Source organism: Hoplias malabaricus, chromosome 15 (assembly GCF_029633855.1).
Source record: "Hoplias malabaricus isolate fHopMal1 chromosome 15, fHopMal1.hap1, whole genome shotgun sequence".
NCBI lineage: Eukaryota > Metazoa > Chordata > Actinopteri > Characiformes > Erythrinidae > Hoplias > Hoplias malabaricus.
The window spans coordinates 30,047,554-30,119,642 of NC_089814.1; the positions used below are offsets into that span (position 1 = coordinate 30,047,554).

Consider the following 72,089-nt stretch of genomic DNA (forward strand, 5'->3'; position numbering starts at 1 on the left):
GTGTTTTATGTTGATTGTTGCTTTCCTACATAGATCCTGATTTATAGGATTATAAACACACTGGTGTTTACCAGAGACATCCTTTGGTTGAATTTTGCAGAAATACTCAGAGCAATACATCAGCAGTTTGAAACATGGTGTACGACCAAGCTGGAGCAGACTGGTGAATACAGGTTTGTACCATGGGTCAAACTCATCTTCCTCTTTGACGGCGGGATTTAATGAGACTCGCCGCACTGTTTTGCTTGGAGGGCATAACAGATGATATGTTTACGGAGGACTATTTATTCAGTCTGCCTGAGTAGTGAAGGAACATGAGGTGAGAGGTAGTCAAATGCTTTTGGGAGGGACCCTGGCCAAGCCAAACATATTCCTAAACATATCCCCTGGTATACTTACATTAGCCCTGTCAGTGGCCTATATCCATATTATGTTAGCACAGCAGCTTTGGAAATTCAGTAGAGACTTTCTATTCTGAGAGTGAACAGCAAAGTTATTGTTAACCAACTTTGGCACAAACCTGTTTTCACTGCCATAGTAAAATACTACTAAAGGTTACAAAGATTATATATTTATCATCAGTTGTTTTAATGACCCATTTAAACAGAATCGACTTATAAACATGAATTATTTTGTACGTACTAATATTTTCTGGTAACGATTCCCAGCTCACTGCCTTTTAACACTTAATTTTTTTGTGTCCACAGCTAAGGCTTGTGTTTTGAATATTCTCTTACTTTCCTAGAAATTTCAGTGATAAAGGCACTCAGACTTTGCCTGGCTTAACATTATTCGGAAAATAATTCAACATTCCAGACCACTTGCCAAGGATTAGGCCACTTTAAGACATCCAGAAAGAAATGGATTTATGCTGACATTTAACAGGCTATTCAACAGGCTCCTCAAAATCACTGTGGAAAAAAAAAGTGGGTAATTACTTTTTCTCCGCTCACAAAGTAATTTACAGCTATACTAAGAATGGACTTTGAATTGATCCTTTTCAGTCTGGCGCATAAAAGAATGAGAACGGCCTCGTAAATTAAAAAACAAGTAAACTTGAAATTCCTTGAGGCAGAGAGCATACTTTTAGGAATTCTCATTTCGTTGGTAACTAATAGTAGGGAGTTTGTCCCCCTTTTCAGGAACAGCCGCTTCTATTCAAGGAAGACTTGACAGTAGGTGATGGAACATTGCTGTAAATATTTGATGGCATTCAGTGACATCACAACATCAAAACACAAACATCATTGTAGCTCATGCCTAAGGTGTTGAAATGTGCAGAGTCGCTCTGAAGGACACAGAGGCTGGGGTGCTTTCTAACTTTCTAGTCTACAACTGACACGTAGCAATGGTGCAGACAATCCAAACCATCCCATGTCATTTCTCTGTAGAGATTGTACATTTGTGTGTTCACAATTAGTGTGCCTTTAATTAGCTAAATTCATAATATTATAAGGGGGGTCTGCAAATTTTGTACACTGAGAAAACACAGGGTGTGCTAATCATATCAAACCTTCAGTGTCACTGATGAGTTTTATGATTACATTCATCATCAGCGGAAACGTTCGCTCACACAGCATGAACACATACTAATGCATATACTGACTGCTAATGCTAAAAATGTGATTTAAGAGAAAGGTTAGTTTGAAAAAGAAATTGTATTTTTAACCACTTTAGTAAAATAGCAGTGGCTAGAATTTATAAACATATACTAGGTGTTGCAAGAGACAGTGTTGGCTACTGTCATATATTGAGTGTACTCTGTGGACTGAAAGTAAAGGAAAATGATGTCATAGATCCTGTGCTGGTAAAGAAGCAGTAGTGATTTGTTTGCATAAATTTTAACATGACTATGTCCAGCTAGGTCTTAGAAACGGTCAAACATTCTGCCACTAGATGTAGCACTAGAGCACCAGCATCTCCCGACCAAAACAAATGCTTTGTATTCAGCCACACCCCCTGCTTACTCAATAAAGATGAATACAACTGAGATCTTAATTCTCACAATAAATTCCCAATATGGATCACAGCTAATGTCAATTAGCTAAGGTCAGCATGCCTACTTCAGCCAATCACTCATGAAAACAAACATGGAACATTATGTAGCCCATCTGGGACCTTACACTCCAGAGTCGATTCAGAACTCTTAGTGTACTTCATGTCAGAAAAACCAGCCCAATGTTAATTCCTGTCTTATTTCATTCCCTTTTCTGTGCTGACCCAACTATGAAAACAAAGAGCAGAGAACAACACACAGAGTGTGGGACATCATTCTTTGCTCAGGACATCTATAGTTTAGTTTACAAAATAATCTGAACACAGCAGCTGTCCTTCACATTGTGTGACAGTTTCATGATGAAGGGACCATTAGAAATGCTCCAAAATTACTTGGAATTAAGTCTGTTTACATTGATTTCCCCTCATATTAAGGTTTTTCATTGGACAGTTCGCTTTATTAAGTAAAATGTTAATTTTATAGAAATATGCTTTAATATATTTTAGGTGTAAGAGTAGTATGGTTTGAGTACACAACTAATTTAGTACTAAAATTAAAAGTAAACAAGTATATAGGTATATTTTACTAGTTATACATCTCCATCCCACTTGGGATGGAAATCACAAATGTGATTATTTACTAAACAACCATTCCAAGTATTCATAAAATGTTTATGAAAAAAATGTGAATATCTGGCAAACCAGAATGAATAAGCCACGTTACAACTTTGCCTAACCTTAACTGTAGACCTATACCTAGTCTCAGACACAGATGCTCCGCCCACAAGTTGACGGAGAGTCTGATACTTTCAGTGCATTTAGTTGACCTCTGTCAGGATTCTGCCAGTTTCAGGATTTACCCCTACTGCTGCAGGAAAAGACATTTGACTGACACACAAAAGGATCAATCACAAGTCTGATGTTTTGGCATGACGTGTAGAGGTGGTCCTTTTAAGTTGGACCAGTGGCAGGGCGTATACATGGATGTGCAGACAGCTAATCTAATGTGGGCAGAGAGTCTGTGGCTGAGACTAAAGCGAGACTAACTTATACCTTACTCTAAACATGAACTTAAACTGAAGCTTTAACTGCAGATTCCAGAAAGTTATAAAAGCAGTGTTTTTTGTTTGTGTAATGCTGTCATTGACAAAACAAATAGGCATTTTTTTCATAGCTCTTTTCATAGAGTTTTAGTGTATGTAATGAAACTATGCCACCAGTAGATGGGGGCTCACGTAGTGAACATACAATAACTACAAATTATGATGAAGCAAAGTGTCCTCAACTTACAAATTACAATATTTTAGTAGGTATGGATTTTAGTAGTTTATTTGTGTTGTAGACATGAAATAATTTTGCTCAAACCCTTTGTGTACATCAGATTTAGTTCCACATATGTACTAATTACTCTAAGATATTCCACTCCAAACTTAAGCTTTATGTGTAAGGCTAGACTACTTTAATCTTATACATACAGGTGTATCTCGATCAGGGTTAAATACAAGTATATTACAATTATATGTAGACATTTCTGGGGCGGCACGGTGGTGCAGCAGGTAGTGTTGCAGTCACACAGCTCCAGGGACCTGGAGGTTGTGGGTTCGAGTCCGGGTGACTGTCTGTGAGGAGTTTGGTGTGTTTTCCCTGTGTCCGTATGGGTTTCCTCCAGTTGACTGTCTGTGAGGAGTTTGGTGTGTTCTGCGTGGGTTTCCTCCGGGTGACTGTCTGTGAGGAGTGTGGTGTGTTCTCCCTGTGTCTGCATGGGTTTCCTCGGGTGACTGTCTGTGAGGAGTGTGGTGTGTTCTCCCTGTATCTGCGTGGGTTTCCTCCGGGTGACTGTCTGTGAGGAGTGTGGTGTGTTCTCCCTGTATCTGCGTGGGTTTCCTAAGGGTGACTGTCTGTGAGGAGTTTGGTGTGTTCTCCCTGTATCTGCGTGGGTTTCCTCCGGGTGACTGTCTGTGAGGAGTGTGGTGTGTTCTCCCTGTGTCTGCGTGGGTTTCCTCCGGTTGACTGTCTGTGAGAAGTGTGGTGTGTTCTCCCTGTGTCTGCGTGGGTTTCCTCCGGTTTACTGTCTGTGAGAAGTGTGGTGTGTTCTCCCTGTGTCTGCGTGGGTTACCTCCGGGTGACTGTCTGTGAGGAGTGTGGTGTGTTCTCCCTGTGTCTGCGTGGGTTTCCTCCGGGTGACTGTCTGTGAGGAGTGTGGTGTGTTCTCCCTGTGTCTGCGTGGGTTTCCTCCGGTTGACTGTCTGTGAGGAGTGTGGTGTGTTCTCCCTGTGTCTGCGTGGGTTTCCTCCATGTGAATGTCTGTGAGGAGTGTGGTGTGTTCTCCCTGTGTCTGCGTGGGTTTCCTCCGGGTGACTGTCTGTGAGGAGTGTGGTGTGTTCTCCCTGTGTCTGCGTGGGTTACCTCCAGGTGACTGTCTTTGAGGAGTGTGGTGTGTTCTCCCTGTGTCTGTGTGGGTTTCCTCCGGGTGCTGTGGTTTCTTCCCATGGTCCAACAACACACGTTGGTGGATTGGCGACTCAAAAGTGTCCGTAGGTGTGAGGAGTGTGGTGTGTTCTCCCTGTGTCTGCGTGGGTTTCCTCCAGGTGCTGTGGTTTCTTCCCATGGTCCAAAAACACACGTTGGTGGATTGGTGACTCAAAAGTGTCCGTAGGTGTGAGTGAATGTGTGTGTTGCCCTGCAAAGGGTAATGTATTCCTACCTTACGCCCAATGATTCCAGGTAGGCTCTGGACCCACCAGATAATGAATGAATGTCAGTATAAGCCAAGTATACTTATGTCACTTGTAAGTACATAAAAAAAAACTTAAAGCATACGCCCTTATTATTAGTTTAAAATAAGTATATATGAATAAGCAAAGTTTTTTATAAGGGCTGTTACGCTGGATAATTAATTTATACAAAGCAACATTTAATAGTGTGTAGTTTAATAGTATGCTATTTTGAGTGGTGATTTTTTTGGCAATAGACTATCAGTGCCTTAAGAAATACTGATTTGCTAGCCAGCAAGGTAATAGTTTTGATACTACAAAATGTTTTATGATGTTACTATAACATAAGCCAGCTTTTTAGAATTCAGACTCTATGACTAGAAAAGAAAAGAAACCAATCAAGAGTCAACTACCTAACTAGTTTTGAACTTTTCTGTTGCGCAACTGCAGTGTATTTATTTATTTATTTTTTTTGGGAATGCTTTTAAGTTTGGGAATGCTTTTTTTCTTTTTTCTTTTAAAGCAGTTTCTCAAGAAAGAGTCTAGTACAAAACATTAGTCATCAGTGGCTCTGCCGACAAGTGGATGGGCAAAGACAAACTGTCCTCATCAATAACATGGGGCCTCTGCATGCTCCCCCGTGTGTTTAGTTAAGATAATATAAATGTGTTTACAAGTTTGGGCTGGGGAAGTGAAGAGCTTTAGCTACTGCAGAAGATGATGGAAAAATCAAGTTTTGTAAAATCCCGTTTAACTTTGACATTTTTCCAACCTTGGCTTAAAATAATAATAATAAACAATGTGGTACTGTTAGACAGTGTGCACATCAGAAATGCACAAACACAGGTGTTTTGCTACGTTTTGCTGAGATATTTTAGCATAGACAATGTATACAGAAATTTGGTCTCTGTCTGCGTCCAACTTTGAGCGAATGCTCTGTGGTATGGTATGCATTTAGGTTATTCAGAATATGTAAATGTTTACCATATTCACTCCTGTGGTTGCTCGTGTGTTTATAATTTAGGAACATGCTGTTCTCTTGACTGATGCGTTAAATGGAAAAGCAATGTGTGTCTGAGCAAGTCCACTATCAATGTTGACAGGAGGCAATTGCATTTGAGCAGCTATTCTTTTGAGATCTTAGCACAGATTGCTAAAGACTAATTACTATCCAGGCTGTTGTATAAGTTATTGACCAATTCAAATCTGTGCAGAATCAATGAAATCTGAAAGAATAAATAGTGGTCTAATGTATATAGAAATGCCTAAAGTAAAGTGACTTTTCGGTTTGGCCTTATTTGCTAGCATGGTAGTTGTTTTTGTTTTTGTTGTTGCTCTTTGTCCTATAGCATTACAGTTAATTCCATATTAGCATCTGTTAGCAGTATTACTGTTCAAGCTTGACTCATCCATGACTGGCCTTATTAGGATTTATTAGGATGATGGAAGATTTTTTTCCACCGTTGCAACCACTCACACTCCCATCAGTGTCACTTGCTTTGTCGTTATGATCGACGAGAAATCTACTGACGCACATTTGCAGCAGGCGCATCTCAATCTGACGTTAATTGGCATGAAAGGATATCTTGTCGGCTGCTTCGATAATCTGAATAGCAGTTATAAAAGTTGGTGTTGACAGTTTGGTTTTTGGGGGCGAACAGCTCTTGTGTGTGCTCCGTTCAAGTCGTCTGGTGGCAGATGCTGACTCTGCAGTGTGAATACGAACAGTTGCAGGCGAGCGTCGACAGCTTGTGCCTTCTGCGTCAGGCCACATTTAACAGGCTCAAACAAGCTGCCAAGCGAAAGAGTGAGATCCTCTAGAGGCTAGTAAGTTAAGGTAGACAGAGTTGCAGTTCAATAAAAAGGGAAAAAAAACCTTTAGTTGACTGAGAAAAGACAGGGTACAGAGCAAACCTCTTCTCCACCAAAGATACATGCTTACTTTAGACAGATTTTGCATTCCAGGAATTTGGGATGCTTTGGAGAGGTCTCTAGTTGATGGTACTCTTTTCATTAACTTGTGAAGGAGCTTACTGTAAGCTTAATACCATGCTTTACTGATGCAGTGAAACTATGGCTCTTCAGTGAAAGTATTACGCTCTTCCGATTTCACAATGCGGCTCTAGTCCAGGCTGTAAGATACAATTGAACAATAACTGAATCAGAGTTCTCGATTTTTTTAATGATAAACTCGATTACATTCTTTCCAGCAAATAAATATTGAAATATGCCCCTAGATTACCTTTGCGCCTTTCTGAATCTAGGTTTTTAGAGCACATGATTAATCAGAACATTAATCAGCATGATTAATGTACCCCTCCCTACAGGCCTTCTAACAGTTTGTCACATAACACCCTCCAAGCAGTGTGCCAACACCACACCATCTGATATCCTCATTAATTCTTGCTAAATGTGCCACAGGGATTTGTCTACTGCTTTGGTTGTGATCAGTACAGGTAAGTTGTAACAGTTAGTTGAAGCAGTTGATTCAGCGTTTGAAGATCCCAGGCATTAGCTAGTCCACTGAATCATTTTGGTGTTTTTTGTTTGTAGAAAAAAAAATAATAGCCTCAATTTTCCACTTGGTCATTGGATATCTCCGTAGAAATGCTTGATTTGTACATAAATAGAAAGTGTGGGGAATGTGTCTGTTGTCCAAGTAATGTTAAAATATTTGTTTCAGCCTGATCTCAAGGTGAAATTGCACATATTTTATTAACATAGCATTCCCAGTGTTCATAAATTCTTAAAAAGTAATGTAACCCTATACCTGACCTTAACCATAACCCTTACATGAATCATACATCTATCCCTAACTCTAATCCTAAACCTAGCCTAAAACTTAACAGTAAACCTCCAAAAGCTCAAAAAATGAGAAACCATTCTGAGGTGACCTAATGCTGTGGCTACCACCTCACCAAAAAACTCTTAACCTTAAACCTAAACCTATCTGTAACCTTAAATGTAACCAAAAATCGAACTGTAAACTCTAAAAGATTAGAAACGGCAGTGTGCTTTGTTTGTGTAACGCTGTTGCTAACAGAAAACTGCAGTAGCCCTTCTTTGGGGACACAAGAGAGTGTTTACATGTATTTAGTGAAAGAGCGCCACCAGTGGTCGGGGGCTCCCTTAACGAACGAACAACAGCAAAGTTTTTGTATGTATGGTCTTTAGGGAACTGTTCGCATAGACGTGATACGATTTTCGTTTGTTTTCAATAAGGTGACTAGACGTCCTCTTTTACCCGCACATGTCCTCTTTTTTAGACTTAAAAAATGTCCGGGTGGAATTTCACAAACGTCCGGGATTTTGTTTTTCTAGAGCTTACATAGAACTTCGAGAAGCACTTTGTTCACAAACTAGTCCCGCCCTCCTCTACTCCGATTGGTTCGCTTGAGTGAGAAGGGGGCGTGGTGAAGTAGCCTAAAATCTTCTGATTGGATGGTCTGACTGTAGAGCTACCATTATTGATCGATAACTCTCTGTAAACATTTAATTGGTCAGTCTGCACGTCAGTAGTCGTTTTTTGTTATTCAACATACTTACGTGTTCACTTCAAGTGTGCACAGCTCTGTTTGTAAATCCCCTCTTTAATGTGGTGTAGTGCCCTATTTTGTTGCTTCCATAATTTAGAAAAGGATAATTGTGCTGAAAATAAATTAAAGAGCAATTTTTTTTTCTCTGCACTCTTAGAGTTAAACGCTGTTGTCACCATCTCTTAATCATCTGATTAATTGCCTCTCTGTACATAACTGGGAGGTGCTGAGTTGTGTACAAGGATCTGAGGATGTTTTTTGTGGGCCATACCTAACCTTCTGACAGCAGCTTAGGCACAGAGCCAGAACGATCATGTGCTTGACCATGGGGCTGAGAGGAATACATATAGATCACTGTCCAATCTCCTGCTAGGTGGTGTATAAAGGGGAGGGAAGCATTTATTCTCTGAGAGCCCCCTGAAACAACCTCCCCCGCCAACCCCTATCCTCCTTGTTTGTGCTATCTCTGTCCCCTACCCACACACCAGCCCCTAAGGATTTACACAACCTTTCTGTGTAAAGCTCGGTTGACCCCACTGTTGATCACTAAATGACCCCTGTCCCACAAACACATTATTACAAATACGTTTACCCATGAACTCTTGTACTATACCATGTTATGACAAGTGCAGCTGTGGAAAAACATGTTGCGCATGACGATGGAGAGTGCCCCGTCAGTTGATGAGAAATCAGGTTTTGACATAGCAGGTTTTGAAGAGGATTTAAAAAACATTAGATATACAGCTGAACAGCCACTTCATTCATTCAACTGTGATCACTTCATTTGAGAACCTATTCAGGTTCGAGTTGGGTCCCGAAATCATGGCCCTGGAGCAGGCACCAGTCCATCACAGGGCATCACACATTCACACTAATGGGTCATTTTACACAGACACCTACTAATATGTTTCCAAACTGTGGGCTGAAAAGAAGCACTCAGAGCATGAACAGCCACTCTAGGTATATTAATTGTCACGGTTAAACTGATAAAAAAAAAAGTGATGCCAAACCTATTCTAGGTTCTTGAGCTGAATCATTTTCCTGCTTTAATATCACAATATGCATTTTTTCCTTGTTTACTCCATGGGTCTAAAACATTAGCTGTGAATGCCAATGGTAATAGACAAGGTTGGGCTTTAGTTAGCTCCACTGCAGATTGAAAGCATGAATCCAGTGAAATTCATCAAAAGTTTAACTGGACACCTAAGCTTAAAATAAGAATAGGTAGAATGTTTACCTTAAAGGCTAAGCACCAGTTAATGGACCTCCATGAATATTTCACATTATTTTAGTTACTGACAGATATAAGTATGAATAAAAATGAAAATAGCAGCTTAATTTGCTTTAAAACTGACAATTTTATTAAATTGACGGAAAAACCCGAGCTCGCTACGGAAATTCTTGAACGCAACAGTGACGTCACTGGTGGACAACAGCTGAACAACGCCGCGGTGAAACACCGTTATGACTGACTGTTATGACAGTATCTAGCTAAATAACCAACATTATTCATGACAATAGCCTAGCAATAAACTAAACTCAAATTTAGAGGTACCGTTATTCTTGTAAATGTGATTGAAGTCGAACTCAAATTCATCCGACACTATAAACCTCCGTAATGCAGCTACGTAGCCGAGTATAATCTGGGCCACCGAGTTTAGCGAGTCAAGCTAACGTTAACTAACACCAACTAAAACAGGCGAAGTAAGTGTCCTTACCCTGTTTACCTCCATGTTACAGAGGCTCTTGAACACCTTTCGTTGGTGTCCTTACATGCCCATATTGTTGGAAAAGCGTCAGTGAAATGAGCTACAGATAACGGAGTGAGCGGATGGTCCTTTCCAAAGTGCCCGTTTAAAGTTGACAAATTTAGTCCATTTTCTGGATATTTTGGGATCTTTGGGCCATTTGTGCACAGATGTCCCACTGTACATTGAATGATTGCAGCCAAAAACAACACACCTTTTCGTCATTTTGCATTAAATTAAGTGCAACTCCTAGAGTTGTTGTCCACCATCTACGTCACAGGCAAGACGCCTATTAGAGTTTCCGAACACCGTTGGGGCGGGGTTCTTTTAAACCTTATTCCTTGAATTAGTAAGAAATAACACGTTTTCTGACTATCAATAAACACCAGTTAGGAACTCAAATTCCACTGTATTTATTTGTTTGACACTTTCATAGAGCTGGTGCTTAGCCTTTAAAATTATAGCTTCAAAATTATTTTAATGCTTCTTTGATTTGTAATAGGGAGAACAGAGCATTTGTCATTGCTACCCCGGGTTCAAAAATGCAGAACCTGCACTATGTAACTTCTGGAGGAGGGTATCAAAAAACACCCCTCCCTTCTTCCTCTCCACCTTAATTTTAGCACAGTGCTATAATGAATGAATGAATGAATGATGAATTGCACCCTGCAACTGTAGGGGGAGCCCAGGAGCAAAAGTACCAACCAACCAAACAATAAAAATTAACTGGCAGTGTTACCATTTAAAAGTCATATTTTCTGCTATGATTTCAAGCGTTTATGTTCTAAAAACCCCACAGCTAGGTGTGATGAGCTTGGTCAAAGAATATAAACATCATGTGGCATGTTCTACAAAGCAGGTCAAGGCTGCATGTGCAGATTTTGGGTCTGTACTTGTAATTTACTGGAATTCCTGCACTCTTGTGAAGGTGCAGCAATGAGGACTTTGTCGGGCTGTTGTAAATATTGATTACTTTAGGTCAGGTGCTCAAATAGAATTTAAATAATTTAAACTGTGTGTTAAAAGTTAGTATAAAGTTGGCTCAGCCAATTACAGAGCCAACAAATGTCAAATCTTGTGGTTAATGGTAAACTGACTTGAGCTATGATGAGCCAGCATACATGAAAGTCAAATCTTGGCAGGAACCCAGGGAGTAATTGATAGAAATGTCATCTCCTTTAAAAAAAAAAAAAACATGAATGGCTAAAATAGTCCTCCTTATTTTTGACAGTGCCAGACTGATAAACACAACTCAGCCGACCGTACATGCAGAATTGCCAGATTGTACATTTGCATCAATAACAACCAAATAAATTAAAAATAAGTTCATAAACAATTGTTATTCCGCATTTCAAACATAAAAAATGTTACAACATTTAAAGTATTACAATTTTACAAATCACTCTTTGTCTTGCAGATCACTCAAATGTTCTACTGTGGATGTAGATTAGTAATGGCAGTTGAACTGACTAGATCATACCATGTCTTTGTGAACAGTGCTGGTGTGAATGCCAATGCCGTTATTTCCACAGGAGTGAATGTATGACATTCTAAATTCTGAGAAACTTTTGGCTGCGGATATAAATTAAGCCTTATCACAAACCACCCAATACACCTTTTTCCCCTTGCCTAGTCCTATGGAAATCCACAGTCAAATGGGAAATTGCCCTGACATTGAGTTAGTCAATCAGTCCAATCCATCAACCCTTATTATATTAATTATGAGGGTGACCCTCATTAACAATGTAGCCAAGTCAATACAGAAATCAGGAATTAAAAAAAGATAAATATAAAATAATTGCTATAATATGCACTGTCATACTGATCCAGGGTCCTGGTGTTGTGGGTTCAATACCTGCCTCAGGTCAATTTTTGTGAGGAGTGTGATGTGTTCTCCCTGTGTCTAAGTGGGTTTCCTCCAGGTGTGCCTGTTTCCTCTTCTATGGATGGTTGAGAGACCTCAGAACTTTAAAAAACATGAAAAGTGATGAGGATGTTGCATTTTTCTGCTTGGTTAATTGCTAATATTGATTTACTTTTTTTATTTTAGATTACTTAAGGTGGAACTGACTTTAAATTTGGTAGAGTGCTAACTGCATGAAAGTAAACACAGACCGAAAGTGCTAACAAACTAAACAGCTCGAGTTACCAAAGAGTTCATTCATTCATTATCTGTAAGCGCTTATCCAGTTCAGGGTCGCGGTGGGTCCAGAGCCTACCTGGAATCATTGTGCGCAAGGCGAGAATACACCCTGGAGGCGGCGCCAGTCCTTCACAGGGCAACACTCACACCTACGGACACTTTTGAGTCACCAATCCACCTACCAACGTGTGATTTTGGACTGTGGGAGGAAACCGAAGCACCCGGAGGAAACCCACAGAGACACAGGGAGAACACACCACACTCCTCACAGACAGTCACCCAGAGGAAACCCACGCAGACACAGAGAGAACACACCATACTCCTCACAGACAGTCACCTGGAGCAGGAATCAAACCCACAACCTCCAGGCCCCTGGAGCTGTGTGACTGCGCCACTACCTGCTGCACCACCGTGCCGCCGTACCAAAGAGTTGTTGTGATAATTCAAATAGTGAGTAAAATCTTACAGTCAAGTTAAACTTTAGCCTTCTACACTCTACAGTCCGTTTCTTACTCAACGTAATGTTCCACCTTAAAAGATGCTGAGTTTCTGAATGAACACAAACACGGGTGGAGTGTGAGAACATTAGTTCCCCAGAATCATCTACGTTGGCTTTAAGGCTTGTGATTTCAAAGGTGTTAAATTCCACGTAAGGGACAATACTAATTAGGGATTAGGGAGCCATTTTAGTCACAGCTAATGAAATCCCACTGCATAGTCCTCTTGATATTAAGCATTGTTGACCTGAGGTTCATGTGTAGCATCTCCAGAATATTCTATTGATTAATACATTCATTCATTCATTATCTGTAACCCTTATCCAGTTCAGGGTCGCGGTGGGTCCAGAGCCTAACTGGAATCATTGGGCGCAAGGCGGGAACACACCCTGGAGGGGGCGCCAGTCCTTCACAGGGCAACACAGACACACACTCACATTCACTCACATACTCACACCTACGGACACTTTTTGAGTCGCCAATCCTTGGTTAATACATTTCTATGGAAATTATACAGGCTGTGTTTGTATTCAATTAAAGACCTGTGGGTATTTCTGAATTTATGTGTATAATTACACATTAGAAAGGGTCTTCCTGTACTTTTGGACTTTGTTGTTTTGGTGCAGCTTGTGCCAATTGCCTGAGCTAAAATCCATATATATTGTAGTTTAGGGATGTAAGATTAGTATGAATTAAATGTATAACTCTATTTTGGGTTACATTTTATGGGTTGAGGCAGCATGGTGGTGAAACAGGTACTGTCACTGTTACACAGCTTGTGGGGTTTGAACCCCACCTTGGATTACTGCCTGTGAAGAGGTTGGTGTGTTCTCCCTGTGTCTTGGTATGTTTCCTCCCACAGTCCAAAAACACATTGATAGGTGGATTGGCCATTCAAAGTGCCCATAGCTGTGAGTAAGTGTTTGTTGCACTGTGATGAACTGGCACCCCGTCCAGGGAGTGTTAATGTCTTGCGCCAAGTGATTCTGGGTAGGCTCTAGACCTACCCAGACACTAACCTGGAAAAGCAGTTACAGATAATGAATGAATGAATTAACTTTATGGGTTCAGAGTCTTCAGAACATAGCATTTGCTTGTGGCCAATACACTCACCACGAGAAATGGTCAGGCAGATCACCAAGTACTGCTCTAAATAATGTGATTGACATTTCCAACAGGGCTTCTTCAAAAAACCAAGTCTTTGACACTGAATGGAAAACGATTAATGGTGGCGCACTGTTATATTACCAATCACCCAACTTCTCTGCAAACACTAAGGCGACATGAGGGATAACTGTGCTTCACAATTAACAGCCCCATTTAACACAATGGCACCTCTGTTCCGGAGATTAGCTGGACTGGAAAATACCTTGCCTGGCTGGTCGACCAATGCATGTGGGCCTTCGCACATCTGGCCTGCATGCAGCCCATCTCAGCAAGCCACTGGATGTAATGAATCTTCTCCACTAGCTGGTGCGACGGAGGGGGGAAAAAAATCAGGGAGCAATTAAACTCAACAGATGCAGGAGGGCTTTGCTGAGGAATGGGGATTTAATTGTTGTGACCTGGGCTGTGCAAGGCCAACCCGAGAGCGACCAGCAGCTGTGTTTCAATAGAGGTGGGGGTGGACCCCCCCCCCCCCCTCTTCCCTCCTCATTCAATAATTACTCTGGTGATTTATAAATGTCCAGAAGACAAATGCAATGTCAGCTGAGACTTCCCTTAACCCCCATGCGAAGCCCTGAACATACAATTTCACACTACATTAACAAAGCTCTCCAAGGGCAGTGGGATTTAATTGCTGCATATCTCAGGCCAAAAGTGCTGCGTAACTCCTCTCCTCATACAATGCAGGTTTTCATCGTTGGACGAGTTGTTTCGACACTTAGCGAGCTTAATGTCTGATGGGGAAAGAAATGTGAGAGCTAAATTCCTTTGCGGAGGATATCTGCATGTAATTCTTAGAATAACACTGCTGTTATGCCATTAACTCGGCTAAGTTGTTAACTGTTGGCGCTTCCACAGAGTTTTCTGTGGGTTATTGAGTATAACCATCCAGAATGTCCTAAAACACTTTGTGTGTTTCATCAAATTCAGTTTGGCTCAGCATGGTGAGGTTTGCAAACCGTTGGGTCAATCATGCCACCTTGTGGTCTCCTTCTCTGAATTTCCCTTCATTTAGTTCATGTACACTTGCCTTACTTTAGAGACTTGATGTAAGTTTAAGTATGTTCTTAAGGACCTACACTCAAAGAAATCCAACCAGTTTCATCCAGTCAGGCCCTGTTAAAGAGGCACCATGGCGTATGATTAAGGGGGACACACGGGGGTGAAAATTCTTCACCCTGACAGCAGGTTGGTGACCGCAGACAGTCCTCCATTCAGCCCCTCAGCCCTGCATTGTGCCTTCCAGACCGTACTTGGATCAGATTTCCCCACATGTGGGTAGGGGAAGGGGATTGTGGCAAATAATGTAATTGGCATGAGCAGACACTAGTTTCAGGACTCAAGCAGCAGGCCCATAGCCAAGACCAGTGTAGGAAACCTGAGCTCAGCCCTGGCCCTAGACCTAGTTTATTTTCTGTTGAACATTTTGTCATTTAACACAGTGCTGAGGATAACGACATTGAGCCCAGGCTTAACTGCCAGGTGGAGGAACACAATGATGCGCTAGCAAAAAAATGTAACACTGTGTACTTTTACTCTGTGAAGAATTCCTTAAAACAGGTGTTTTCTATTTATGAGCAGTGGGTTTTGGTTAAAGATTTAGTCCGTATCTTCAATCTTTGTACTGGGAAACAATACGGTCAACCTTGACCCAAACTAACTTCTCCATTGTAAAGTAATTCACAGGACGTATACAACACACTTTAGGAGATACCAGATGATACCTATTTTTATTAATGCTTTCAACATCTGTAACACAGCTACCGGTAATACTATCCCTATGCTCTGAGAAGGTTCTAAAATAGGAGATGTATGGACTTCTACAGTGGTTAAACAGCTTGATCTAAACATACCGCTCTCCCCTGATATCCATCTTCTCATTGATGACAATCTTCAGTCGTCTCTGATTCAGTGAAAGATGTTAATGGCTGGTTTTGGAGATGCCAAAAAGACTTTGGATTTCTCATCACTTTTCTACCAGTTTTCTTTTGTTTCATCTGTGTTTGCTCTTCAGTACTGTATTTTAAAATGTTCAAAAGCAAAAGCTGATCACATAGAAGATATAATCCATAGCTCATCTCATTATTCATTCATTCATTCATTATCTGTAAGCGCTTATCCAGTTCAGGGTCGCGGTGGGTCCAGAGCCTACCTGGAATCATTGGGCGCAAGGCGGGAACACACCCTGGAGGGGGCGCCAGTCCTTCACAGGGCAACACTCACACATTCACTCACACACTCACAGCTACGGACACTTTTGAGTCGCCAATCCACCTACCAACGTGTGTTTTTGGACTGTGGGAGGAAACTGGAGCACCTGGAGGAAACCTAGGGAGAACACACCACACTCCTCACAGACAGTCACCCGGAGCAGGAATCGAACCCACAACCTCCAGGTCCCTGGAGCTGTGTGACTGTGACACTACCTGCTGCACCACCGTGCCTTGATTTTTTTCAAGGTGTATCCTACAGTGCATAAAAACATTTAAAATGAGTCCTCTTAAAATTGGTTATTTTAAGGTGAACCTATGAAATGCTGGATGAGCAGCTGTTCACAAACTACGTACAGAACTATTGACTATTGTGTTGCTTCAGTAATGGCGTATTGGTATATAAAACGTTTGTGTTCTCTTCTATATCCCAAGAAAGGCTACAGAATGTAATTTTTGCACTGATCCTAAATTAGGAATAATGCATTAAAGTTCATTTATTGTGTATGTTATAAGCAGTTTTTCAGTGCAGTTTGATGCACAAGGCTCCACTCCATAGAAAATTAGATTAGAGAATACAGGGCAAAATTAGAGTCAGAATTATTCATTTGGCTTTCCACTGAATCATTCCCGCAGCTTCACAGTGCTTTAAAAATAGCGAAGCAGCGAAACGAGACGAGTCATTGGATAAATGCTGGACTTTGTCCCGCCCATCGGACGCTCAGCGTCTCTGGGGGTCTATGGGGCAGTGGGCTGGCCTTGGCTGGCCCGGACGCTCAGCTTCTGCATGATGATTGGATGATCTGTCTGAGGCTGAATCCCTTTTTGATTGACAGCGAAATGAGCGAATCAGCGATCCTTTGGTGTAAAGATCCATGGGAGCATAACATTTTCATTCTGTTCTGAGTTGAACCGGAGACTTTCTTAAACCTCTTAGTGGCATTTTCTTTGTTAAAAACGACTAGTAACAAATCGAGCTTCTATTTCTGGTGGGGTTTTTTTGTAGCTGCTTGTGTTTGGAGACTAACTTCTATCACTCTTTCTGACTTCTATCTCAGTTTCTGTCCAGCGGGTGCCACTGAGCTCCTCCACCGTCACAAAGCACTCACAGGCGGACACACTTCACATGGGCCAAGGCCGTTTAAGCAGCCTAGCTCTGCTGGCCTTTGAGAGGACACTAGTCAAGTCCCTGGAAAAGACGCCTTGTTGGTACGACAGGGTCACAGATCATTTTCTTAAAAAGGAACGGATTGTAGAATTTACGTATAAACAAACCGACACATTTTATGATGTAGGCCGAAATTGAGCTTCCCCTCCTTGATAGACCAGCATCCGCCACTGTTTTTGACATTAACTTTTTTAGGTAAACTTTAAAGGTAACGTCTACGATGTAGCTACACATCTTTTATACTGAAGTGTGTTTGCGGGGACAAAAACATGGCTGAAATTTGACTTGTCTAAATTTCTATTCACCACAGAAACTCATTTGTAACTTGAGTTGTAACGCAGTTAGCTGTTGCCTGAGTTTGGAGACATTTATTAATTAATTAATAAATTAATTAATTATTAATTTATTGATCCGAAACTGTAAAAAGTCAATTTTATCTGCCTAATAGCGCAATCCTCAACTCAGTTCGTTCTTTTTCGTGTTTGGAGTTCTTTCCTTTGTCAAAAAACTCCAGATACCTCTGCCTTGAGCGCACACAAACAAAGAGGGAGAGAGAGACTACAACATTGGACCAACAGTTTTTGTTTGTTTGTTTTTAAATAAATATTTACAGACACTGGGGCTTCGTAAACACGTTAGACTGATTTAGAGCAGAAAAAAACAGACTGTAGAGCCAGCAAATGCTAAGGAAACATCATCTAAATAATATAAAAAGTGTTGTTTTTTTAATTACAATCCTGAACTTCGCCTTAAAGTTCTTAATTCTTTAACATAAAACCTAGCAGCCTAATGTTGTGTAGATCCCCTTGTGCACAAAAGCACTGCAGAAAATACACTATGTAACATTTGAATTCAGGACACTGCTGTAAAAGTGAATTAAAATTCTGCAACTTTAGGGGATGCCCAAGAGCAAAGATACCAAATCTTATACTGCGACCTTATTTTATCCTCAAAAGTTTTCTTAAATGTAACACTTAATCATTTATCATTATTTCTTAAAGTGTAACATGTAAAAACTATATATTGATTTACGGGCACTGATTTGTATTATAGTCATAGTTCTCAACCCCTATCACCACCACTGAATAAAATGAATAAAATTCATGTCAAATACATGCCAAATGAGGACTGAATTATTCAGAAATTATGTTTTAAAAGAATCACTCAGGATTTTTTTTTGGGACAATTGCTTTGACAAGTTTTCTTCAAAATTTGCTTCGTCCTTTATTCTACAATATTTTAATATCTTGAACTTTTTTGGGAAAAAAGGAAACACTGCGTTATGGATCTCATCCCAGGAGTACCCACTGTTACAGGTTAAATTCTTGGTAACATTTCCAAACTTTGCTCCAATAACCAGTGCATGGCTTAAGACACATGGCTGCAAAACGTAGCAGCTTTTGACGGTGCTCCACATTCTCAGCAGAGTTTTGTTGAAAGACAGAAACAAGCCGAAGTTGCAGTCCTTTGTCGTAGTCCAGGAACAGTGTGCATCTCTTCAGTTACACAAAAAAGATGGAGGGGGTATGTGAAAACAAATGAAACCCTGCTGGTAGCCCTTATATCAGCACTGGAACCAGGTTCCAAATGCCCTTGTGTAGGTTGAAAGCTTTTATTTCCAAACGGATCCCATCACTTTACACCACGTCTGCATCGGAGAGAACACACTGAACTTTTCTAGGCGCTCACTCTGCTTAACATCCGGTTGGAATCACAAAAATGTGAGAAAAAAAAATCCCTCTTTCCTAGAATATCACCACTAATAGGAATCCAGAAAAAATAACTCTACAGCAACAGGCCACAATCATTATTTAGATTGTTTCCCCACAACAAATCCTGGTGCAACACTTGCAGAAATGATGCAATCCTGTAGGCATTTCCTCTATAAGTAATGTTTATTTGTACAAACAAACCCAGTTTTCAAATCTGGGTAAAAAGGAAGTAACTCACAAAATCTGATTGCATGGTTTTGATTTCCTGTTTGCAAAAACAGTTTACATGAGATGATGATGATTTCATTTTAGTGAGGCAATTATTCAGTCCCTCTCTCACCTGTTTGCATTCATGGATGATTTCATAATGACACTCGCATGTGGTGGTGCATCGGCTCAAGAACCTTCTTGTATGTTTTACATGCTTGTACACACAGGGACTGTACTAAATCAACATCAACCTGAGCCAAACATGCATTGTAATTCCAGTACTGGGGTTTTTCCGGAGTAGATGTCAGTGACTTCATCCATCAGCATCATATGGCACCTAGACTGTAGGAAAATAATAACAATTGCATTAAAAAAAAGAACCAAAATTCCTATAAAATATAATACTATGATAGTTTTTGCTTCCATAAAAAACTAAATTGTTGGACTAATGGCTAACGATAAACAATACAACTCTGTAATCACCCAAATTGTTTCAGTAAATACATTTAAAAATGATCTATTATGATACTTTTTCATTCATTTTCTATTACCATACACTGAGTGGCTGGGTCTGGAGCCTATTTGGAAGTCAATTACCACAGTACATCACTATTACACAAATCCCTAAAGCTCACCGTGCCGTCACATTACTTAGACATTGTTTTTTATGATAGCAAACTATTTTACACTGTTTAATTGGCTTACAATAAGACTTCTTCTGAGAGCACAGCTGTATAATGAAACAAAAAACCCTTTTTATATCTCCACATTAAAGGCTAAGCACCAGCTCTATGAAAGTGTCAAACAAATAAATACAGTGGAATTTGAGTTCCTAACTTGTGTTTATTGATCGTCAGAAAATGTGTTATTTCTTACTAATTCAAGGAATAAGGTTTAAAAGACCATTGGTCCCCCCCGTCCAACGGTGTTCGGAAACTCTAATAGGCGTCTTGCCTGTGACGTAGATGGTGGACAACAACTCTAGAAGTTGCACTTAATTTAATGCAAAATGACGAAAAGGTGTGTGGTTTTTGGCTGCAATCATTCAATGTACAGTGGGACATCTGTGAACAAATGGCCCAAAGATCCCAAAATATCCAGAAAATGGACTAAATTTGTCAACTTTAAACGGGCACTTTGGAAAGGACCATCCGCTCACTCCGTTATCTGTAGCTCATTTCACTGGCGCTTTTCCAACAATATGGGCATGTAAGGACACCAACGAAAGGTGTTCAAGAGCCTCTGTAACATGGAGGTAAACAGGGTAAGGACACTCACTTCGCCTGTTTTAGTTGGTGTTGGTTAACGTTAGCTTGACTCGCTAAACTCGGTGGCTCAGATTATACTCGGCTACGTAGCTGCATTACGGAGGTTTATAGTGTCGGATGAATTCGAGTTCGACTTCGATCACATTTACAAGAATAACGGTACCTCTAAATTTGAGTTTAGCTTATTGCTAGGCTATTGTCATGAATAATGTTGGTTATTTAGCTAGATACTGTCATAACAGTCAGTCATAACGGTGTTTTACCGCAGCGTTGTTCAGCTGTTGTCCACCAGTGACGTCACGGTTGTGTTCAAGAATTTCCGTAGCAAGCTCGGGTTTTTCCGTCAGTTTAATAAAATTGTCAGTTTTAAAGCAAATTAAGCTGCTATTTTCATTTTAATTCATACTTATATCTGTCAGTAACTAAAATAATGTGAAATATTCATGGAGGTCCATAAGTGGTGCTTAGCCTTTAAAGCCAAATAAATTATTGATTAAATTGTGAATAATGGACTATCAAACATTGCTGGACTATACATTTCTTAATTTGGGTCGATACGATATAATTCCGATGTCGATATGAACAGTATTAAATCCACTGAAAAACTTCCAAACAAGAAACATGACATCACCATTAAACATAAACCTATTGGCTTTGTAAATTTTTATACTAAATTTTAAACTCATGACAGCGCCTTGTATTGTATTATTTACAAATGTAAATAATGTGTATTGAAATATTGAAAATGTGTTTAAAAAAAAAAAATCATTGAAACATTTTAGTGTGATATATTAATATTGAATTATTGTCCAGCCCTACTATCAAAATATTGTTTTATGCAACTTTCGTCAAGTCCTGGATGCAGTTTGAAAGGCTTGAGTTATTTGTTTTCTATTATATACTAGTGTTATATAATAATGCTAGGTTTGCAGATTCAGTTCTAAACTAAAGAAGCAAAATTTTGTCTCAAACCTACTGTCTGACAAACTTAATCTGGAGTAAGTCATGTAACTTTTAACTACTCCTTGAATTTGACACAACCAGCTGTTCCAGCTTTGTCAAGACAGTCAGAACTAAACCTTACCTCACTGTGTTTTTGGCGTTGCGTTGCTGCTGGTGGCATCTTGCTGCTCAGTCTCCGTGGTTGAATTTGATGCCCCTTCTTCTTTCTTCTCTGAGGTCAGGAATTCATGAATGGCTTTCTCAATGTGAGGCCTGAAGATATGGTTCAGTTTGGGATCCACCACCTGTGTTATAATTCGGTCCACTCCAGACTCCAACATCCCAGACCTACATGTAAAGGAAAAAGCTCAGTTTTAGGCCTCATTTTCACCACACGCACAGTAATATTAGTTTACTCAGTAAGAATACATGTCGTTAAGCTAAGAGAAGCAGCAGAGTGACTTACTGAACTACACTTTGCCGCAATCCATTACGAACTTGGTTCTTGTTGATTGATGGGCTCCATTCTTGTGTACTGAGGTGAGTTGCAACAAAGTTGTCAACTTTCTGTCTCAGATTCTGATAAGCTGGCTGGAAAAGAGGAATACATTCATTTAATTAAATGTATATTCTGTATTGCAGATATTTAGAGTTGTTGAGTCACAGGCTTCAGGCACGTGGGAACTGAGGCCCTGTTCATAGCTGGCATTAACAGGCATGTTGGTTAAACCTTTCACATGGGACTACCCAAATGTATAGCCGTTCTTGAGTGACCATTTGTGATTGGGTTACTTACATAATTTCCGTTGAAGGAAATGCTGTGCACGTTTAAGTCACTCTTCCGCTGCATGTGTTTTCAGACACAAATATCTCACAAATCCTTGTTCACATTCCATTATGAGCTGTTACTGTCTGGTATGTGGTCTCCTAGTCCAAATTATGGATGAACAGTAGAGGAGACACTTAAAGAATACAGGCCAATGGTGTTGTTGATAAGGCTGTCCAGGATGTTACTGATTACAATTCATGCTACAGGTGGGATGATGGGACCAAGTCCACGTCAGAAGGTGGTTTGCATGATCTAATTACAATGCATCCCTAAAATGTAAAGTGTCCTGTTCATACTTGCGGCCTGTGATCACACAGGAAACATGTTAATGCCAGGGATGAACCAGTTCTGAGAGTTGACTTTAAATCCTTGGACTTGATTCCACATTCAGTTTTCTAAGTTTGCCCCACAAGAATGAACATACAAACAGTTTGTGGACAACTGCTCATTCATTTCTTCTGAAATCAATGTGTGGTTTGTTTTCCTTTTCTCTAGTCTCAGTCCATCTAGGAATTTTTTTAGAATAGGTGTCAGATAGGGATGTGCACAGGTACATTAGTATTTGGTAGTATTTAAATACTGAAATTTGTATTTGAGTATCACAAACACCCCTTTGACACAGCTCAACTGCTTCAGAAAATGCAGTTCCACCTTTCCACAGCACAATGCCTTTGGTGCTGTTATTCTCTTCCAGATACACATTTCATTGAGCTGTTTATCCTGCACTTTCCTGTGATAATACCATTTAAAACAAGTCTATTATTTGTATACTGCTTCAATCAACAAAAATCCAACAACATAAACCTGACTTACTGCCACATCAGGCTGTTGATCTCATTGTACAAGGTCAAGGTCTGCACTTTTAAAAATGCTGCTACAATTTAAAATATAGCTATTGTTGACATGTTTATTGGCCCACATTACACATACTTTCAGGAAGAATACTTATTTCAGTATGATTACGGCATAGAAACGGCTAGCTTGTCGTGTGCAAGCATCGAAAATAGACCCAAAGCATATTTTTGCAATTCGTCCACGTGTTACCGACTCAGTGATGTATGGCGCACGTGGCCAATGCGAAGACTTCACTGATTAATAATTGCAGCATGTGTTGCACGTTTCTGGTGTGAAATTAATTTGAGTCCCTGCAATCTTACACTGAATCAGTCTGTGTCTCTTCAATCACAACTGTGTGAGTGCAGAGATAAAGTTAAAATAGAGCCGAACAAATATTGGCCAAGGAGAAATGAGAGTACTGATTAAATATGGAAAAAAAATGAGAACAGAGAAGGAAGAGAACAATGTGAAAGTGGCTAAAAATCTGCTTTTCTGCTCCTCTCACCTTGGCACCCCGTGCTTAAAAGTAAAGAGGGTGCTTTTAACAATGGCTGAAACCGGTCATTCTGAATAGGGCTGTTTAGACAAGTGATGTGGTGTTGGATGCTTGTGGTATTTTGACCAAAGCAGGTCGCAGACGTTATATTAAACCACCAGAAAGGAGTTTACTTGTGGAAAAGGGGTAGAATATGTCCCCTTACTAAAATCTCTAGCAGTAGTAGTAACTCAGTAGTGTCTACATTCAGGTCAACAAGTGCCAGATCTCTGACGTTGCTGAACATTTTATATTTTGTGGAAACCTGACGGTAAAATGTGTTAGTGCTGTAAGATTGGGCACCCCTTCCCTGGCTAGTCAAAGTGAAAAGGACATATTTCCTTGGTAAACAGTGTCGGCAGTAGGCTAGTAAACGTTAGACGTTTTTTTTCACCTTCGTGTCCACATCTGCCAGGCAGTCTCTCCTGAATTCGTCGAACAGGCCCCGGTTCTTTAGGTGCTCCACGATCAACGCGATAAGCTGTTGGTCTCCCGGGGGACGACTGGCCGCGCTCTCCGCCATTTCAGTTACTTACCTTTAATCACATTCACCGGGCACTTTTACTACACTCTGCCTGGCTATGGACAGCTAGCGAGCTGCTCACACAGCCAACAACTTCAGCAGCTGCTCTGCCCTTGTTTCAGAAGTTTGTTTCCGTCATATGTGCAGAACCACCACTATTTTTATAGTATATGTGTCGCGTTAGGGACTCAGACTCAGCTTTGTTTCAAAAAGAAAATAGTGAAAGAGTACGTTAGCTAGCTCCGAACAAAAACACAATGCTAACAGCCCATGTTTATGTACTCCCTCGTCCTTTTCTTTGTCATAGCGGCTGAAAAGACATTTACCGACACCTACCGGACAAAATGGGGTACACATTAATGTGTCAAATGAACGAAACCTGGTATCTGCTCGTCACTTTTTCCTCTCAAACGAATGGTAGCGAATATTCGAGAGTTTGCCTCAACTTTACTTCAGTAACTGCTTTATCTCATCTAGGAAGTCTTTAAACCACACGCTTGAGCATTTTCTGTACGACGGTGACGGCAACAAGAATATCAGAAAAGGCTAATTTATTAGCACCGTTCATACTCTGTTCAGTCAAAGTGCTTCACAAATGAGAAAATGCAAGGGTAGCAAAGTCAGGTGTCCTAGTGATTGTAGCTAGTGGACTAGCTTGGAACATCGCCCCAGCTCATTCCCAAGGCATAAAATATAGCTCCATTGCTCCAAAGAAGATATATTCCGTCCTCCAAAGTTATATAGTGTAATTTGAATAGTTGCAGTGATGAGCTTGAAGTAGCAACGGCCTCTATTCTCACAATGATTTTGAAGCTGTAATTTTAAGATATTATACTACCTAATTATTCTTTAAAATAGGACATTCACTGATTATAAAATGTGTTTACAAACACCTTTTGGACATACAGTGTATGTCAAAGCTGCCCTTTTTTAAATCCACATCATAAACAAATGTAACAGACTATGGCAAATAGTGCTGGTGCCACAATCTTGATACAAAAAGTGGTAATTAATATCTATCTATCTATCTATCTATCTATCTATCTATCTATCTATCCCATGTACCACTGAGTGACAGCCATTACATCACACATAAACATACTTAGTCAATATGAAACAATGGTGCTGTTTATGGTCAGATTCCACTCTCTTGAGCTCTTTCATCAACTTAAACCCTTTATGTACTTAGTTCATTAATTTATACAGGAATTCATTTCCTTGACTATGATTGTTTCTGTGGTTCTTTATGAATGTGAAAGCAGGACAGGAAAAATATCAGTCCCTTTAAACTTTGGTGTTGGAGAAGAATTCTGAGAGTACACTGGACTACAGTGAATAAGACAAACAAATGGACCCTGGACCAAATCAAGCCTTCACTAGAAGCCCAGATAACCAAACTGAAGCCTTATTTCTGACACATTGAAAACAACCAGTTCAGTGGAAAAGACAGTTGTCAGGCTTGGAAAAGCTGAAGGTAAAAGAAGAACGGGATGACCAGAGCAAGATGGATTTAAACAATCCATGTCAACTGATTACACAAAATAAAATATAGTTAAGGTAAAATGAAGAACAGTTCATATATAATTTGTGAATTTTACAGTGCCCAATAAATGTTGGACTTATGCACCAAGTCTTATAAATATATCATGTTGTGTTAGGTGTAAAAATGCTTTGTGTGGACTTGGCCTACAGTCACTTGTCAAATGTCCTTTGAATAATTGGGAATAATTAGATTGGTTAGCTATGATTTCTCTAATCCGTATTATATTTGATACCCAAAAGAGGCCATGGATATTCAGGGCATGGACACGTGAGTGCCATGACAAAATAAAAACCATAAATAGCTCCGCACATTGCATTAAGATACATTATTAATTATTAACTAGTGTTAGCACTTAAAATAATGCACCTGTCCAAATGGTACTGTGGGGGCTGCTTTGATGATCTTTAATCGTGCAAGTCAACCTCATTTGCTGAAGGTGGGGAAGGAGGGATGGGTTTGCAGGAGCAGGGGGTTGCCAAGCAACAAGGGAGAGGAACCATGGTGACACTGGAGGAAGAAATGTTTCGAGCACGTTTTTCCCTCCTCCTCCCTCAGGATGGGCCTGGTGTCGAGGTCCCTGACAATGCTCTACATGTGGTCTGCATCTTGCTCTTTAGCAAATGTATAGACAATCTATAAAGAAGAAAAAAAGATGACCCATGAAATTATAGCCATCAATCATATTCAAAACGGCCCTATGATCTTTCTTCTAATGTAGGGTTCTGCTTTGATAATGTTGCTTGTCCTGTGCAAGTTAGACACGTTCCAAGCAGGTATCATGTCCACTGTACTGCACTTTTTGATCACTGGAAATAACAGTCCAGAATGACAATATAGGTGTGCTTCTGAAGCGGTTTTGTGATTCCGCATGTAAATTGACACAAAGAAAGAGCATCTGGAAAGCTACAACACTTAGGCTTTCAGCTGAAATACATTTTTACCACAAGATGGTGTTATAATATCATTCTCTGCCTTTGCTGTTCCACTCTTTGTATGGAATTTAACCGCCATATTTGCTAAGCTGCATTCTGCCATGAACTGCAGCAAAGTCTTTGATCATTTTGGAACATAATCATCAAATCTTGCCTAGTAAAAATCAAGCATGCTACTCATAAACCAATTCATTATACATAAGTCTCTGAGGCTTGATTTTCAGTTGGATCAGCATTGACTCATATAACACCATATTGATAGTTTACCAAAAAAACAAAACAAAGTGGCTTAGTTTGGTACTGGAGCGTTGAAGCTAATGTTACTGGAACTAACTTGAAAAGGAGGCCTATAGCAATCAGTAATGCTTAATAAATCACTCGTTTGCCTCAGACTATGTCAGGTTTCAAGCTGCTTAAAACAGACCGCTTATGTGATTTTTGACACTGGGAAAATGGTAAAGAAAAACTACAGGCACATATTAGGTTTCAAGATATTGGCTTCCACAGGTTTAGGCTTTGCTTCAACTCTATAGTTGTAGCCATGCAGTGCCCAGCGATTCCTGTGTGACAAAATACTGTGCTTTGCAAGTTCTTCTAAGTTAATATCTGTATTTTGCTTGGAGAAAGGTAGAGGCAGACAAGCAAATTCTCAATTATTAGACCTTCAAGATCACGCCCGAGGACCCTACACTTCACAATAACCACCACTAACGTAATTAGGAACTCGCAGTGAAATCAACCAGTACCAAATTAATGAGAACAAAACATAATGATCATAGACCCTCTGCAGGAACTAGAAACAGTATTTCGCTAGTCATTTGGCTGGTGGGTCATTCTCAGTGCTGCAGTGAAATTGACTTGGTGGTAGTGTGTTAGTATGTGTGGTGCTGGTTTAAATGGATCAGACACAGCATTGCTGATTGAAGTTTTAAAGCCCTCAGTGTTATTGCTGGGTCATGACCCCTACAATCTTTACAGATTCCAAGGCTGCTTCTGCCTGCAGTTTTAAATGAAAACTCTATAATTTGTTTGACCACAGGAGGATGGGTCCCCCTTTGGAGTCTTGGTCCCTTCCAAGGTTTCTTCCTCCACCTTTGAGGGAGTTGTTCCTTGCCACTGTCACCTTTGGCTCACTTACCTGGGGAGATTAATTAGAATTTTGTTTTAATTGAAGACAAAAAGGTGGACTACAGTCTGTAATTGTAGAACTACAAAGTGCTTGTGTATGGTCAATGGAGCTGGTAAATTGGACAATGAATCCAGTGATCGGTTACAGTAGAATCACATGGTTATAAATGAAATTAGTATATTTACAGAAGTGGTTTAAACTTTATTACAGATTTAGGAATGCATTGTATAGAGCAAATGTACTCCTGTATTTGAGTGGAAGATAGTATTAAGGGGGTAAGGCATGCTAAAGTAGCACAGGGCCAGGCCTATATTTCCAGCCATCTCTGTGCTGTTTTGCAACGTTGCAGGCAGAATGACCAGGGGCCTGATCCCTGGCTCTCTGCTTTCAGTTAATAACATTTTAGAATGTACACGATAGTCTCTGATAGCTTTGTAGTCTCTGTTTCACAGAGGAACCAATTTGCTGTAGTCCATGTGTTTCTCAGCATGTTTTGTTTGCCCTTTTCAACCTGCTCTTCAACACTCAGGACCCCCAGAGACCCACCACAGAGCACGGCATGATTTGGGTGGTGGATCCTTCTCACCCCTCCATTGACATAGGTTGTGGTGTATTAGTCCGTGTTGTGTTGGTACACAGCACTGCTACTAGGGTTTTTAAACTGTGGCCACTCACTGTCCACTCTGTCAGACACCTACCTAGTTGGTCCACCTGGTAGATGTAAAGTAAGAGACAGTCTGTGCATACGAGGGACAAACTGATCAGCAACAGAGGATGCACTATACCAGCATAACACACCATCACACCACCACCATGTCAGTGTCCCTGCAGCACTGAGAATGATCCATCGTACCTGCTCTGTGGTGGTCTGACGATTGAAGAACAGGGCAAAAGAGGGTTAACAAAGTATGCAGAAACTTGGCTACAATCTGTAATTGTTTTATTTGAACATAGTAGGCATGGGAAGATCACTGTTTCACTCGCCAGGAGTGGTAAACAAAAAAAAATCACTACCAAGAACAAGGTGTGTAATGGTCCACTAGGTCAAAAAAGAGTCACTTCTAAGCAACTAATGTCTCACATTGGCTAATATTAATGTTCACAAGTCCCCCATCATGAGAATTCTGACCATACAATGGTTGTTCAGCAGGGTTGCAAGGGGAAAATCACTGCTATCCAATAAATATTGCTGACTATCGCTGTGCTGAAGATTACATGGACAAGCCAACAACCTATTGGAAAAATGCTGTGAATGGATTACAACAAATTAGAATGTTTTGGTAGAAAAAAGGTCTCTTTTTACCCATTGAAAGGACACTGGTGCTTTTATATCTGATTTAAAAACCCATGCTTACCTTGTAAGCTCAGAATGGACCAGCCTGTCTGTAAATGATGGCAATTTTCTAAACCTTATCTGTGCCTCAAGCAAGCTTCCAGCACCACTCTGCTTGAACTAGAGTTCTTTAAGTCATGTGGGAGACAAGAATCATGACTCTTCTCTGTCCTGGCTCCCTCTCTCTAAAAGTCACTTGCTGTGTCCAAATGCAAACTGAACATTCATATATTTGTGAATTATTTAACAGGTCTTAAGCTGGTCTTTGTCAGTCAAGTATGATTATTGCTAGCGTCATCACCAGCACACCATTTTGGAGATACTGGTTCAAAACAGTGAAGAACTTACAATATTTTTATACTTGGGCAGCCGTGAAAAACTGTAGAACTGTTTTTTTTAGTCCATGCTGTGGTTGTAGTTCCAAACGAGCCTGGTAGGGACTAAGCATAACGTGTAAACCATGCAGACTGCTGATTGGCCAGAGAGACTTTTAAATTACCACTAGTTGCAAACATCCAGAAAACTAGCCCTCTGTAAACTCTCAAAGCTACAGCAGAGATCACATTTGTTTTTATCTGACTCACAACAGCAGCTTGTAAACTTATGTCGTGGCCTTTTGAAGATGTTCAAACACTCATTTGAATGGTTGCTGACAAAATACTCAGAGCTATGGTCAGTCCCAGACAACCCTCTAAGGTCCCTGGTTCGATCCCCACCACTGGTTGGAAAATTGGTGGTGGCAGGACTGAAGATTCAGCAAGGTCCTCCATCCATGGTTGAGATGCTCTTGATCAAGGCACCTAATCCCCAACTGCTCCCCAGGCGCCAGTGATGGCTGCCCGCCTCCCTGGGTGTGTGTGTTCACTGCCCCTAGTGCACTAGTGTGTGTGTGTGTGTGTGTGTGTATGTGTATGTGTGTGTTCACAGCCATGGATGTGTTAAATGCAGAAGACGCAGTTCGTATTACAATGACCAGTAATTGCACATTTCACATTTAAAGGCAACGTTAATAATAATACGTTAATAATTTTTAATAAACAATTTTTAAAAAATTCTGACGATGTTTCCTCTCCATTTGCTGCTCTTCAGTCTGTTTGCACGCTCTGAAGCTAATGTTTTTATGAAGCCACAGTGTCTGTAAATGGCTAAAATCACTAGTGTCTCAGTCCTGTATTCTAGGCTTTTGCTCTCTTTCTGTTCACAGCAAAAAAAGGGCAGGGATGAGGATATCGCTCTATTCCTGTTCCGTAGGTGGCTAACATTGACTAGAGTGTTGAGAGAGTGTTAACTGCATAAATGTAAGCAGACGGAACACGCCACAAATCTAAAGAACTCGAGTTACAAATGAGTTTCTGTGGTAATATAAAAACATACAGATGAATTAAACTTTAGCCACGTACAAACAAGTTGTTTTCTTCCTCAAACATATTGTTTCAAATTAAAAGAGGTGGAGCTTCTGAACTTAAACAAACCAGAGGGAACAATGTTTCCCCACAATCGTAGACATTGCTTTTAACGTTACTGCCACTGTTGTTGGGATCTTCAAAGCCTGTGGAGGATTTGCAAGATCACCAGCTACATTTCGCAGGGGAGCACATAGCAAGGCTTTAATGTAAAAAAGTGAAACAGAAATATGTGCAATGTCTTGAAGAGCAAACGTCATTTCCGCAGCAGCTTGAACAAATCTAAAAACCCAAAACACAGCCTAAAGCTGCTCAAGGTCAAACCATGTTTTCAGGTTATTAAATGCTAATGCCGTTTGCCTTCTGTCCACCTTTTATGTACATCCTACGGTGTTTCAGCTGAGTGTCTATATTGATCAACCGCTTTAGAGATGTTTGAGGCTTCAATGGTTATCCAATCCGTGTAAAACCCTGTGGTCCCTTTATTAGATTGCTCTTGATATCTCTCAAGATATTGAACAAATAGTGGTAGAAACTCATCAACTGGAGTACTCTTTGCAAACGAATACACACACACACACACACACACACACACACACGCAGACAAAATCTAATTTGCTGTTCAGAATGAACAGGCTCACAAGTCTTTTCTGTTGCCAAGGCAACTTATTCCTCCAACTCCTCCATCTCCCCAGCAGTAGGACATGGGTGTTGAAAGATTTTATTTCATGTTCACATCCACAGAGATAATTGTGACTGGAAACATTTGTCCATTTTTGAACTCGTGATCATATTGCGCTCAAGGAAATATTCAAGCTACTTCGGGTTTGTAAGAAATAAAAAAAAAGTAGCCAACTAAACGACTCTTGTATGTCTCCTATATTGCCTGAGCATTATATTGTACACTCTCAAAAAAGGTAGAGGTACCTTATTGGTCGGTAAAGGTACACACTGTGTATCCATGTGTCGACATTAAAAATAGGACTTTACAATACAACAACAAAGACAGAGGAGTGGGAGAGGCAGAGGACAAAGTGTTTTGTGTGTGTGTGTATGTCATGATATAATTGTAATGTTGTCTTCTCATTTTTGTTCTCCCCTTTTGTTTGCTTTCTGTTGTGTTTGCCCTCTCTGTGTCACAATTAAAGGCAACATCGATGAATCTGGGCAACTGCTGTTCTCTCTGGTTTACTTATATTCAGAAGCTCTGCATTTTTTTGAGGTGAGACTGTATATTATTATTATTAGAATAAAAAATATATTTGTTTGAATTACCACAGAAACTCATTCATAACTCAAGTTGTTTAGTTTCTTAGCACTTTTGGTCTGTGTTTACTTTCGTGTAGTATGCGTTTCCCCCGAATTTGGAGACAGTTTCACCTGAAGTAATCTGAAAGAGGAGGAATAAAGCAATATACTTGTATTTTTTCATGGTTTTCAACATTTGGCGATCTCTCTTCACTGGCAAAAACCTCTAGATGCCTTTTCTCTGCCATGAACAGAGAGTGAGAAAGCCTGAGCATATTAAACATAGAACCTTTTTTTTAGCCATTTACTGACACTAGGGTTTCGTAAACACATAAGAATGAGAGTTGGAGAGCTAGCAAATGGTGAGGAAACAGCCTCTGAATTTTATAACATTTTTTATCATTAAAATCACGAACATGACCTTTAATGATCATTTCTTCATTCAAAAACGTAATGCAAACTTTCCCACACCTCTGTGATTTCCAGCTCCATACTCTAATATTCTATTCCACCTAAAAGTCTTCTCTGCATGGGTTTCCTCTGTGTGCTTTGGTTGTCCCCCCTCAGTCCAATTCTAAAGTCTTTGAACTTGATGTAAGAAGCATCATTAAATCACAACCACTCATTTTAACCCATGTTTTCTGAATTAGGCACAACACAGAAAACTGACTGGGTGGTATTGTTTCATAGTTTGTAGGTTGGTGGACTCCAGGTACTGAAACGTTCACTATGTTCTGTGTTCATTCACTGAACAAGTGAATTTTTTTGTAATCATTTTGGAGTAATAAGATAACATATACTTAGAGGCAATATACAGTGCAATAACAACTATTATACTTAATAGCAATATAAAATATCAAACATTTAAACGTTTAGTGTGTCTAAAGTTTGCCTTTATTATTCTTTATTATCTTTTGGTGCGTTTATGATAATCTTGTGCGTGTGGATCCAATTTTAGTGAACATTCTGCTGTAGCAAACACTTAGTATGTAACAGAAATCCCAACATTTATTCAGTGATGTTCATGTCAGCACTCTGGGGCAGCCACTCAACACTAGTGTTGTATTTTCAGGGTTTTCATCTACCCAGATGGCAATGAATCTTTGACCCAAATGTGGCCCACATCTCCAGTCCTCTTATGGCCCACATTTGGCCTGGAATTATGGCAATGAATCAGGGTGAGTCTGGCTGCCTCAGCTCAGCCACTGTTCCACCTTTTATGGGCCGGATGTCAGGTGTATTGTGGGGCAGATCTGGGCTAAATGAACATTTGACCCATTTCTGGCCAAACACAACGCATGTCGTAACCCAATTCCAGCCCAGCTCATTGGCCAACGTCGGACCCACACAACACCTGCTAGTGCCGTAACTGAGCTGTAAGTACCAAAAGTGGCACAGGTTCCCAAACTTTTTCCTTTTGTAGAAAACTAAATTTCAGACTCCACTGAAATTTATTTTAAATGTTGTAATTTCCACAAAACTGCAACTCGTTATTGAACAAAAAAACTCATTATAAATGAAATGCATTATGTATAGTGTGTTGCCCTGTGAGGGACTGGCGCCCCCTCCAGCGTGTGTTCCTGCCTTGCACCCCGTGATTCTGGGTGGGCTCCGGACCCACCGCGACCCTGAACTGGATGAGTGGTTACAGACAATGAATGAATTAATGAATGCATTATTTATCTCATCTATTTGCTCGCTGCGGCCCCCGCTCACAATGATTTTTCTAACGCTACTTGCTTTAGACCGTGTCTATTTAATTAGCGCTTGCACTGATCATTTCCAACCTCTGTTTAGCAGTCATTCAAAACGTCTCCCTGCTGTCTGTGAGAGAAATTAATAAGCACTAGTTAAACTGACAGTGATGCCGTCAGACAGTGATGCTGTCCTTGTAGTCTTCATGGGCTGATTGTCTCATCAGACTAGCCTGGTTTCTTTACCCAGTGATATTTGTACATAATAGCTGATGATAACTTATTTATGACACTTGATTAGGAAACACATCATGACTACGCTGCAGCGTAATCAAGATGTGGACGGCATGCATTTGTGCACATCTCATTTGATTGAGTCCACAGACTAAAGTCTATTAAAGTGGCTCAGTGAAGTGCTTCAGCTTGGGCAGTCTAGGTCCCATTTCCCTGCCCACAGCTGTCAGAATCATTTTCAGAGCAGATTCTTTTTTGTCTGTGTAAATGAACCCAAGATTAATCTTTAATCTGCCAGAAAGTGTCACCACAGAAAGCATGCACTTGTTGCAACATAGTTCCTAATATATCCACTTAAAGGACACTTTGTTAAAGACACTTACCTTATGTTCCCTCGGTGGCCACGTTATTAGAAACACCTATTTTCCACTTACATTTACACGTGTGTGGGGGGGTTTGCCTGGCGTAAACAAGGACTACTTACGTGCAGACTGACCAATAACGGTAGCTCTACAGTCAGACCGTCCAATCAGAAGATTTTAGGCTACTTCACCGCGCCCCCTTCTCACTCAAGCGAACCAATCGGAGTAGGGGAGGGCGGGACTAATTTGTGAATGAAACACATCTCGAGGTTCTATGTAAGCTCTAGAAAAACAAAATCCCGGACATTTTTAGTCTAAAAAAGAGGACATTTCCGGGTAAAAGAGGACGTCTGGTCACCCTACTTAAGGCGATGTTCACAATTGTAATGAAAAAACAACTGTTTTTATAAAATTCAGAAGATGCTTCCTCACCATTTGCTAGCTCTCCAGTCAGTTTGTGTGCTCAAAACCTGTATAATGTGTTTACGATGATATGTCTCAGGTATGCTAGGCTTTCTCTCTGCTAATGGCACAAGAAAAGGCATCTGTAATTTTTTTAGACAGTGGAGAGGACTAAAAAGCAAAGACTAAGATGAAGAAATTGCTCTTTTCCTGAGACGTTACTGAAAGTGTTACAAAACTAAACAACTCGAGTCACAGACGAGTTTCTGTGGAAGTTCAACAGTGAATAAAAACTTACAGAAACGTTCAACTTAAGCCACATTCAAATAACAGTCCTTTTTCTTCTCAGACATACCACCTTAAAAGAAGCAGTTTTGGCCTACTGTTCACACGATAATGGCATTTTAGGTCACTGAAAATGGAGGTTTTCTAAAAGGCTCTCTAAAGTGGAGGTTTTGAAAACTCTTGTCGTGGTGTGGTGTTTATGGCCAAAGCAAAACTTTTCGAAAATGCTGCCTGATATTTAAAAGGCTCCTTCATTCTTATAGTTAATGACATAAGTCATTAAACTACAATGTAAACATGCAGATAGCATGAATTAATGTAAATGCTGTTGTAGATTCTATTTTAGATTAAGATCTAAATTTCAGGGGCGGCACGGTAGCGCAGCAGGTAGGTGTCGCAGTCACACAGCTCCAGGGGCCTGGAGGTTGTGGGTTCGATTCCCACTCCGGGTGACTGTCTGTGAGGAGTGTGGTGGGTTGTCCCTGTGTCCGCGTGAGTTTCCTCCGGGTGCTCCGGTTTCCTCCCACAGTACAAAAACACACGTTGGTAGGTGGATTCAAAAGTGTCCGTAGGTGTGAGTGAATGTGTGTCTGTGTTGCCCTGTGAAGGACTGGCGCCCCCTCCAGGGTGTATTCCCGCCTTGCACCTAATGATTCCAGGTAGGCTCTGGACCCACCGCGACCCTGAACTGGATAAGCGGTTACAGATAATGAATGAATCTAAATTTCACAGGGCACTACACAGGGACTATGGAGTAATTTGGGAGCCTACTTGGAATATCTGGGCACAAGGCAGCAACACACCCTGGAAGGGGCAGCAGTCCTTTGCAGGGTGACACACACTCGCACCTGTGGACACTTTTGAGTCACCAATCCACCTACCAATGAGGAAATCTAAGCACCTGGAGAAAACCCACACCGACACAGGGAGAACACACCAAACTCCTCACAGTCACGTGGAGCAGGGCTCAAACCCACAATCCCAGGACCCTGGAGATGTGTGTTGCTGCCCTTTAATGTCCACATACAGATTAAAATATAGGTTGCAGTTAGATTGATATAAGTATTTCAACCTCCCATTAAACTAACTCTAGTAGTTCAGAACCTTATCTTATAATAACCCCCCAAATAAAGTTACAGACACGCAGCTATGTTTATATTGTTAACTCAAATGCCCACTGTGATTTGGGTAAAATGTATTTTATCAAAAACATTAACTCTTATTTAAGCAAATATTTTTCAGTTTTCTTTCTGTTGTTAAACAACAAAAACACTATCTGTGATAAAGAACAAAGTCTATGTAAAACATATACTGTGTACTTTAAAATTTAAAACAAGTCCGGACACACTACTGAGTCTCTAATTCATTCTGAGAAAGGAACAAAACTTCAGTAGGAACCAAAGTCAGTGGAGCGTTTCTGGGGGAATGTGATGACCTTTTTTCTGATTGGTAGTCATTTCCGCCTGTCACTACTCATTTGCATAAAGTTAAGTGGAGATGAACTTCATTGTGTCACTGAATTAGTCACTCAACACCACTGCCAACACCGCTACCAGATTTGGACACCATGCTTGTGTACACTTTACTGATAGCTCTGAAATTTTACTAATTTCTTCTTCGAGTGTAATTTTAAAGAGACACTGCCCTCTATGGTCTGGTGTCTCATATTGTTATCTGTAATATTTTGTTTGAACTACCTCAACACAGATATCATCAGTTGTAACTAAACACACTTTGCAGGTATTTCAGTTGTTTAAAACTGTAAAGGATATTGAGGAAAGGCTAACTTTATGTGTGTTTATAGTTACTCACTCTTGAAGATAAAGCTCTTCTTTGCATTGGAAAACAGTTTCTTTGCTGCTTTAAGCTGTATATGGGAAGGTAAGCGCATTCATTCATTGTCGGTAACTGCTTATCCAGTTCAGAGTCGTGGTGGGTCTGGAGCCTACCCAGAGTCACTGGACGCAAGGCAGGAACACACCCTGGAGGAGGCGTCAATCTTTCGCAGGGAGACACTCATTCACATTCACTCACACACTCGCACCTAGGGACACGTTTGAGTTGCCAATCCACCTACCAGTATGTGTTTTTGGACTGTGGGAGGAAACCCATGCGGACACAGGGAGAACACACCACACTCCTCACAGACAGTCACCCGGAGGAAACCCTCGCAGACACAGGGAGAACACACCACACTCCTCACAGACAGTCACCCGGAGGAAACCCTCGCAGACACAGGGAGAACACACCACACTCCTCACAGACAGTCACCCGGAGGAAACCCACGCAGACACAGGGAGAACACACCACACTCCTCACAGACAGTCACCCGGAGGAAACCCACGCAGACACAGGGAGAACACACCACACTCCTCACAGACAGTCACCCGGAGGAAACCCACGCAGACACAGGGAGAACACACCACACTCCTCACAGACAGTCACCCGGAGGAAACCCACGCAGACACAGGGAGAACACACCACACTCCTCACAGACAGTCACCCGGAGGAAACCCACGCAGACACAGGGAGAACACACCACACTCCTCACAGACAGTCACCCGGAGGAAACCCACGCAGACACAGGGAGAACACACCACACTCCTCACAGACAGTCACCCGGAGGAAACCCACGCAGACACAGGGAGAACACACCACACTCCTCACAGACAGTCACCCGGAGGAAACCCACGCAGACACAGGGAGAACACACCACACTCCTCACAGACAGTCACCCGGAGGAAACCCACGCAGACACAGGGAGAACACACCACACTCCTCACAGACAGTCACCCGGAGGAAACCCACACAGACACAGGGAGAACACACCACACTCCTTACAGACAGTCACCCGGAGGAAACCCACGCAGACACAGGGAGAACACACCACACTCCTCACAGACAGTCACCCGGAGGAAACCCACGCAGACACAGGGAGAACACACCACACTCCTCACAGACAGTCACCCGGAGGAAACCCACGCAGACACAGGGAGAACACACCACACTCCTCACAGACAGTCACCCGGAGGAAACCCACGCAGACACAGGGAGAACACACCACACTCCTCACAGACAGTCACCCGGAGGAAACCCACGCAGACACAGGGAGAACACACCACACTCCTCACAGACAGTCACCCGGAGGAAACCCACGCAGACACAGGGAGAACACACCACACTCCTCACAGACAGTCACCCGGAGGAAACCCACGCAGACACAGGGAGAACACACCACACTCCTTACAGACAGTCACCCGGAGGAAACCCACGCAGACACAGGGAGAACACACCACACTCCTCACAGACAGTCACCCGGAGGAAACCCACGCAGACACAGGGAGAACACACCACACTCCTCACAGACAGTCACCCGGAGGAAACCCACGCAGACACAGGGAGAACACACCACACTCCTCACAGACAGTCACCCGGAGGAAACCCACGCAGACACAGGGAGAACACACCACACTCCTCACAGACAGTCACCCGGAGGAAACCCACGCAGACACAGGGAGAACACACCACACTCCTCACAGACAGTCACCCGGAGGAAACCCACGCAGACACAGGGAGAACACACCACACTCCTCACAGACAGTCACCCGGAGGAAACCCACGCAGACACAGGGAGAACACACCACACTCCTCACAGACAGTCACCCGGAGGAAACCCACGCAGACACAGGGAGAACACACCACACTCCTCACAGACAGTCACCCGGAGGAAACCCACGCAGACACAGGGAGAACACACCACACTCCTCACAGACAGTCACCCGGAGGAAACCCACGCAGACACAGGGAGAACACACCACACTCCTCACAGACAGTCACCCGGAGGAAACCCACGCAGACACAGGGAGAACACACCACACTCCTCACAGACAGTCACCCGGAGGAAACCCACGCAGACACAGGGAGAACACACCACACTCCTCACAGACAGTCACCCGGAGGAAACCCACGCAGACACAGGGAGAACACACCACACTCCTCACAGACAGTCACCCGGAGGAAACCCACGCAGACACAGGGAGAACACACCACACTCCTCACAGACAGTCACCCGGAGGAAACCCACACAGACACAGGGAGAACACACCACACTCCTTACAGACAGTCACCCGGAGGAAACCCACGCAGACACAGGGAGAACACACCACACTCCTCACAGACAGTCACCCGGAGGAAACCCACGCAGACACAGGGAGAACACACCACACTCCTCACAGACAGTCACCCGGAGGAAACCCACGCAGACACAGGGAGAACACACCACACTCCTCACAGACAGTCACCCGGAGGAAACCCACGCAGACACAGGGAGAACACACCACACTCCTCACAGACAGTCACCCGGAGGAAACCCACGCAGACACAGGGAGAACACACCACACTCCTCACAGACAGTCACCCGGAGGAAACCCACGCAGACACAGGGAGAACACACCACACTCCTCACAGACAGTCACCCGGAGGAAACCCACGCAGACACAGGGAGAACACACCACACTCCTTACAGACAGTCACCCGGAGGAAACCCACGCAGACACAGGGAGAACACACCACACTCCTCACAGACAGTCACCCGGAGGAAACCCACGCAGACACAGGGAGAACACACCACACTCCTCACAGACAGTCACCCGGAGGAAACCCACGCAGACACAGGGAGAACACACCACACTCCTCACAGACAGTCACCCGGAGGAAACCCACGCAGACACAGGGAGAACACACCACACTCCTCACAGACAGTCACCCGGAGGAAACCCACGCAGACACAGGGAGAACACACCACACTCCTCACAGACAGTCACCCGGAGGAAACCCACGCAGACACAGGGAGAACACACCACACTCCTCACAGACAGTCACCCGGAGGAAACCCACGCAGACACAGGGAGAACACACCACACTCCTCACAGACAGTCACCCGGAGGAAACCCACGCAGACACAGGGAGAACACACCACACTCCTCACAGACAGTCACCCGGAGGAAACCCACGCAGACACAGGGAGAACACACCACACTCCTCACAGACAGTCACCCGGAGGAAACCCACGCAGACACAGGGAGAACACACCACACTCCTCACAGACAGTCACCTGGAGGAAACCCACGCAGACACAGGGAGAACACACTACACTCCTCACAGACAGTCACCCGGAGGAAACCCACGCAGACACAGGGAGAACACACCAAACTCCTCGCAGACAGTCACCCGGACTTGAACCCACAACCCCAGGACCCTGAAGCTGTGTGACTGCAGCACTGCTTGCTGAGGTTAGCGCATGCGCCGTCCAAGTCATGTAGCAACAACCACCCAGTGTCGCTGACTCTCATTGAAAATAAATGACTTCTGGTGGCTGTGTTGCTTTCAGTGTGCATGCACGGTTAAGTCTTTGTTTCTCTTATGCTTTGAGGTGTTTTGATGTCTCTGTTTCAGAGGTACTATGGCCCCTTACTGGACTGGCATGATAATGCAACAATATTTGTGTTCATCTGGATTACGTGTGGGCTGAGCCATTGTGCCTCACAAGGGTCAGTTTGGACTCATTTTCTCTTGGTTGAGTGTTGTTTGGGTTGTCAGCAGCCACTGCTGTATACATGGAGCTTCACTGAAGTATGAACCATCCTTAAACTCAACATAGACAATTCCTGAGAACTGTTCATTCAGAAGCTCCGCCCTCTATAGCCATGCGCATGGTTTTTATTCACATTTGAATAAACCACAGACGCTTTATTACAACTCAGTAGCACTATCTGTATCTGTCGTTACACTTATATAGCGCCTTTCTAGACACCCAAGGACACTTATGTATGGTATGTGATTACTTAGATGCAAAGTTAACTGCGGTCTCCTGAACTTGGAGTTCCATCATAAGTAATGCAGCTGAAACTGCAAAAATAAGTCAACTTTATCCACCTATGGAGCAGAAAAAGAGCAAAATCCTCATCTCTTTTCATGCCTTGCAAATATCAGAGGTCTCTCCACCGTATGCATACCTCCAGATGAAGTTTCTATATTCATTCTGTACATTAGAGACCTTCTATTAGATAATGATATTTTCAAGGCACCCCCCCAACACACACTCTGACACACAGAGCCAGCTGGAGGAAGCATATCTCCTTAATTTGCCTTGTTGTGCCCCACCCCACCCCTGCAATAGCTCTCAATTTTTACCCGTTTGGGAACCCGTGTTAAAATATAGTACGCACACATCTCACATTCAGAAATGCAGAAGTAAACCAGCCTTAAACTCTTCTTCATGCAAACCATTGAAACTTCACAAATGATCCGGGGGCTTTTCAGCCCTGACCTCCTGATGTTCTGAGGTCATGTTACACTCGATCTGGCTTCCCTTCCAATGAGCACTTAGAGGATGCAGGCTTCACCAAGGTGGATGATGAGGGCTCTGCTAGGGGCAGGCTCAGTGGAAGAGATTGATGTGGCTCTCGCGGCTCGAAGACTGTCAGCTATTAATAATTCCTCCTGGTAGCCACGATGGCAATCGCTCTGATTGGAATAGATTGGATTGGCCATCTGCATGGTCGGCATGGTTACCTGAATGAAACAGCAGCGGACAGGCTCCCTTGGCGCCTGTGCATGTGCATCTGAGTTTTTATGCATGGCAGTAGTCCAGACAGTTTGCAGCTATAAAATGCCTTTGTGTAGGTGCTTAATAACAGCAATATCTGGTATTTGACTTGAACAGTGGAGGTGGATCTTTTATTAGGAGCATTAAAGCAATACTTTTTCAATCTAATGAATGTTGGCTGTCCACAGTGTATCCTGGATTTTCACATACAGTAGCTTTCCTATAGAAATATATATATAAAAGAAATATCAGGTAGCAACAGCATTAGTAGAAGTGTGTTGTAATGTAGTGATATTTTTTGCATGCGAATGTGTTGTTTTAACTCTTTCCAAATCTCTCCTCTTGGCAGTCCAGTATTATTTGAGTTTATCTTTCAATACCTAGTTTTACTAAGGTTAATGAATACTTCATTATGTTAAACCAAGTGTGTTGTTGATTGAACAAATCCATACCATCATGGAGAATATCAGGAAAGTAATTTGTTCTTCGGTTGACACTGAACGAATGACATTTATTTTCTGTAAGTGCTCATCCAGTTCAGGGTCACGGTGGGTCCAGAGCCTACCCGGAATCACTGGGCGCAAGGCAGGAACACACCCAGAAAGGGTGGAGGGTGGGGGGTCAGTCCTCTGCAGGGCGACACACACTCACTCATTCACACCTATGGACAACGTTAAGTAGCCAATTCACCTACCAACGTGTGGATGCGGAGGAAACCCACACTGACTCAGGGAGAACACACCAAACTCCTCACAGAGTGTCTCCTGGTGCAGGACTTGAACCCACAACCCCAGGATGCCTGAGCTGTATGACAGTGACACTGCCTGTTGTGCCAGTGTGCTGCCCACACATTATATGTTTTGGTAGCTTCCGAAAAAAAATATAATAAAATATATAAAACAAACGGATGCAGCAAACTATTTAAATAAGTAACATATTTATATTTAACCACGGAAAAGATGATGATGATGATGATGACTATATTTGTATTTTTGCAATTGTTAAGCATTATTTTTTATAAATATTAATATCAGAAAAGAAAAATATGTAAATGTGGCTAGTGTCAATATTTAGAAAGTTTTTACAGGTCTAATGTCCCAGAACATGTTAGGCTTTAATGGAGATGTTAGAAAGGGTTAAGTAGGTCATGAGTTGTCATTTGGAAATATCATAGTGTAATAGATTCTCTGACTTCCCAAACCTTGGGTTAACTTTCTACAACCTATTAAAATGTTGAAATGTGTCATTGTGAATGCTAATAAAACCAGGAATACATTCATTCATTCGTTCATTGTCTGCAACCGCTTATCCATTTCAGGGTCATGGTGGGTCCGGAACCTAACCAGAAAGAATCATTGGGTGCAAGGCAGGAACACATCCTGGAGGGGGCGCCAGTCCTTCACAGGGTGAACCAGGAATACAGTGTAGTAAAAATGGTAGTTAAAGGCAACTATGGAAGTAAAGGCAATGCCAATCAGAAAGACTTGATCTGCAGGGATTTTCAGTTGATATAGAAATGGTGGTGCAATATTTTACTGTGTAGAGTGTTTTGCACTAACATGATCTTCAATAAAGGGTCATGAGGAGGAAGCCTAGTTACTGCCTAGTTTTTTAGTTCAAATCTGTGAACATTTTCGCTAAAATTAATCCCATTTCCTGATAGTAGATGTCATTATCTGTATATTGTAGGCTATTCATTTCAATCAACTTAACAGAACATGACATTATAATGGATCAATCTAAGAGCCATCTGTAACTGTAATGGATCTGTCTAAGGCAATGGCATTTGTATATTGCCTCAGGGGTCAGACGCAAGTACTGTAATTCACCTTGCATCTTATGTAGGTAGTTAGATGCGTATAGAATCTAGAGCAAAGGGATTTGGGAAGACAGGTTTGGCCAAGGCAGAAACCAGGCCAAGATGAATAAGTAATGGCAGCTGCATGCCATTAAGAACAGAGAATGTAGGTTAAGAAGCATGTTAGTGCCCAGTACTGAATGTAGGTAGCGTAGTTCCTTACTTGTTTACAAGTGATTCAGCATGAAGCTGTCTGAAATCTTTACTGTTGGCAATGCAGTCATGATGCCATAGGCAAGACTCTGTGAAGAGCATTTTAGATTGGGTATAATACTCTAACACATGTTTAAGCTGCAGCCTCATTGACAATGGCAATTTAGTTGAAAATGCTGCAGTAGTACATGTTTAAATATCAATTATAAGCATGAATAGTGTGTTAAACAGGGCATAAATAAAATAAAATAGGATCCTTTGTGGTTACCGCCAATTAAAATTTTTCTTTTTATATGTTGTGCCCTAATTTACCAGATCAGAATTTCCTATACTCCAGGTATGGCAAAATGATAAACTATTGTTATAAATATTGTATGAAAATCATCTTAAAGTAAAACTAGGTAAAATGTGGTATTGTTGCTCCTGGGCTCCCTCTAGAGTTGCATAGGGTAATTCACTTATAGAACTGCCCTGATATCAAAGTCCAATATTACATAATAATAATGATAATAATAATAAAATAATAATATACTGCATTTATATAGTGATTTTTCAATAACCCAATGTGCCCACAAAAATACAACAAAAAAGGTCTTCAAAAAACAGCAAAACAGAGAGTAGAAAACAGCACAGATAGCAATGAAAGCACTAACAAACAAAGGTGTTAAAATAAGCACACTAAATACACAGTACTGTAACACTCATGAAGCAAAGGATATGAGTTTTCTCTATCAATATTAGTATACGCTAGCCATTAGCCAGGGCCCATCAAAGGATAGGAGCAGTCTACCACTAACTTCGGCGCCTCTGTGGATAATACCACCTGTTAACCACTACTCTCAGTCCCTCAGAGGATATTAGCACGTGCTAACCACTACTTTGAGTAACTCCAGGGATTTTGCCAACTGCTAACCCCTACCCTGTGTCCCTGCGTGGGTATTTGCACATGCTAACAGCTTCCCTGTTTCTCTCTGTGGGTATTAGCACCCACTAGCATATCTACCCTGTGTCCCTTTGTGGGTATTAGCACTTCCTAGCAGTTACCATGTGTCCCTCTGTGTGTATTAGCATCCGCTAGCAGTTACCCTATGTCCCTCTGTAGATATTAGCATCCGCTACCTGCTAGCCTGCGTGCCTTCCTTAGCAGTTACTGTTAGAAATAGATTAGTCTTGTTCAGTCTCTCACTCATTCATTCTCTTTGTTTCAAGCTAGTGTTGCTTTAATAAGCAGGAATACTGAACACTGCATTGAATGCCCATATACTAGCCATTCTTAGTACAGGTGATCTCTTCACACTGAAAAAATATTGTAAAATCTTGTATTGTTATCATGTGTTGTTAATACCTGGTTAGTGAAGTAGAAAAGTTGAAAGCGAATGAATGAATTATGGAACATAACACTGTATTAAATAGTCACAATTAATGTACCATGTGCAGCAGAAAAGTGAAGATAAAATACCAATTTTGAACTCAGTGGACATTATTATAGCCATATCAGTCGACATCTATATCTGAAGTATAGATGTCACATATAAGTATATTCTCAGCTAGCTTTAGAGAAAATGGTATTTATTTATTTACATGTAGCTCTTTAGTAGGCTTCCACTCTCTCTAAGCAAACCATGTCCCTGGGTTGATTTCACTGCTGTTCTTAAATGAGGTGGGTATGTATTTTTTAATTTGTCTTTATTTAACACAGTTTTAAAAGCAACACTAGGTAGCATTTCTATCGTATAAATGACAGTTTCAAGATCATTGTGATGCTTCACTGGACTTGTAATTGGAAGAATAGAGCTTGTCATTGCTGCACTGAGATGTTTGGATATTTGGAGAGTTTAGAGTTCAACCAACTGCACAGCTTTCTACATGGCTATTAAAGCTAAATAAATCTTTTGTTGGAACACTAAAATAATCTAAAGAAAAACACCCTAGTCCTTGAGTCTGTGAGTATGAAAGGTCACAGTAGAATTTGACACTGCAATAACTCTTAAAACCCCAGGAAGTATGTAGTGAAGTACAGAGTGTACTGTGTCTTTGCTACAATAAAAAGAAAACTAGATATTGTAACTCATCTCTCCAGGCTCACTTGCTGTAGTAAAAAAAAAATGGAACCAGTATTCATTTCTCAAACTTCATTGATATACACTCCCTACCAGGCAATTTTCTCAGGGGTCTTGGGCCCCATGGCGTACACATGACTGTCCCACCCAGTCTGCCATGAGGGGATTTGGCATGAGATTTACATTCTCTGCATGATTCCAATGTGCTAGATTGAATTTGGAATTGTTGTCTTATCTGTGGATTCTCGTGGGCCGCCTGTGCCATTTGTTTTTTCGTTTTGGACAGACACCGCTGCTCTGCGTGAGATGCAGAGCAGAGAGTAGAGGAAGACAATCAGCACCCAGCTTGTGGAAAACCAGCCCCAAACAGAGAAGCAAATTAGATGGCCTGACTCTTACCTGTAAGTGAGGTGTGTTTTGCGCACTGTGGGTTTCATTTGCAGCTAAGGGTAAACGAGTGGCGGGGTGAGAAGCAGGCTTATTATGAAAAAAAATAAAAAGTCTTGGCAGGTGCACCGTGCTCCCGGATGGGGAGCCTTGCCAGGAGTGCTTACATTTTTAAAATAAATAAGGGGCATGAAAAAGAAATGGCAAGATGTTGTTCATTCTCACATTTTTTTTCCCCTCTTCAAAATCCATGGGTTGTTCCTCAGTGGGGAAAGTGTGCCTGCTTGCGTGGTTGAGCAAGTGTGAAATTATTTGTTTCCCAAAGCACACAGCTGTCTCCGACATCAGAAAGCGATGGGGGATCTCAAAAACTAAAAATGCTATTTGATGCCTATTAGAAACTTATTATGCAAATGGTCCACGTGATGAAAACAGTCTGGATTTGATTTCCATGTCTCCAACTCATTCCTGATGATCTTTCGCTGATACGATTTAAGAGAATATGATTGCCATTTTGTTCTGGGACGTACAGGCAGAACTACAGGTGGATGTATGGATGGATGAGAACAATATATGGGCCAACGTTAGTGGATTCATCCTGCTCATCCAACATGAAATTGTTGCAGTAACGGCTTCTACTATTCTGGGAAGGTTTACACAAGATGTGTTTCTTTGAGGATGTGGTTGCGTTCATCTACAAGAGAAGTTGTGAGGTCAGGTTCTCATGCTGGAGAGTCAACTTACAGCAAAGGTATTGGCTAGTATTCAATCACCCTAGAGGACTGTTTATTAGAAGATGAATGCCTAGACTGATGAATGGACTGACAAACTGATGAATGCCGAAGTATACAATAGACACGGAAGGTGCCGCATTGACTAGTTAGCTAATATATAAATAATAGGCTGACATTTTATGGTCTTTATTGAATTCATGTCCTGTCATGTCCCCCTAGCTATACCCCTGAACCTGATTAGGGCCTCGGTATCATGAAATAAGATAGCCTAGGTTAGTCATTGTCACAGAAACAAAGGGTAGGTTCTAGTTAGGCCCTAAGGAAGCATTAAATTCACCAAGCAACCTGGAGTGTGAAGGTTGTTTCTGAACCTGCTTAAGCATCTTGTATCAATATTGGCACAAGATTATCTGAACCTACCATGTGTCAGACAACCCCGTCTCACCCTTACTCGTGATATAGTCACATATATAGGAGACTGCAATTCATGACATAGTCGCAGATTTTCAACATTTTACGCGACAATATCACAATCATAAGTGTATGGGTAATTACCATACGAACACTAGGCGATAGTAACACAAAAACTCTTCCTTATTACAAGCATTATTATTATTATTACATAGAAAAAGGCATAATGCAAATTACATAACATATTCCAGCAAAGGCATAAAGTATTTTATTATAATATTTCTCCTAAACAATGCTTATTATTGGTGTCCTACTTTAGCTTTAACTCTAACAAGTACATTTATTTCACTTAACATTATTTTGACTAATTTTCAAAAGGTTAATACTGAAAAGGACATTTCTCTAGCAATTTTTTGCTTCGATATTTTAGCAAATAATGAATTAGTAAGGTTATATTTTCCGTAAATAAAAATAAGACGTTGGTATTAACGGATGGTAATGACGTCTTAATGAGGAAGAGTTGTCGTGTTACTGTCGCATAACACGGCGCACTGATATGACGGTTTGTTTGGTAATTACCCATACACTTATAATTGTGTTATTGTCACATAAAATGTCGAAAAACTTGCGCCTATGTCACAAATTGCAGACTCCAATATATGTGACTATATCACGAGTAGGTGTGAGACCTGGTTGTGTCAAATGTGCAGGACGGCCGAGGCTGAGGCAGTGTTAAAATGCCCATGATGGTGGCTGTGAGGTAGGCCACTAGAGGGCATTAATTCCCTCTCAGCTGGCAGTGTTGGTAACACGTAGCATGTCTAAAAATTTTGAGGTGAGCCTTTAAAGTGGTCACTTAGACTCACAGATAGAATGAAACAGGATTAGCTCCATTATTGAATTGTAATCACTATCTTGCCTTTCTTCCACATTCATCTGAAGTGAAAGATTTAAACCAGGTCACGGGGTTTCGCAGGAATAAAAATAAGTTTGATCCATTTCAGTGAACAACTGCTTCTAATCTTTCAGGCTTTGATTCAAACACAGAGACTGCAAGTGCTATTCTGAGCAAGGATTTCAGGATTTTTTTTTTCTTCTTCTTCTGGGTTTAGCGTGTTCATCTCTGGGTGGATTCAGCCTGTTGTCCTCATTTAATCTCTTTCCCAATTTCCTTCTCATCTCGGTCTCCTCCCTCTCTTTCTCCTCTGACATTTCTTCACCTTCACTTGCTTTTCTGTCTCTTGTCTCTCCTCCTCATGTTTCCCAATCCCTCTTGTGTACTCCACAGTAGACGGGGGTCTCTCTCTGCTTCAGGCTGATCCAGAAATAGCTGCACCCGAGTGCCAGGAGCTGGAGCAGTGCAGTGTTTCAGTGTCACACGTTTAGTCCCTGACTTGGGATGATTCAGAATGAGAATCACTCTTTAGAGCCATGTATGTTTACACTTATATGGAACTGACCCAGCCGTGCTCTGCCTACAAATAGCTCTGCTACTATTGCAAAGTTGGACAAGATTTATAGTATATTGCCTTCATGTAGTTGGCATTAAACTAATGGTTTAACTACAAGAGTTGACAGTGGAACAGTTGCACTAGAGGCCATCATTTTATGCAGTTTTCACCCTCAACTGTACTTTCATTCAAACATTAGACTAGACTACACAGCGCTGTAGATTACAAGGAAATCACACAATGCTTTTTCTTTTATTTTTCTTCAAGTTTATTGACATTTAATCCCTGTAAAAACACTTCATCACAAACCAGCGCTCTTAAGTGGACAACCTAAGATTTAAAGTCTAGTAAAATAAGCTGCTAATGTAGCGGCTACAGTTAGCTAATGCAGTTCTTTCTAAGTTCAGGCTTTTACAGTCAGAGTCCTCATAGTTTTAGAACATCTAGGGAAAAAAAACAGCATAGACCAGCCTTATCATACTAGCCAAAACCAGCCGACACTGTTTTTGACAGTTGTGTGCAAACAGTATGGTCACACAGGGTGACAAGCTACATATGCTACAGTAATAGCATACAGTTGCTTCATAATTTATGGCCCTTGGTTTATTTAAGAGGCAGAAATCAATCTTCTATTGAAAAACTATGTATCCCATTTGCACTATATGCCCTTTGTTCTCTCTTTAGGATCTTGCGCCAGTCCCTCACAGGGCGACACGTCCATCCATATGAAGTTTTTATTTTTTTAAAGCAGGAGGTAGTCACCCCTCCCTTTTTATGACTCATTGCTCACTAGCAGTTCAACACAATCACTAATCACACACCCTGACAGTGTCTTTAATCACCTCATAACAGAGCAATGTCAAATTGAGGCTTCAACAGGACTGCCACTGCAAGCTAGCCTTGATATTCTGAAAAATGCAAAATGCCCTTTAAAGACAGCAATACCCCTGATGGTGCACACAAAAAAAAGAGGGCTGTCTTTGTTTTCTGAAATCAGTTTGAAGGGCAGTTCCACAGATTTACTGTCAAGTACCAATTGCTAACCCTGACAGACTCACAAGATCATGGTGCATTTTTTTTAGGATATAGTGATATTTAAAGGTGCGAACAGTTCATATTTGATATAAAAGCATGCATAATAATGCTGTGATGATATCTGATTGCAACATATGGTGCTAGCATATCTGCTCATGTGTTAGCTATGATGCTTCATGGGCGTGGATTGGGATCCTGGGTTTCCCTGCAGTGCCGCAATGAGAAAATTGTGTGTGTGTGTGAGAGAGAGAGAGATAGAGAGAGTATGTGTGTGTGTGTGTTGTGCATTTGCAAGAGGAGGTTTCTGCAGAGGAGTAGAGGACTGCCTCATGCATCTTTAAAGACAGGCTGCAGGCTCCACTTTCTCATGCCACACCACATAGTGTAGGAGGGACATTCTCTCTCTTTTTCTCTCTCTTGTTCTCATTTCTCTCCGTCCTATCTCATTTTATATTTCTCTTTCTTTCTCTCACTGTCTTCCTCATTGTCTTTTACTGTTTCTCAATGTCTCTCCAGATTCTTCTTATCCTCTCCCTCTCTCTCTTTATGATCATATATCCTACTAGTTTCATTTTTTCCCTCTCTCTCCATCTCATATTCTCTTCATTCTCTCTCTCTCTCTCTCTCTCTCTCTCTCTCTCTCTCTCTCTCTCTCTCTCTCTCTCTCTCTCTCTCTTCTCTCCACTCCTGTCTCAGGGTATTCCCCACTCTTTGTGTCCTCCTCCATGCTTCGTGATCACCCTGCCAGCATCGTCAGGCTAATTATTCGCTCTCAGGCGTCAAACGCATGAGCATCTGCCTCTCCTTCTGTTGACCTCTCCACTCCTCCTCCTCCTCCACTCCCTCATCCTCTCCTTCATTCTCCATTTGTCCTCCTCCTCACCACTGCTCTCTCTCCTTCCCACTTCTCTCTGATGCATGCACTGTGGAGGACTGAATCCAACTTTGACTGGAGGAAAGAGAACGAGAGGTGCGGGAAATGGAATCAGATTGTTTCTGAAAACTAAAATGTAAAGAGTATTTCAAGAAATACAAGAAGACAAATCAACTTCTCTGCCTTTAAGCCCATAGCTTCAGGGTAAAAGTAAAAAAAAAACAACAATAATTTAATGCCAAACATTCCTTTGTGCATTGACTACATTTTGGACAAGGAGGAAATAGTCAATCATAACTGCTAATGATTGACCAATCACTGGAAAGGAAATGGTGGGCTTGGCTCAACCTCATTGCTTGCGAAAATGCAGTGTACGTGGCTTATTAGAGCGGAGATGAAGAATCCGCATTTCCTTGAATAGAGGGTTAGCTATGTTTTAAATATGCGTAAATATTTAATCAGTGTGTTAAAGAGTGGAATAAAATTACATTAGGATACATTTACAGTACTGTACAGTACAATTACAATTTTTAATAACATGTTAAACATGTTTCTGGAGGCTGGGTTCCAGGCTCGTGTGCTGGTCTTTTTGGGGCAGGGATTCAACAACAAAAAAAGGTCAACCTGAATTAAGAATGAAATTTAATTTAATGTAATTTAAAGCACAGCATGCACTTTTGTCCCGAGTGCTTGTATAATTGTGCTTCAGATGAAGGCAAATGTAGTGTTCAATCAATTTTAAAGGTGCTGTTACATGATTGGTGGTCTTTATACAGCTGGGCATTGAACCAGCAAAGCTCATATTTACAAGGCAGCACTATTTGTGGGTATCTGGTGGTTTATAAAAATTAATTACCTAACCCTGACCCTAGCCAGAGGTGTTTGCAAAAGTTCCAGAGTGCCATGTTTTAATCGCTATTTTAAAAACAACAATAATGATACTATTAATAATAATATCAATAATAAACCTACTGATCTTATCTTTGGTTATTGTTGGGGGTGGGGGGTAACTCTTTGCATTTGCTCTAGTACATGTAATATTGATGATTTGCATATACCACTTCTCTGAAGTTATAATGATAACAGTAATTTTAGCCATGTGTTGTGTTAATGCTGTAAATCAATATCATGATTAATTTAACATTTTATCTCAATTATGATTCATCAACGATTATTTTTTTCTGATATAAATTATTTTTCTTTTTGCCCTCATAGTTCACTCACAGGGATAAATCCCCTAGACCTGTATTGTGTTTAATTTCATCACGTTTGCTGGGAGCGGACATCTTGAAGGATGGACAGAAACAGTAGTGTTTATCTAATGGTGAAAACTGGTATTACACCAAATCTAGCCTCGTTATTGGGAGTGCCATTTCCCTCTGGCATCTCTTCTGTTTTGAAGGTTAGAAAACACCTGCTTTTATCTTTTTTATGTAAGTGGGGGTCTCTGCAGCTAAGCTGCCTTTGTATGCTTTTTCTATGTGTGCTTTCATCCAAGAACTTACATTTACGTTTCGGCATAGCTGCTCGAGATAAGGGTAGGTACATGAGCTTTGCCTGACGTAAACAAGGACTACTGACGTGCAGACTGACCAATTAAATGTTTACAGAGAAGGTTATCGACCGGTAGCTCTACAGTCAGACCGTCCAATCAGAAGATTTTAGGCTCACCACGCCCCCTTCTTACTCAAGCGAACCAATCGGAGTAGGGGAGGGCGGGACTAGTTTGTGAACGAAACTCTTCTCGAAGTTCTATGTAAGCTCTAGAAAAACAAAATCCCGGACGTTTGTGAAATTCCGGCCGGACATTTTTTTAAGTCTAGAAAAGAGGGCATGTCCGGGTAAAAGAGGACGACTGGCCACCCTAGTTTCCATGACTCTAGAGGCACGGTATGGCAATTCAATGCAGTTTGTGTTGTGAATCATTGTGAGTGCTACTACACACTATCCACTATGTTTTAAAGCTGATTTCTGAATACAATTCTCAACTTAACCATGATTTAAAAGAAGAATGTCAATTTACAGCATTATCTACTTCTGGATAAAGGTGTAATTTATTCCCATTAGTTCTGGCCCTTGGTGTACAGGCCGTTATGGTCTTAAATTGGAGACAGAAGATCACTGGAGCAGGATGTAAGCTTAAGCTTTGACCAAAATGAAAATTGGCTCTTGCTTTATTAGTAGTCCCTCAAACAATTAGAGCCTGTCTTGGGATGAAAAACAGCAAGCTCTAAATCTTCAACGGCTCTTTTGTGGATTTCCCAATTCTGTATTGATTAAGTATTCTTTCAGCCTTCCCTCAGCCCTGTCTGGACCTGCCCACAGCCCTGAAAGAGACCCTTTCTCTCTCTTCCTTTATGTTTTTAAACATAACAGTATGCAGAAGACAGAGACCACCCTGCATTGATTTGAATTCCAGTGATAACTGCAGAGACGCTTGTGGTGGGAAATTCCACACAAGAGACTCAACAACTAGATATTTTTGCCATTTGTTTAGTGTTAAGTGCGTCCATTTGTAGGCCTTTTTAATATTTTTCATTCCTCCAACGTTCACACAATCCAAATAAACCTAGGCACATTAAATAATGTTGAGGTCCCGGTTCTAGGGCTTACCCTTTCTTTATGTAACTGAGTTATCTCTTATATCTGATTATTTTTCAGGGATATCTCCAGTAACCTTAATGTTTGATTTAACTGGAAATTAAATAATTGAAGGATTGTTTCTGACTTTCACACAGTACTGTACCAGTTCTAGTACTGCAGAACAGTGTTTTGCAGTGTGGGAAATCAATAGAGTGTAGTGATTAGTGTGTGCGTGTGTGTGTGTGTGTGTGTGTGTGTGTGTGTGTGTGTGTGTGTAAGGCATGAGTCAGAGCTGGAGGGGGAATCGATAGGGGCTATAAGTGATTGCCCTAATGGGGGCTGTCTGCTAATGGAAGTCAGGCAGCAGTTGAGGATGGAGAGAGGGATACAGAGTGAAAGAGAGCGACGTCACTCTCTCTCTCTCTCTCTCTCTCTCTCTCTCTCTCTCTCTCTAGTCTCTGGGTGTATGGTAACAGTAATTCAATTGAGCTGAGACAGTAAAAGCCAGAGAGAAACAGAGAACGGTGTTGTGTATGTGATGCGATGTGTGTTCCGTGGGTGGAGAAAGTCTGAGTGTGTGCATTGGGTGTGTACAGCTGGAATGTGGGAACATGAACAAAGACACAAGCTCAGTCTTGACTTGGTCTTAAACCCCATTAGACACAATTTTGGCTCAGTCTTGACTAGCACTAGACATGTCTGGGACTCCACAAATGGGCATCTTCGTTATTGCTGTATTTCTAACAACAAGCAAGTTATTAACATGTGAAAATATATTTGTGAAACCATTTATAGTAGGGTCAGTTTATTTTCACTGCGTAATTAGCACTTCCAATAGCATTTGTTATGTTTTAATGTTCTGTTACAGTATTATCAAAGTGTGAAAATCCATTTTCCAGTTTTCTAAAAGGAATTAAATTACATAAATAAGAACTAAGATGAGCAAACATTGCACGGGTACAAAAGCACTACTCAAAATGGTTCTGGAGGCAGCGCTGCCTTCGGGTCATAATGGAACGGAACTAGTTACCAGCCAACTGGCAGGAAAGAATTTGATTGGTTAAAACGGATTGGGTGGAGATATTGAAGAACAGCGCCATAAACCTCTTATAGGCAGTTGAATTTTATTGTATAGCATACAAGGAAGTTGCATGGCAACAAGAAGCCACTTCCAAACTGGTAACACATAGGTAATGGGTGGGCCTGGCAGTGCCAAAAATGTAAAGAATGCTGGGTAAAAAAAGGGTTTCCTCCGGGTGCTCCAATTTCCTCCCACAGTCCAAAAGCACACGTTGGTAGGTGGATTGGCGACTCAAAAGTGTCCATAGGTATGAGTGAATGTGTGAGTGTGTGTCGCTCTGCTAAGGACTGGCACCCCCTCCAGGGACCCATGCAAACCTGAATTTAATAAGTGGTTACAGACAATGAATGAAGGAACGAAGGAATAATTGTTGAAATGTCAGAAATGTACAAACAAGAATATGTGTATTTGTGTCAGTGTATCAAGTGTGTGTCTTAGCTGTTACCAGTTGCCTGTAGCTGCAGTTTAAAGTCAGACGTAACCTGAGTGCTCTGGGTCTTCAAATGCACTCCCCCCTCCCTGCACCTTCCCCTCTTCCCTCACTCTCTGTCTCTCTCTGAAACATCTGATAAATAAATGAAGAGGGGATGAATAATTGACAAGGCCAGGTAGGAAGTTTGAGGGTTAGAGGGATGACTTAGCAAATGCAGCCAGGAGGTCAAAGGTCACCACACCCCTACTGTGACAGTCTTTTCAAGTCAGTAAGGGATGTGGATTGTATTACTGACTTGCTGTATGGACTGTAAACACATACTCAAACATACACACACACAGACACACACACACACACACACATACTTTATTAGGAAAACCTACCAAGTGAAATGCAATTTATAATTTGTTTGTGTAATGGCTTCTGTAATTGTTTACAATAAACATCAAAATAGAGTAGAACAGCAAATATCACATTCACCAAAAAAATAGTTCCTGTATTATGTATTTGAAAAACAGACCACATAATTACGTGGTCATATTTGACGTGGCCTCAATCCATTGGCTGCAGTTATGTAATTTTTTAAGCCCTAGAAGTAGACTAAGAGATCCCAGTGGAAAAAAATGGGACAAAAAATTATAATTGGTCATTTGTTTATTATTTGAACAAAATGTTCTTAAATGTGTGAATGGCAACAATATGTGAACCATTGATTTCATTACGTGGTGTGAGCCCCTTGGGCAGCAATAACTGTAACTACAGGTTTCCTATAACTCTTGATCTTTGGTCATGCACATTGACATTTCATCATACTGTGAGAGTTACTAAGAGGGATGGCATTTCTGTCACCAATGTTCTACAGCACATCTGTAACCTGAAATGTTCAGACAATGGTGGCACGGTGGTGCAGTAGGTAGCATCACTGTCACTGTCACACAGCTCCAGGTCTGGAGGTTGTGGGTTCGAGTCCCACTCCGGGTGACTGTCCGTGAGGAGTTCCGAGTGTTCTCCCTGTGTCTGCGTGGGTTTCCTCTGGGTGACTGTCCGTGAGGAGTTCGGTGTGTTCTCCCTGTGTCTGCATGGGTTTCCTCTGGTGACTGTCTGTGAGGAGTGTGGTGTGTTCTCCCTGTGTCTGCGTGGGTTTCCTCCGGGTGACTGTCTGTGAGGAGTGTGGTGTGTTCTCCCTGTGTCTGCGTGGGTTTCCTCCGGGTGACTGTCCGTGAGGAGTTCAGTGTGTTCTCCCTGTGTCTGCGTGTGTTTCCTCCGGGTGACTGTCTGTGAGGAGTGTGGTGTGTTCTCCCTGTGTCTGTGTGGGTTTCCTCCGGGTGACTGTCTGTGAGGAGTTCAGTGTGTTCTCCCTGTGTCTGCATGGGTTTCCTCCGGGTGACTGTCTGTGAGGAGTTCAGTGTGTTCTCCCTGTGTCTGCGTGGGTTTCCTCCGGGTGACTGTCTGTGAGGAGTTGGTGTGCTCTTCCCGTGTCTGCGTGGGTTTCCTCAGAGTCCTGCAGTTTCCTCCCTCGGTCCATAAACACACGTTGGTAGGTGGATTGGTGACTCAAAAGTGTCCATAGGTGTGACTGTGTGAGGATTGGCACTGGTGTGTTCGTGCCTTGCGCCCAGTGATTCTGGGTAGACCCTGAACTGGATTAGTGGTTTCAGACAATAAATGAATGAATGTTTGGACACAGTTGGGCCAACACCAGGGAGGTCAAAGATGAGGACGTCTACGGTGCTGTTGACTACCAAGTTAAGTGGACTGGATCATTTGAATGCACTGAAAAGCTGGAGTGGGATTTGCCTTGGCAAAATCCCACAGTAGAATGAGTTTCAGGACAGCATTTCCCACCTCAATACAAGAATACCAGCTCTGTGGGTGTTTGCTGAAATTGTGCTTTTTGCTGAATGTACCAAGGCTAAAGAAGTGATCAGTCGAAGCATCCATGAGTGGAATAAACAAAACCTTCAAATATCTGACAGGTAGAGCGAAGCCCTCCAAGAGCTGGACAAGAACAGCATTGGATACCGCACACTGGCCAAAGCCATAGAGTTGATTCTTTGTTTACTTAGAACATCAGCTCCAGCTGAGTGTGGTTTTTTTGCTGATGAATGCTATGTGATCATCGAAAAAAAATCCATCTGAGTGTCAAAACAATGAAGGCCATGCTTTTTTTTCCAGAAAATTTTGGAATGGATTGTAGTGAATTTTTATCAGAAATTACTGAAAGAAACTGAAACAGACCAGCACTCCAATCTAACTGTGAGTAAGAATCAAATTGATTTTATTCCTTTGCTATGCAAATAGCTAATGTATTTGTGCATCTGAGGGGTTGTGGGTTCGAGTCCTGCTCCAGGTGACTGTCTGTGAGGAGTGTGGTGTGTTCTCCCTGTGTCTGCGTGGATTTCCTCCGGGTGACTGTCTGTGAGGAGTGTGGTGTGCTCTCCCTGTGTCTGCATGGGTTTCCTCCGGGTGACTGTCTGTGAGGAGTGTGGTGTGTTCTCCTTGTGTCTGCGTGAGTTTCCTCCGGGTGACTGTCTGTGAGGAGTGTGGTGTGCTCTCCCTGTGTCTGCATGGGTTTCCTCCGGGTGACTGTCTGTGAGGAGTGTGGTGTGTTCTCCTTGTGTCTGCATGGGTTTCCTCCAGGTGACTGTCTGTGAGGAGTGTGGTGTGTTCTCCCTGTGTCCGCGTGGGTTTCCTCCAAAAACACACATTGGTAGGTGGATGGGTGAGTCAGTAAGTGTCCATAGGTGTGAGTGTGTGTCGCTCTGTGAAGGACTGGTGCCCCCTCCAGGGTGTGTTCCTGCCTTGCGCCCAATGATTCTGGGCAGGCACCGGACCTAAGACCTGGATAAGCGATTACAGACAATGAATGAATGAATCATTACAGGTTAAGCAAAATTTCAAACCATATTTGTTTTTCATTTGATAAGTTTGATAATTTATAAAGCAAATTATTAGAATGTTTTACGTAGTATAATTTACGTAAATTAATATTACTATTCAAACAGAAAAATGGCTTAAAATACATATAATGAATATAAAACATATTACTTAAACTTAAAAAAAAAAATACTTAAACTGTTATTTTGTAAAAAAATAACTACTAATATGTAAGTTTAATTATATCAAACTACACTTAAATACTTAAGTGTAGCATAAGTCATACACATATAATTAACAAATATTTTTATTTGTAATATTATATGTTACAATATTTTGTGCTATAGTTTATTTTGACACCTCAACCGTGAACTAGATACGCAGTTACAGACAATGAATGAATGAATGAATTATTTTAAAACATAAAACATAAATTTTATATTTTATTAATAATTTGAGTACACTTTTAATGTGTTTTAGAGTTCAGTCTGGCAGAACACAATAAACATACTTCAACTTCCACTGTTCAGGCATTACTGTTACAGGCTGTATCTGCTGTATTTATTAGCAGCCCTCTGGTCCAGTCTGTTTTCAGTAAAGTCTTATTGACAGCTACACATCTTATCTGACACTTTAGTGTTGAATTCACTGTAAAATATTCTGCTCACACTTTTCTTAAATTGCAACATTATGTTGAATTTAGCTGTGACTTTTTGTGTCGGGGGCTGCCATGACTTCGTAACTGTTCTTTAAATAAATATATCCAAGTAATCCTCTCCAAGGGTAAAATGGGGGAAAACGAAGGCCATTATTTCTTTAATCTTCTGAAGTTTACACACATTACTTCACCGCTGATGTCCTTTCAGTGATTCCAGTAGCTGCTCGCATCAGATTTCAAAACTGGACCAGCTCTTCCCTACATGATGGCATCGGTCAAAACTCGATCTGTGCCTTGAGACTGTCTGCCTCTATTTATGACTCGGCTTATGGCCCATCCTGTGAATCATGTGGGAGAGAAGTATATTGAATACTGCTAATTGCATTTGCTCAGAAACGTCTCAGGAAAAATAAAATGTACTTTATGACAATTTTGACTGATTTTAATTAAAAAGAAAAACGAATGCAGTGTGTAGGCCTTTTGGAATTAGACATTGTCTCATGCTCTGGGTCTTGAATTGCACCAGTGGAGTTGATTGAGTTGGTTTAGTTTCAATAGCCTCACTCCCTCTCTCACCATCTCTGTGTTAGTGTAATCCAAGACTAATTAAGATTTAAACACCAGCCAGAGTGATAGTCCTCGCTGCTCCCCCCAAGAGGGTGTGTGTGTTTGTGTGTATGAATGCCAAGTTGGTCCATATTGGAACACACTGGGTGTTGCTGCAGTGAGAGCAGAACAATATGCTGAGAGGCTGCTAGCTCCTGACTGTGTGTGTGTTTCTGCACTTCTCCCCTGCAGTCTGTTGCCTTGTATTCAAATCTGTTCATCTGCCTTGCTATGATGTCTTTCACATATTTGGGATAACTGAAAGACTTTAATAGTGACAGCTCTAACTGATTTAACCAAGCTCCACCCACAAATTGTGTCTTCCATAACTATCCATGTGGTAGGACTGCCCCTTCTCCCCCAAACACTGCACATGCTAGTTAGCATCGGCATCTGCCAGCGGATATGACACATCTGGGCAAGTTGCGCTTTCCAACAACAAGAAAAAAAAAAGTAAAATAATGGTAGGCATGTGTTTACTTCCACCCTCCCAAAGCTGATGGAACACCTTTATGTGTGTGTGTGTGTGTGTGTGTGTGTGTGTGTGTGTGTGTGTGTGTGTGTGTGTGTTTAGTAATGGGTTAAGTGCAGAGAAGCAATTTTCTTGAGGGGATCAATAAAGGTGTTTCTTCTTCTTCAAAACTATAACAACTTTGTAGAAGGGGTACAAACTTCGTAAATTTCAATGGAAATCATGGTAAAATTATTTAATTTTAAATAATTCTTGAGCATTTTTATTGGTGAATTCATTGTGAAGTTATATTTTATTTATTTATTTATTATTTTACATGCGTATGTATGTAACTGATAAAAGTAACATTACATATTCCTTAAGTAAGCTAAGGAATCTGATTGTTACAGAGATGAGAGCATGATTTACGTACTGCTGTCAAAGCAAAAAAACACAGAACAAAACAAAAAATGTTAAATTCACAAAACAACCAGCAGCTAGTTGTTTATTTTAAAAGTTTATTTTAACTAGCTACGTACCTGCCTTGGTGTATATTTATACCCGGCTATTTGTTCAGCCATTAACCATTACAATGTTTTCATCTCTGAAGTTGTAATAATATTTGGAGGCTAATTTTATAGTAGATATTCATTCGTTCATTCATTGTCTGTAAGCGCTTATCCAGTTCAGGGTCGCAGTGGGTCCAAAGTCTACCCGGAATCAATGGGTGCGAGGCAGGAACACACCTGGAGGGGGCACCAGTTCTTCACAGGGTGACATAAACTCACATATTCGGACACTTCTAAGTTGCCAATCCACCTACTACCTAACAACATGTGTTTTATGTGTCACACATTCACTCACACACACTCACATCTAGGAACACTTCTGGGTTGATCCATATACAAACGTGTGTTTTTGGACCGTGGGAGGAAACCGGAGCACAAGGAGAACACACCACACTCCTCACAGACAGTCACCCGGAGCAAACCCACGCAGACACAGAGAGAACACACCACACTCCTCACAGACAGTCACCCGGAGGAAACCCACGCAGACACAGGGAGAACACACCACACTCTTCACAGACAGTCACCTGGAGGAAACCCACACAGACACAGAGAGAACACACCACACTCCTCACAGACAGTCACCCGGAGGAAACCCACGCAGACACAGGGAGAACACACCACACTCCTCACAGTCACCCGGAGGAAACCCACACAGAAACAGAGAGAACGCACCACACTCCTCACAGACAGTCACCCGGAGGAAACCCAAGCAGACACAGGGAGAACACACCAAATTACTTACAGAAAGTCACCCAGAGTTGGGCTCAAACCCAAACCCTAGGACCCTGAATCTGTATGAGAGTGACACTACCTGTTGCGCGTGTGTTTATTTATATTCTGTGGTCTCTTCAAAGTGCTGTGTTGTCTTACACCATGAACCTAAAAAAATTGATATGACCTATATTTATATTAACAACATGTATATAACCAAAATTGTGTAGACACCCCTTCAAATTATTTTGTAAATGCAAACTATTTTAAAATTTGACACTTGAAAAACACTATGTTACATGTCTGCAAGGTTTTCATCTGGTTGCTCCAGTTTCCTCTCACAGTCAAAAAAAAATAAACAAATAAAATAATAATAATAAATAAATAAAAAATCACATGTTGGTGGGAGGGCGGCATGGTGGCGCAGTCACACAGCTCCAGGGACCTGGAGGTTGTGTGTTCGAGACTCGCTCTGGGTGACTGTCAGTGAGGAGTGTGGTGTGTTCTCCCTGTGTCTGCGTGGGTTTCCTCCGGGTGACTGTCAGTGAGGAGTGTGGTGTGTTCTCCCTGTGTCTGTGTGGGTTTCTTCTGGGTGACTGTCTGTGAGGAGTGTGTTGTGTTCTCCCTGTGTCTGCATGGGTTTCCTCCGGGTGCTCCGCTTTCCTCCCACACTCCAAAAACACACGTTGGTAGGTGAATCAACCCAAAAGATGTGAGTGTGTGTGAGTGAATGTGGGAGTATGTGTTGCCCTGTGAAAGACTGGCGCCCCCTCCAGGGTGTGTTTCCGCCTTGCGCCCAGTGATTCCGGGTAGGCTCCGGATTTACAGACAATAAATGAATGAAAAGTGTAAGGGTCACAATAAGAGTGAAGATTTCAAAGTTTACGTTAAACAGTTTTGCAATATACCACAATATATAGGTGAATATAAAGGGTATAAAAAGAGCACAAAGGTTTGAGCAAAGATGAGTCATTGCTCACAACTTTGTGACACACTTCATGACAATTAGGTCTGTCACCATCTAACGTACATAATGTTGTGAAAGATTCGGGGAATCCAGAGAAACCTCCATCAGTGTAAGGCACAACAGACACCATTGCTGAGAATGTTTGAAGCTGAAGCCCTCAGACAGCATTGCATCAGAAACGGCCATGTGTAAGTATAGCCACATGGACTTGGGACTATGTCACTTAGTCTTCTACAGCATCAAGAAATGAAAAACTCTACTGATCTGTCTGAACCAATGTATAAAGCGCAGTTCACTCCCAAAAACAACAACATCACACAAGTACACAATGAGTAAATAACAGCTAACGTTACTGCCGCCATTGTTGTTGTTTCCAAAGCTCATGATTCCCATTAGAGATGGAAGGTAGATTACAGGGGCTTTGAAGAAATAGAGGATTTATTTTTGAATTTAATGTTGTTTCTTTTTTGAATCACAATAGGTCTGCGTCCGTTAGTTTTTACACTTAGGTTGTGTGGACTGCTTTGCTGAGGAAAACACAACCTAATCACACTTATCACCTCACCACAAGCAGTTTCTAGCTGTATCTCTTTTTGTTCTCTCTCTCTTTCTCCCCTTCACACACTAATCTTTGCCATAAAGTGGCTAAGGGCCTTGAAACGTTATCTTTAAAGCAACATGGTCTCTCTCTTTCTCTCTCTCACTCTCTATATCTCACCCACCCCCCACACTGACAGCTAAACTCGCACACACACACTTTATCAGCTGTCCTGCAACATGACTTTGCCACACACATAAAGAAACACGTTCTGCCTATTCTTCTTTCTAAAACACACACACATTTGAACCTATTTTTTTGTTTTAGATCTCACTGACCCGGTCCATAGCACAAACACGAATGCATGCTCATCTACTGTGGGATAAATGTGCAAAACTGCACTGAGACGTGCATGTGGACAATGTGGATAATGCAGACATACAAGCCCTTAAACACGCAGGCAGGAACACAACAGGACCAGGAGCATTCCACCAGCTATTCATGTTTTGCTTTTCTGAGAAGAAATGGCTTCAGCTCTATAGTGCCCTGCTAATCAGGAGCTGATGCGTGCATGCTCTCTCTCTCTCTCTCTCTCTCTCTCTCTCTCTCTCTCTCTCTCTCTCTCTCTCTCTCTTTCTCTCTCCCCCCTCTCTCTCTGTCTGTGTGTTTTCCATGTTCCCAAATGCTAAAGGTTAAAAGCCCTCCCCTTTCTAAAGTTCAACCATGTAATAACAATCATAAAACCATGAATTAAAGCACGTTTCATTTCTCATTTCCACCTCACTTGCTTCACCTCACTATCTACAGTAAAGACAGGGTGTCTCAGAAGTAAGGAAACACCCCTATAAAAGGCAGTGATGCAACTGTAGACACAAGCTGTGGGGGGAAGGGGTTAACCATGGCCGTCCCTTCCCCCACAGCTCATGTGTAAAGTTAAATCATCGTGTTCTATGTGGGTTCTTCCTTAAATTCCTGTTTCCTTACTTTTGACACACCCTGCATAGTAATATATAACCACCCACTTTCTACCTCGTATATTATTGGTAAGTTTCTTACCACAGGACGACAAGCTGTTGACCAGATATTTGTGTGGTTGGCCCAGAAAATATTAATAGTCTCTAAAGCCCCTTTTACATATCAACTCCAAAGAAACTATGAAGTATACTTTCACACATGCAGCGCATAGCAGGAAATGTTCCACATATTTTAAGTGTGGGGCGGCCACTCTGCAGAGTGTGTAGGAGGTACTCCGGGACATTAGCAGCTCCATTCACACATATGCTTACTCAGACGTTACCGGCAGTTTTGGGTACTACCCGGATATGTCAGTGTAAAGTGTTGCAGGTGTTTGTGTACAAACATACAGCTATTCTGGGTAAATTCCAGAACATTTCTGGATTACCATACATGTGTTAAGGTACTTAATAGTGTTACAGCTTAATACAGTTGCTAAGCGAATTCTGGAATTACCTTTAATCTATGAAACTATGGAAATATCTATGTAAGTGGGATTCCCTATGGTCTGCTTGTTGGTAACAATTTCCCACATAAACCTAGTGTTGACAGTAAACATAAGCTTATAATTTAGCTTTTATCCTCTGTATTTGATGAAGAGGATGATCGCAATGAATAATTCTGTCTAGCTGTTGTTGCTGGGGTTTTATTTATTTATTTATTTTTTCATTTATTGTTATTATTATTATTAATTTTTGTCTTGCGATCTTTCATGCAGATCCTGTGCTGAATATTTTTGCCACTTTATGGTCAGCACCACCTCTACATTTTGCTCATGTTTGGAACCCTTGGAAGAAGGATAGCTAAATAGAGCATGGCCACTCCGCTTCAGATCTTTACAGATTTATAACTATATTGGACCATTCTGCATTGTCCTTGGACACTGGACCCACAGATTAGAGTGCTCTAATAAAAAAAATGGTGAGTGTACTCACTCTGTAAGCTCATATGACAAATAATAAGTCCCGTTTCCTAAAGTGTCTCATGCTAACTCTGGAGCCAGCTAGCATTCTATTAATAGCATTACCCTATTAGCATTCACCACATTTAATCACACTTGCGTTGCCCCTCAATGAGTACAGACTCAGTGGTGAAAGCAAGCTGTGAAACTGTTGTGGTTGTGTGAGGCTGTTACAAAGAGTACATTTCTGTTCTTTAATCATCTGTTCTTAGTGTGTACAGTACACATTTGTTTCCATTCCAGTGTGGAACTTTCTCTTTTCCATGCTAATTTGGGACCAAGAAATTAATTTCTGAAAAGCTAGTGTATAAGAACATCAGTTAAAACAACACTAGGTAGTATTTGTATCTAAAACTGACAGCTTCAAAATCATGCTTCACCAATGTGTAATAGAAAGAACAGAGCCTAATAACATATAGATATGTTGTATATGAAATGAATGTAATATACAATAATAACAGAGGATATACAGTAGTAGAGATATGCATAGTTTGTGCAGACACATGAATGACGTAGTACCAACTGAAGATGACTTAAACTGAATTGCCAGGTAGAGGTGTTTCCAATCTCACAGAAAGATCTTCAGAATTTTCTTCATATTACTTACTTTGCTCATTCCTGCCTTCTTGAAAGACTTCTACCTTCAGCCATATTTTGATGCAGCCTTTGCCCCAGTGCAGCTTTTATAAGGCCCAGCCATTGCCCTAATCAGTCAGGGAACACTGTAGGCCAGGAGGCTTGTGCAGGTGTAATCTGCTCTGCTGTCGTGCTACGCGTGCTGCTATTTCTGGCAACCACATGCGCCCTGCACCGTTATCCTAGGGGCCATATGCTGAGCAGCCTCTCCCCATGGCAGCAGCCTCCACCACAGCAAGCGCTCAGCTGAAGCATTCCCACAGCAACCGCCACAACTTGGCATAGGGGCAGCAATGACGGGGGTCAAGCAATTCTCATATTTCCTGAACTTAAACACTTGACATTCATTTTTTCCCTCTCTTATTCATTCTCACTCATATTTTAATGAGTGAATGACTGCGTAAAGAGCTTGTAGCACAGGTTAATGTGAAAGTGCTCTCATTCTATAATTCTTTGTGGAAGAGTCCTACATTGTTTTAGATATTATGAGTGAAGGATAGATCTTAATGGACTTGGATCATTTATTAAAATTAAGGCCAAACTATTTATTGTTATAAGTTGTTTATTTGGCTTATTTGTTTAAGTTGAAAATTTTCACTCATTCATTTTCTAATACTTGGTCTGGAATCAGTGAGGGCAAGGCAGGAACACACCCTCGATGGGGCGCCAGTCCATCATAGGGGATCTTTGGAAAAAAAAAATTGTTTTGTTTTGTATTTTAACAGTATTATTTTAATTTTAGGGTGGCACAGTGGTGCAGCAGGTAGAGTCGCTGTCACACAGCTCCAGGGACCTGGAGGTTGTGGGTTCAAGTTCCGGTCCGGGTGACTGTCTGTGAGGAGTGTGGTGTGTTCTCCCTGTGTCTGCGTGGGTTTCCTCCGGGTGACTGTCTGTGAGGAGTGTGGTGTGTTCTCCCTGTGTCTGCATGGGTTTCCTCCGGGTGACTGTCTGTGAGGAGTGTGGTGTATTCTCACTGTGTCTGCGTGGGTTTCCTCCGGGTGACTGTCTGTGAGGAGTGTGGTGTGTTTTCTCTGTGTCTGTGTGTGTTTCCTCCGGGTGACTGTCTGTGAGGAGTGTGGTGTGTTCTCCCTGTGTCTGCGTGTGTTTCTTTCGGGTGACTGTCTGTGAGGAGTGTGGTGTGTTCTCCCTGTGTCTGCGTAGGTTTCCTCCGGGTGACTGTCTGACTGTCTGCGTGGGTTTCCTCCTGGTGACTGTCTGTGAGGAGTGTGGTGTGTTCTCCCTGTGTCTGCGTGGGTTTCCTCCGGGTGACTGTCTGTGAGGAGTGTGGTGTGTTCTCCCTGTGTCTGCGTGGGTTTCCTCTGGGTGACCGTCTGTGAGGAGTGTGGTGTGTTCTCCCTGTGTCTGCGTGGGTTTCCTCCGGGTGCTCCTGTTTCCTCCTACAGTTCAAAAACACACTGGTAGGTGGATTGGCGACTCAAAATGTCCATAGGTGTGAATGTGTGAGTGTGTGTTGCCCTGTGAAGGACTGGCGCCCCCTCCAGGGTGTATTCCTGTTTTGTACCCAATGATTCCAGGTAGGCTCTGGACCCACCGTGACCCTGAACTGGATAAGCGGTTACAGATAATGAATGAATGAATATTTTTATTTTATTTTTTTTTTTACATTTTCACATCACCACAATTTTACTTATAGTCTAAATTATCCAAGTTTTAATCTGGGAAGTGAAACGTAATAGAACTCGTGTAGAGGTGTACTGAAGAATTACACTCATATGACTTGATGGAAATAAATTCCAAAACATAAGGATAATAATTCTAACAAAACAAGCCTGACAGGTCAAAAACACGTTCTGACTTTAAGTCTTCCCTTTACCTTTAACACAGTCCCTTTTATTTGGTTGAAATATCCAATAAAATGTATCTTTTTCAGTTTTAAGACATTGCAAAATTTAAATATAAATGTATATATTTAAATTGATTCCCTAATAATTTACCCAAATTATATTTATTGAAACCAACAGGCAGCCATTGCTCTTAAGCTGCAAAACCGGTCACAATTACATATTTTCCCTGAATAATTCAGCTGTAATTGTAAGGCAGGACAGCATTTGAGAAAGCAAATTAGTGAGGTATGCAGACTGGTGTTATCTCTGCCTTGTTTCTTTGTGGGTTTTTAACAGTAGACGTGGGGGATGGATCCAAACGCCACGTGTTTTCATGGAACCAGTCGAGCGCACCACTCTGTGCCGGAATGTGGGAATGTGGTGTTGGAGGTTGGGGTGGGTAAGAAAAAAAAAGTACATCAGCACTTTACCAGGGCTGGATAGAGGGAGGGAGAGAGTAAAAAAGGCCAAACACAACAGCATGCTTCTCTTTCCCTAAGGCCGTCCAGGGCTGACCAATCGTGGCCTGACCCCGCCCCTGAACAACACTGTGCTCCTGCCAGAGCTGGGAGTAAAAGGCTTAATCAGCTGAATGACTGCAAGTTATCTGTCCCAATCAATTAGATCTTATAAGGAGTGCCACACACTCTACTGGCCTTTCCCCTCTACGCACACTCTTCTTTGAAAGCACTCGCACACACACACACACATGTCCCCTCCCCCATTAACTGGTCCCAACCAATCAGTGTGGACATGGGATGGGAGGGTATTCCCAGTACTTTAAACACTGTCCCTGACAGAGTAAACCTGTTTCTCTCCTTGTGTGTGTGTGTGTGTGTGTGTGTGTGTGTGTGTGTGTGTGTGTGTTTTTGCATGCATGTGCTCACACACCCAAAGGCTGGTACAAGCTTAGTCCTGATAAAACTTTGGAGGAAATTAGGCAATGCAGTGTCAGTTAGACTTTGCCTAACTGAAATCCATGGGATTTTGTTCACAGTGCAAAGAGCCCTAAAATCCTGTGAGTTTCTAACTTGTAATTGTTCCAGTGTTTCACAAGAAACATTGCAATTTTATTAATATTTATTATATATTTTATTTAAAATATATGTATAATGTATAATCAGGATGTTTCAAAGTTGCGAAAGAAAGAATTAATGTAATATTTCAGCTACTTTATTAATTGCAGTATAGCTTCAATTCTAAATTAAAGTGGACGTCTACGTTCGTGGGGAAACTCTGTTCTTTCTGGTGTGTTTACGTTCAGAAGCTCTGCACCTTTTAAAGTGGAGCGGTATGTTTAAGAAAATGTCATTTACTTTTACACCAGGTGGTTTCCCACCCTCCTGCAAAAGTTACATAGTGTCGCCTCTGCAGTGCCGAGCCCGGAATAGCAACAAAAGAACTGTTCCTATTACAAGTCACTGAAGCATCACAAAAGTTTTGAAGCTGTAATTTTATGGTAAAAAAATTCTACCCAGTGTTACTTTTAATGAATGTCAATCAAACAATGCTTTCAAACTGCATTCTCAGGCTTTTTGTCCTTGATCATTTTTTTCTGTGTCCTCATACTGCAGGGAGCTGATAGCACATGTTTCCCCACACACTCATATTTTCATAAACACAGGGCTTAAATACGCTGATGTCAACGAGCAGGGTGATTCCAGTATGCCAGATTGGAAAGTGTTTAAAGGCAACGGTGGCACAGAGAGTCAAATGGCAAAAGCTTTCAGGAAGCAAAACAAAAATCGAGCTTATTGTTAATGTGATGTCACTTAACATTTCAGTGACATGGGCTTTTGATTGTTGCCACGAATCCAGCTTTTTTTTGAAGGTTGAATTTATGGTAACAGGGTGGTTTTGCTTTATGTATTTGTGTTCTAGGCTTTTGATTGCTTTATATTTTCTGCTGTTATGTGACTCTCCAGGCCTCTGTAAATGAGCTATTTAAATGTGGAGCCCATATTTGAGTAAATGGTAGGTAGTATTAAAAATGCCAAATGTATTTTTATTTAAATATATATATATATATATATATACACACAGGGGTCAGACAATGAAACTGAAACACCTGTCATTGTAGTGTGGGAGGTTTCATGGCTAAACTGGAGCAGCCTGGTGGCCAATCTTCATTAACTACACACTGCACCAGTAAGACCATGTGCATCCAATGGTTCAAACATTGTGTCCTGAAGGAGGTGCCGTGTATCAGGACGACAATGCACCAATACACACAGCAAGACTGGTGAAAGATTGGTTTGATGAACATGAACATGAAAGTGAAGTTGAACATCTCCCATGGCCTGCACAGTCACCAGATCTAAATATTATTGAGCCACTTTGGGGTGTTTTGGAGGAGAGAGTCAGGAAACGTTTTCCTCCACCAGCATCACGTAGAGACCTGGCCACTATCCTGCAAGAAGAATGGCTTAAAATTCCTCTGACCACTGTGCAGGACTTGTATACCTCATTCCCAAGACGAATTGACGCTGTATTGGCCACAAAAGGAGGTCCTACACCATACTGATAAAGTTTCAGTTTCATTGTCTAACCCCTGTATGTATATATATATATATATATATATATATATATATATATATATATATATATAAAGTATCAACATCAAAATCATAATTTTCAAATCGCTTAAACCAAAACTCACATGTAGTTTTGGATACAGTATTATCCCCAAGGCTTTGCGCCCTAGTGACTATGGGTAAGCTCCAAACCCACTGTGACCCTGAATTGAAAAAGCAGTTACAGACAATGAATCAATGAAATAAACAAAAAAAAACACTTTAAAATGTTGTATGTCTAATAATATTTATTATATAATAAATCAGTAATCATATTGTAAGTTACATGTTAAATTACATTTAAATCCTGTGTCAACAGCTTGGAGTCTACATATCTTAAATTAAAAAAAATATATAGCAAATATATAGGATAAAGGATAGATTTATTTTAATAGCAATAACTATTTTATGAAATGAATCTATCATCATCTGTACTTACAAACTCAACTCATAAACCTCTAAGCGTCTAATGCTCTCTAAGGGTTAAATCCCAGTCACTTGACATACAAATGGCTGTTTTTGCTTTGCTGGACTTTCCACTCTACATTCCTTGTGCTTTTCCTTGTACCATGCTCTATCACTCTATCACAAGTCAAAGCACAACAAAATGTCTGTCCACACCCTTTGTGTATATGAGAGAATAAGTATTTCCCCAGGCTATATGTTATATTATTGCATGGGAGGAGGGCAGTTGAAAGGTTGGCTGTAGGGTTAAAGGAACATGGACGTTAGAATATAGAAGTCATGTGGTGCACATGCACACAGACCACATCAGGGTGTGACCCTCTGACTCCTCATTCCACAATAGTGTGAGAGTGCAGTTGTCGACTCTAGCTATCACACACACACACAGTGCTCATGTGACTAAGGTGAGGCAACATGATAACACACACAAACACATTCTTTGACCCACTTCCACTCATATGTTGGCAGGCGTATTGACATAACTCACATTTACCAAAACATAGGCCTTGTTCATGAACCCATATTCAAGTACTCTTTGCAGAACAGGTTATTGTTCTTAAATTGTAGAGACACTTTGTTTTTACCATTTTAAAAGACATTAAATGTGCTTTGTATGAGCCACCATTTTAGATTCCATTACATTTGTATCTTGATTCCTGCTGCTAACCGAGCACACCATCTGTGAACAGCTTAATGGCGGAGAACACTTACTACTTTGTAAAGTCACCTACACTCTTAAATATAAAGATGTCACATAGAAAACCCACTTTTTGTTCCATAAATAAAGAGTGTAGATGTCTTTAAGATGTATGTAGTTAAACACACAGTCAACAAAATGAGAACTGCCACAACTGTCAGTTTTATTTGATCTTGATAGAGGGTATAACTCAAGTACCAAAACGGTAGAATAATCTCTTGAAAATGTACTGTGCTGACATTTTATCTCTTATTATCTCATATGCATCGTTAATAAAGATATTCTCAGTCATCTGGCATGTCAGGACGAGCCTGTTCAGCAACCAGACGTAGGCTGTTCAACAATTATTCTTACTTTATTCTCGGAATATTCTGACTTTATTGTTATTTGCTTGGTTTGCTGTTTCCATTTTAAACTTGAACATGTAAGTAACATGTAACAGAAGATTATAGCCCCTCAGTTATCAATGTTTAGACTCTAATTCATAACCTGTAAACAGACAGCACCCTCATACACCTGTCACTGAAACTATGTTGACTTGTTTAGCTTTAGTCATGTGGAAGCCAGAATTTTGTATGGACTGCACTGGGTGTGCCCTTGTTTTGCTAGAATTTGATAAATATGATAAAGCTGTGATGGCTATGGCCCAGAAGTATTCTTCTTTGTTCATGTACAGTCAGAACTAATTTACCAATACTCATTATTTAAAAAAAACATTTTACATTAATTTGCTGGCAAAAAAAAAAACCCACTTCTGTTTGTTTTCGCTGGGAACAGGTCTGACTAGGTCTGTTTATTAAGCCCTAGTGTCAGTAAACAGCTAAATAAAATGGCCTCATTTCGATATACATAGGATGACCAGATCTGAGATGGTTAAATGTTTACAAAGAAGGTTATCGACCAATAACGGTAGCTCTACAGTCAGACTGTCCAATCAGAAGATTTTAGGCTACTTCACCATGCCCCCTTCTCACTCAAGCGAACCAATCGGAGTAGGGGAGGGCGGGACTAGTTTGTGAATGAAACGCTTCTTGAAGTTCTATGTAAGCTCTAGAAAAACAAAATCCTGGACGTTTGTGAAATTCCGCCCGGACATTTTTTTAAGTCTAAAAAAGAGGACATGTCCGGGTAAAAGAGGACGTCTGGTCACCCTAGATAGACTAAGCTTTCTTTGTGCACAGGGAAACTGCATCTGGAGGTGCTTAGACAGCAGAGAGAACCCTAAACATTAAAAATCATGAAAAGAGATGAGGATATTGACCTGTTCCTGCTCCTCAGGCAGGGAATATTTAATTAGATTTGCTGTTTCAAGTTACTTAAGGTGGAACTGACTGTAAATTTGGGAGACTGCTAACTGCATGAATGAAAGTGCTACAAAACTACAAATAGGTTTCTGTGGTAATTCAAACAATGAATAAACACCTTCACAGATGAGTCCAATTTCAGCCACGTAACTGTTGTTTTTTTCCCCTCAAACATACATTTCCGCATTAAAAACGCAGTTTCTGAACGTAAACAAATTAGAGAACAGCAATTACCTAGAATTGTCAATATTGCCTTTAACTAGTAATTTACTATTAACACAATCCACTTTACTGTAAAAAAATCACTGATATCCACGGCACATTAAATGTTTACAGAGTAGCTATTAGCTGCCACTGCTGTGCTGTAGGGCATTTTTTAAAGCCCTCCCACTTCTATCACACATCTTTGTTTCATTGGTCATTTTCACATGTCCGTGTCACGGGAATACCTTACTGTGGAACTGCTTATGGGGCTTTCTAATTATGTGAGTTGTTAGGTGTTGGATTTAGAGAGAGTGTGTGAAAAGACATTCCTCCATTTTTTTTTAATGGCTTTAAATAGTACTGTCAAAACAGGAGGGTACATTAAATGTGTGCCTTAATTTGTTTTTCTGTGGCGTTGACGTTTGGTTTGATAACCAGATTTAAACTATAATAATAATAATAATAATAATAATAATAATAATAATAATTAAATAAAACCCCTAGGTAAAAACCTCATATATTTGAGGCACGGTGGCGCAGCAGGTAGTGTCGCAGTCACACAGCTCCAGGGACCTGGAGGTTGTGGGTTCAATTCCCGCTCCGGGTGACTGTCTGTGAAGGAGTTTGGTGTGTTTTCACTGTGTCCGTGTGGGTTTCCTCCTGGTGACTGTCTGTGAGGAGTTGGAGTTCTCCCTGTGTCTGCGTGGGTTTCCTCCGGGTGACTGTCTGTGAGGAGTGTGGTGTG

The 72,089-nt window shown here is 41.3% G+C and overlaps 1 protein-coding gene across 1 annotated transcript; it reads right to left on the reverse strand.

Annotated features, from left to right (window-relative positions):
• Window positions 1–18,394: 18,394 nt before the first annotated feature.
• bod1 (biorientation of chromosomes in cell division 1) lies at window positions 18,395–24,437 on the reverse strand. Its single transcript, XM_066645212.1, has 4 exons — window positions 23,906–24,437; window positions 21,777–21,901; window positions 21,453–21,658; window positions 18,395–19,442 (listed from the first exon to the last, which is right to left on the reverse strand). The coding sequence occupies exons 1-3, from the start codon at window positions 24,032–24,034 to the stop codon at window positions 21,454–21,456; spliced, it is 459 nt and encodes a 152-aa protein (XP_066501309.1). The 5' UTR covers window positions 24,035–24,437; the 3' UTR covers window positions 18,395–19,442; window position 21,453.
• Between the last annotated feature and the right edge of the window lie 47,652 nt (window positions 24,438–72,089).

What these genes read in the sequence shown, in the direction of transcription:
- bod1 (XM_066645212.1), bottom strand. Translation starts at nt 24,034, where the DNA reads ATGGCGGAGAGCGCGGCCAGTCGTCCCCCGGGAGACCAACAGCTTATC. An exon ending in TGGCAGATGTGGACACGAAG is followed by an intron (nt 21,902 to 23,905) that starts GTGAAAAAAAAC and finishes CCTCTTTTCCAG; the next exon opens with CCAGCTTATCAGAATCTGAG. An exon ending in TTGCGGCAAAGTGTAGTTCA is followed by an intron (nt 21,659 to 21,776) that starts GTAAGTCACTCT and finishes CTTTACATGTAG; the next exon opens with GTCTGGGATGTTGGAGTCTG.